The 69,157-nt window shown below is 37.6% G+C and overlaps 5 protein-coding genes and 1 long non-coding RNA gene across 11 annotated transcripts; 2 read left to right on the plus strand and 4 right to left on the minus strand.

Annotated features, from left to right (window-relative positions):
* The first annotated feature begins 2,792 nt into the window (after positions 1 to 2,792).
* Positions 2,793 to 16,349, plus strand: LOC118802036 (putative phospholipase B-like 2). The gene is made up of 12 exons (XM_036562484.1): positions 2,793 to 3,034; positions 4,565 to 4,658; positions 6,050 to 6,208; positions 7,739 to 7,836; positions 8,063 to 8,277; positions 10,086 to 10,180; positions 10,455 to 10,615; positions 11,624 to 11,719; positions 12,669 to 12,740; positions 13,278 to 13,430; positions 14,357 to 14,519; positions 15,133 to 16,349. Exons 1-12 carry the CDS (start codon positions 2,808 to 2,810, stop codon positions 15,301 to 15,303), a joined length of 1,704 nt encoding a protein of 567 aa, XP_036418377.1. The 5' UTR covers positions 2,793 to 2,807; the 3' UTR covers positions 15,304 to 16,349.
* Positions 15,982 to 22,243, minus strand: LOC118802039. Its single transcript, XR_005006614.1, has 2 exons — positions 21,969 to 22,243; positions 15,982 to 17,050 (listed from the first exon to the last, which is right to left on the minus strand). It is a non-coding gene; the product is annotated as an uncharacterized LOC118802039 (long non-coding RNA).
* LOC118802037 (putative phospholipase B-like 2) lies at positions 17,688 to 30,260 on the plus strand. 2 transcript variants are annotated; one of them, XM_036562485.1, is made up of 12 exons: positions 17,688 to 17,937; positions 19,734 to 19,827; positions 20,636 to 20,794; positions 21,995 to 22,086; positions 22,404 to 22,618; positions 23,962 to 24,056; positions 24,232 to 24,392; positions 25,042 to 25,137; positions 26,044 to 26,115; positions 27,489 to 27,641; positions 28,546 to 28,708; positions 29,032 to 30,260. In XM_036562485.1, the coding sequence occupies exons 1-12, from the start codon at positions 17,708 to 17,710 to the stop codon at positions 29,200 to 29,202; spliced, it is 1,701 nt and encodes a 566-aa protein (XP_036418378.1). In that variant the 5' UTR covers positions 17,688 to 17,707; the 3' UTR covers positions 29,203 to 30,260. The 2 variants fall into 2 exon arrangements, with proteins under 2 accessions (XP_036418378.1, XP_036418379.1); XM_036562486.1 differs by lacking the exons at positions 17,688 to 17,937; positions 19,734 to 19,827 and adding an exon at positions 20,311 to 20,431.
* Positions 30,261 to 30,659: 399 nt separating this feature from the next.
* LOC118802038 (claudin-10) lies at positions 30,660 to 36,024 on the minus strand. Its single transcript, XM_036562488.1, has 5 exons — positions 35,691 to 36,024; positions 34,970 to 35,131; positions 34,788 to 34,869; positions 32,694 to 32,801; positions 30,660 to 30,968 (listed from the first exon to the last, which is right to left on the minus strand). The coding sequence occupies exons 1-5, from the start codon at positions 35,920 to 35,922 to the stop codon at positions 30,785 to 30,787; spliced, it is 768 nt and encodes a 255-aa protein (XP_036418381.1). The 5' UTR covers positions 35,923 to 36,024; the 3' UTR covers positions 30,660 to 30,784.
* Positions 36,025 to 42,173: 6,149 nt separating this feature from the next.
* Positions 42,174 to 46,823, minus strand: LOC118802034 (claudin-10). Its single transcript, XM_036562483.1, has 5 exons — positions 46,475 to 46,823; positions 43,190 to 43,351; positions 43,009 to 43,096; positions 42,519 to 42,626; positions 42,174 to 42,372 (listed from the first exon to the last, which is right to left on the minus strand). The coding sequence occupies exons 1-5, from the start codon at positions 46,725 to 46,727 to the stop codon at positions 42,174 to 42,176; spliced, it is 810 nt and encodes a 269-aa protein (XP_036418376.1). The 5' UTR covers positions 46,728 to 46,823.
* Positions 46,824 to 49,806: 2,983 nt separating this feature from the next.
* Positions 49,807 to 68,340, minus strand: cldn10b (claudin 10b). 5 transcript variants are annotated; one of them, XM_036562493.1, is made up of 6 exons: positions 68,261 to 68,340; positions 67,829 to 68,092; positions 53,500 to 53,661; positions 53,263 to 53,344; positions 51,926 to 52,030; positions 49,807 to 51,477 (listed from the first exon to the last, which is right to left on the minus strand). In XM_036562493.1, the coding sequence occupies exons 2-6, from the start codon at positions 68,040 to 68,042 to the stop codon at positions 51,330 to 51,332; spliced, it is 711 nt and encodes a 236-aa protein (XP_036418386.1). In that variant the 5' UTR covers positions 68,043 to 68,092; positions 68,261 to 68,340; the 3' UTR covers positions 49,807 to 51,329. The 5 variants fall into 5 exon arrangements, with proteins under 5 accessions (XP_036418386.1, XP_036418382.1, XP_036418385.1 ...); XM_036562489.1 differs by having other exon boundaries at positions 67,829 to 68,119; positions 68,261 to 68,297; XM_036562492.1 differs by having other exon boundaries at positions 67,829 to 68,115; positions 68,261 to 68,276.
* Between the last annotated feature and the right edge of the window lie 817 nt (positions 68,341 to 69,157).

Here is a 69,157-nt window from a genome sequence, read left to right on the forward strand (position 1 = left end):
TCGTACAGTCCCCCCGCTAGGCACATTCGGGTTTGCTGTTAACCGAAAGCTCGGTGGTTCAAGCCCACTCAGGGACGTCTGCGGTTTCATTTTTTCCACCACACTAAGAGTCTGCAGGCACAGAGAGCAAGCCACTTTACACTAATAAGAAAGCAATCACAAGTCATACCCAATTGGGCTCGATCCCACGACCCTGAGATTTAGAGTCTCATGCTCTACCAACTGAGCTAGCCAGGCGACTGCACCGCAGCTCCGGCACACGCAGGCCGTGCGGTCTCGCCATGAATTTTTAAAAAAATTTTTTTGTGAACTTTAAAGAATGGAAGAGATGGCAGTCCTACAAATAAATTAATATTTATGTTCAAACAATGTTTGAATTTTTAGAAAAAAAAATTTTGTAAACTTTAAAGAATGCAAAAGATGTCACTCCTACAAATAAATTAACATTCATGTTCAAACAATGTTTGAATCACAAATGTAAGCGCTGTACAGCTGTTTAATATAATCAATTTATTTAGCTGTCATTCTAGTTCGCAGCCAAGAAAAGCTAACCATGTAGCTTATGATCTTAACTTTTGGCCTCATTCACCCAATGTACTTGAGGAGAAATTTCTCCTTTATACCCCCTTATGCAGTCTTCACAAACACATTCACCAGTGTTTTCTTATTTGGGATTTGTTCTTAGGTAAAAACAGAATCTACACACACTTGCTTTAAGAAAACATCATGAATCTGATGTAGACTTTTTTAAGGACCTTTCTCAAAAACAAATTCAACAATAAATGAGGAAGATATTGGTGAATGAGGCCTATTGTTTTGGAAGAGTTTTAATTGCTAATTACATTATATTAAAAGGGATGGTAGCAAAAAGAGCTCTCTGTTAATAGTTTTGAAATTGAGCTTTGAGTTTGGTCTTCCACATAGTGCAACTGATTTACTTTCACCTTCAAAAAAGTGAAAAACAGCACCATCATCCAGATCAGGATAGTGTGTGTCAGAACTACATGTTCGCCCGTAACACCTTTGCATGTCTCTGAACCTAATAACTGTCATTAATACAGTGCCATCACCAAAACTCACAAATATGTTCGAAGAAATTTTGCCAGATTTTTTGTTCACTTGTTGGAAGAAGTAGTGGTGGCTAAGCAGTGATTTGTTGATCATCAAGTCAATAATTATTTTGCAAACGGTAAATTATTGTCCACAAGATTATTCAGAATATGGATTCTAAATACATCTAGTGGGCCATATATTTAGCACTCCATTTCTAGATGGCATTAGATACTGTAGTACAAATGTTCATGTTGATGTGCGTTTCACAATAAGAAAATGTGCCTGCCAAGGCAGAGGATCGAATCTTGCCTCAGCCAGAGTTGAGGTTTTTAACATAGCTTTATGTTCCTGAAAAAAATGCTGATTATAATGTAATCTATTAAGTTATGAAACATGCAATTTCTCTTAAGTGTATAATAATAGTATAAATGCACACTGTCATATGCTTTTTCCTCTTTGTAAATAACACAGATGCATTACTATTCTTTGATCATTTCCTCTATACAATATCACTTCCACACGAAAATCCCTTTGGACAGAATTATGCCCGGCCTTGTCAGCTAGTGTTAAAACGTCACCAGCAGCAGTTGCATTTGCTAGCTCTGTACACAGATATACATACCTAGATGCCGCGTTGTCTGTCGTTCTCTATCTGAGGCGATACGTCTGCGCGTCCGCCATGTTGGAGCGATCAAGATCCGCTTGTGGACAAATTTACTTGTATTGAGAGACGATGAGTCTCAGGATTAAATCTGCCACAACTTCCTTATTACTCAACCGATTTTCACCAAATCTGTTTTGTTATAATCCTCAGACATGGATTAATCTAGGTTGCACGGATCTGCTCTCGGTAGCTTTTATTTCTTTAATAACTGATTGTGCTAATTAGTCTTTCGGACCAGCAGAAAAGTATAAAAAAACGAGTTCAGAGTAGCTCCGGTCGAAACATAATCTCACACATATCAGCAAATCCATCAATGTGTGAATCACTTCTAATCTTAATATATATAAAAATAAATAAAACCCCCTAAAATACAGTAAGAAGGACGAAGCTAAAGTTGGCTTCCTATTCACCAGCCTCTTGTTCGGGTTTTGTTCAAAGAAAATTCGAACAAGAAGCTGGTAAATAAGAAGCTAGCTTCAGGTTTGTGTAATAAGGTGCTAAAATTAATCTATTATGAATATCTACACGGATTAAGGAATGCTATAACTTAACGAGATACGCTCTGTAACGGTACTGAATGCAGTCCCGCAGCGATATTGACCGCTTCAAAATGGCGGAGCCGTTGACGTGCCTGGCTTGACCCAACGCGGCATCTAAATATGTATATTTATGGCTCTGTGTCCTAACCAAGCATATACAGTACCACCAAAGACTGGACTTTCTCGTCACCTCCTCTTAAAACACGCCCAGGACACAGCATTTGACTGCAGGGAAGCTTCGTTAATCGTGAAAATCCAGTTGCAACAGGATTGCAAATACATTTTCATTTTGGCAGAGCTGAAGTGGCAACAATGAGGAAATCCAACTGCACGTGGACGAGTGTTTATTTTTCTGTTTTTAATATGTCAAAAGCCATTCCGTTAAGACAATTTCCAAATTAACTTTTTTCCCAGCCAATTTACACAGAAATGCAAACGCAACACGTTTTGTTTTAATCTTTTTCACATTTTTAAAGCCATGCAAATTTCAGCTAAAACGGTGACTAAGCATCTCGTGACCGCACGTGACTTTTACTTTGAAGGATGGTCACATGATAAAAAGAAATAGGGCTCTGCTGCTGGAGCAGCCGAGCAGAGCTTTTCCAGGCACGATGTGTGTTTTTATTTGCGTTTTATTTGTGTCTTTGGTTTCACCCGCGGCGACACAAGTGCGGTCTGCAGTTCTTAACAAGCAAACCGGAAAACTGGATCTGAAAGAAGGATTTCAACCGGACTTCGTTGCATTCGCGAACTTCACAGATGACATCCGTAACACCGGGTACGGTCGGTCCTGTAATGATACCTGTTAAAAACTCTTTCTGTGTTTTCGCATCTTACAGTTATATTTACAGGATTAACATTCCTGTTGATGGCAGGAAACCCTGCTGATCTTCAAATAGCTGTGTGTGCAGCAAAACAGTGTGTTCTCTGTATCTCTACGATTAGTTACATAGATTTAGTGTTAAAGTATGGAGCCCTGCTGGTGACATCCCCTATAAATAAAATAATGCGTGGCCACTACTTAGTAAGGCGTGGGAACGAGATAAGTCGTGGCTACTAGGTCCTACTCCGTGGATGTGCCTTAATAAGGCGTGGGAACGAGATAATGCCTTATTAAAGTGCCGTTTTAAAGTGATTCTGCAGCCATGTAGGTTCTATGGAGCCCCGCTGGTGACAACACATATAAATTAAAATAATGTGTGGCTATGCGTGGGAACAAGATCCTGATGCATGGCCATGACTTAGTAAGGTGTGGGGACAAGATCCTGATGCATGGTCATGACTTCGTAAGATGTAGGAACGAGATCCTGATGCATGGCCACAGTTTAGTAAGGCGTGGGAACTAGATCATTATGCGTGGCCATTACTTAATTCTCAAATTTCCATGCCTTATTAAGACGTGGCCATGCATTAGGATCTTGTTCCCACACCTTACTAAGTTGTGGCAATGCAATAGGATCTCTTTCCCACATGTAAATATGGCGTGGCTGCGTTATTTTTCTTCATACACAATGTCGTCAGCGGGGCTCCGTACCTACAACCATTTACATTCTCGCAAAGTTTATTTGCTCTTTGCCGTCTCAGATATGGTACAAATTTTGTGAACTTTTACTCTTAAAGAGGAATTCCACCATTTTTTTCAAAATCATTGCATAATTGTATAGTTAAGATGTCAGCAAAGTCATTCAGAGTGGTTTGGTGTAAAATGTTCCATTCTAGAGAAACCTACTGACCCAGAATTGTTCACAGTGGTGGTGATAGAAACCAGACATCTTAAGAGTTTAATACCTCTGAAACCTCCTTTATAGAAAGTTATTACACAAAATGGCTATGAAAGTGCTGCCTGAGGCCTGAGACATTGTTTTACCACAGTTCTTTTTGGAAATTAGAAATTATTGTTTCAGAAATTTTGAAAAATCGGTGGAATTCCCCTTTAAGCACATTCTGCATAGACTTTGCATTTCATTTAAATGGTTTGTTTGTGTGCTATTTTAATTTGCTTTGATTTCTAATTGTAAAAGTTTCATTTTGCATCTTTTTTAGCAATTTTTTATTAACTCTCCTTTTATACACTGTTAATGATAGTGTTACTTAACTTTAATCAACTCACTTGGAGGTTAAATGAAAACTTAAACAAACCTTATTGAGTAATATTATCTGTTGTATTTATTTCTTATTTTATTTTATACACTTTGTCTTTAATTTTCTTCTGAAGTTGTTTTTACTTTTACTCATATTAAGCACCTTGAATTGCCTTTTTGTATGAAATATGCTATATAACTAAGCTTGTCCTGCCTTTCGTTTCCAGTTGGTCATACCTAGAGGTTGTTACTAATGGCAAGTACGATGACACACTGCAAGCTTACGGTGCGGGAGCTGTGGAGGCTGCGGTCACTTCTCAGGTATTTGATCCTAAACTTTCACCTCAGATTTCACATACTGTGAGCAGTGTAGCCTGATATGAAGCTATTATTGGGATAGTTTTACTAAGCAAAGTATACAGTGATGCACAGATCCTTAAACAGCAATAACCATGGCCTTTGCTTTTAAAAATAAAGAAAGATAAAAGGGTGTGTTTCCTGCCCAAGCTAAATCAGCAAGCTGTGTAAATCACACAAGAAAAGATTTGGGTCTGGATTCTTAATTCCTTGTGAAGGCTACGAATGACAGCTGTTGCAACGGCCCTGTGACTCTATGAAACTAGGGCTGCTCTGTGACTAACTAGCGACCTTGTCCACATCTTGTTCTCAAAGAAGAATAGCACATCCTAAGGTAGTCCCGGTGTAACCCCTGGGCTAAACCTTAAAGAGGAGGTGGCATGTCAGCTGTTTTGCTGTCCACCAAAGAGAGACAACATTCTAATTTGCACACAGAGTGAAGAAGCCCACATGATGCATCATTGCCCTCGGCCTAGTGTAAACAATGGCAAGAACATCTTTTTAATGCTATTATTTTGTTTTATATATATGCACAACGCTAATGCTTGATTGTTTACATATAAATGCATAAATAACAGGAAAAACTGGTGAGAATTTCTAAGAACAATCATCAGACAAGCGCAATGGATGATTTTGTTTTATTTTTAGATGTTGCAGTATGAGTTTATTATAATGTAACTTTCTAAAAGATTCCTTAACCGTGCTTTTTAAAAGTAAGTAATGTATCTTAGTTAAAAAATATGGGGACAATGGAGAAGTTTTCTTTATCTTATTATTTAATTGCAATATGAACTTATTTTCTAAAGACTTTTTTTTACTGTATTCTTTGAAAATAAATAAATTTAAAAAAAAATTATATATACATATATATGTATATATATGTACATATATATGTATGTGTGTGTGTGTGTGTGTGTGTGTGTGTCTCTGCGTCTCTGCGTCTCTGCGATGGACTGGCGACCTGTCCAGGGTGTATCCTGCCTTCAGCCCAATGACAGCTGGGATAGGCTCCAGCACCCCACCGTGACCCAGAAGGATAAGCGGTTTAGATGGTGTGTGTGTGTGTGTAATATGTAATTTTACTATTATCACCCCCACAGATAAGACCAATGACATGACAAAATGGCGCCCAAAATATTTTGAGAATAACCGGAGCAGCCGGTTATGACTGAGGCTCTGAAGATACCATGGTCCTAGTACATTAGGAAGTGCTTTGAGAATCCAGCCCCAGAGTTATAAGACTAGGCAAAACATGGATTCATCCACCATCATTTTTTTCCCCTAAAACATTGGGTGTGTGTCTGCAGAGATTGTATATTCACTAACCTTTTTGTTTGTGTTTGTGTGATTTGTAGCTGATCTTTAAGCACTGGGTAAACACAGTGATGGGATACTGTGGCCCATTCAAGTACGATGCAGCCTACTGTCGCCGCCTGAAAGAATATATTACTGACAATCTGCAATGGGTGGTACAGCAAATTGAGAAGAACCCAGACTCGCCATACTGGTATCAGGTAATATCTAACATTTCCTCATGTTATTGCTTGTGTTCTTTCAGCGGCATAGCCAGAACTTTGACAATGGGATGGCCAGGTTAGACCCTGTGATTCCTTTGCAGTGGTAAACTGCTAGAAGAAAAAAGAAAGAAAAGGGGCAAAAAGCTGTTAATAACATTCTTCTGTGAATATAGCAGGCCTAGGTTATTAATATTACTTAAAAGTGATGCATTAAATTTACTTCGTACTTAAGTGAGTCTGTATAAATTATCATTAATTTGACGTTACACTAACACAGTATATAATATTGATGTGGAAACAATGAACACTTTTGAATTATGTAAATTTAATTCAGCAACTTTTCAGTGCACATTAACTTTCAGTAAAACATTTTATGTAGCTAAGATGTTGAAACGACTCTTAATCTAAAATCAAGACTTCCCTTGCTACAGGTACCTCATGAGTCTTATTATGCTAAAAGGACACGGTGTGCTGTGGAGAGAAATGGGTACTGGGGAACGTATTAATATAGTCATAGTGAAAAATTCTTTGAAGATTAACAAAATAACACAGTATGGACTGGATAACCATGCTGTAAATGTAGTTTTCATTTTGCAACAAGTAAATCAAAGTTGTGGTTGCCAGAAGGGCTATGCTTTACACTAGGGTGGCACTGGCCACCCCTTGGTTACAACAATGGTTACTGTACCTGTAACCACATCTAGATCAACATTAGTTAGGGATGTGCTGTAAGAAGATATGTTGTTATAAGGCACATGATGAACCTACATTTTTACCGTGGCGGTGTTATGAGTTTCTGTGGTAAAGGTCCACAATAACAGAACGGCTGAGATTCATAAAGTCAGAAAGTTGAAAATACAGCACCACTTAAATTATATTACCAGAATGAAGTCTTTTGTGCCATAGTTGTGTACACACTGTGCAAATGATGTAATTAGATAAGACTCATGGACAGCTACAACATTCTTCAGCAGCAACGTATTAGCAAGTAATCCAGTTTGGGAAAAGACTTTGGGTGGCCCGAATAATCAAAGGCTCGTGCATTAAGTTGGTATTTAGTTCTCTAGTATGTAGAAGCTTTTTAAACCACAAAAATGGTAGCCTAAAATAATCAGCTTAGTCCTGTACGTAGAATGGTTGTTGTTAATATATGGAAAAAGGTTAGAAACAAATAAATTATAGCTGGTGTAGTTAAATGCATCATAAATTCATGCCAGCTATCCATGGTACCTCACCTCAGAGCTTGACAAACAGCACCGCTTTCCATGTGACCACTGAAGCAGAAAGAGATCTCTTCCAAGAGCAATTTAAGTTATCAGGTGATAAAAAAAAATGGTCAGTGAAAAATGTGAGAAGTGGTTGATACACCATGGAGGCAAAATACCCAACAAATTTATAGCACATTGTCTTTAATGTCCATATCTTACAGACCTAGTGGATTTTCTTCATGTCTTCATGCAGCAAGCTTTAGCTGGTGTGGATGTCTTACATGGATATGTACCCTGTATATTCTCTGTTCTCCTTTAGGTCCACTTGTCTCTACTGCAGCTGCAAGGTTTGGAGGATGGCTACAACGGGCAGGTGACTTTTCCTGGGAGGCTCTCATTTAACCCCTTCGGCTTTCTGTGAGTAGTTTACAGGCATGGTCCTCTCTCTCTCTCGCTTTCTCCCATTTCTCTGCCTCTCTCTGGTTGAATCTCCCTCAAAAATGTATTACAGTATATCTCTTTTCAATCCATTCTGTTGTTTTACTTTTATTTTTTTCTTTTCGTTCCTGTCAATTGTAACGATTTCTTGAATTTTTTTAAGCTTTTTGCTTTTATTAAACAAACCTGTACTTTTTCTGTTTAGACTTTTCCAGATGGGTGGAGACTTGGAGGATTTGGAGGCTGCCCTAAACAAATCCAGCCAATCACGTGCAGTGGGCTCTGGCTCTTGCTCTGCTCTAATCAAGCTCTTGCCAGGAAACAAAGAGCTGCTTGTGTCACATGACACATGGAACAACTATCAGTCCATGCTGAGGATCATGAAGAAGTATAACTTTTCATTCCGCATGTCTCCGAAAGGTAATCATGTCCGTCGCGCTGTCCTTCTTACACATGCATGTACACAGTTACTCGAGGCTGATTCTCCTGCGAAGACACAAGTAAACGTATTTATGGATGAGCAAAGCTTGCAGTGGAATCTCCAGAACCATATGTGTAATATGTTAACTTTATATTTAAGCCAACAACATAACTTTTGCAGACTCTCATTGTGCTGTTATGAAAGTCTAGCTAAGTTGAAAACGGGCAGCTTGTCCGCATTTGCAGAGTAGACAGAAATGTTAGCCAGAGCATGGGCAGTAGAGACAGGAGGTGTGTTTGGCTGAGGCACCGCCCATATTCATTATGGACACTTCCCCCTGTTCATGCAGGAAGTGTGGATGATGACTGAAATTGACATCATTCATAATGTGAATGGGTGGCAAATGCCAGTTAATGACTGATCAAACGACATTAGAGCTAACATTAGCAAATGAGCAGATTAGACATGTGCCACTATTTGGTAATTCATTATACCGCAATGTTAAACACTCATGGTGATCAGCTCTGCTTTCACAAGCTCCTGATTGTCATGGTCTGATCACATGATACAGTCCCTCTGAGCAGAGCTTGTAAATAATCACAATAGCCACAGCACAACAGAAGGAAGAGCAGGCAGAGAACTTTTTCTCCCTAAAAAGATGATATTCACAGCTCACCTACCTAAAAGAAGGAAAAAGTGCTCAATCTCACTGATTCTGCATGTATATTTTCAGTCACAGACGTCTTGTGTATGAAGTAAAAAGCACAGAAGTATACTGAACTTAACCTTACGTTAGAACCTGTTTAACAAGCAGCTCGGCAGACAGGTAGTGGGCTAACGTATTCCCCCTAGCAGAAATGATCATCTTATCATCTTTGCAGGTGTTTTTAATAAACAGAGGCTACTAATTAAGTAAAGGTTATCACATGAAGCACGGTTCTATAATGACTGGAAAGTAATGTACATAATGATTATATGAAACAGTGAGCTATGTGCCATTTCCATGTTGGTTTCAGGTACTAGTAATATCTTTCGTGCTGTGTTTTATATTGGAGCAGATTCACAGATCTTTGTAAAGGTCTGTGTGCTGTGGCAGGTTCTCAGCTCCAGTCCCACCTGCAATTAGTCCTGTACAATAATGAAATGATACACACGGAGCATCATTCTCTGGGCAGATTTTTATTTTTCATTTTTATTTCATTATAAATATAGCACATGTATACTGCTGTTTAAAAATGATATTTAGCATTTATCTTTGCCACTAAAACATTTTTAAAAAATGTCTTTGCAATATAATAACAAACAGTGATGAAAGGTTTTGTAATTATTCTGCTCATTTTTTATACTGGCAAATGCCTAGTTGCTAGTAGTAAGCAAGGTATCAGGTGTGAGCCATTTACTGAAAAAACTTCAAATAACTGGCTGTTCAGTCTGCAATGCGATGGAGAAACTTGCTGTGCTCTGATCTGTGTTTATGCGCTGAAAAGTGCCTGCATGTCCACAATGATAGATTGTCAGTCTACATGAAGGGAATCTGACAACACAAATGTCAAGAATTTGACTGGTTATGTAACTTGAAAGTTTAGTTTTGCTTGTGCTTGGTTCACTTACATGGTTGTGGGTGTGATTAAACATTGCAGCCAGCTTCTAGAAGGCATCAGAGACATTGAGTTCACTTTTCAACCGCAGTCATATATACAGTCATTGACACTCAGTTGTTCACCCAGTGTCCCAATCATTTTAAAGACCTTTCAACTTTCTAACAGTTCAACTGGACTAAACACATCACTGACCACTGTTTCAGCAGATAAGGCATTGATTCCTGGAGGCACTCAAGCTTTTTCCTCTTACCCCGGCTCCATCTTTTCAGGAGATGACTTCTACATCCTCAGCAGTGGTCTGGTGAGGTGTTAGCATACAACGATGAAAATAATGTGCAGTTTGTTGGTGTGATTAACACAATGTACTAGATATAATGTGACTATACCCTATTTTAACAACTCACAGAGCACTTGTTAAGTTAATCTGCTGAAATATATGAAAGAAATCTAAGCTTTCATTCAGGTAAAATAATTTAAGGCAAAAGTCCTTGTACCTCAAACATCACAATTATTGGCACATATATAAAATAAAATAGAGCTTGAAATTATATCTATTTTTTGTTTGTTTTTTTCAGGTTACCTTGGAAACCACCATTGGTAACAGTAACCCTGACTTGTGGAAGTTTGTAACGCCTCAGGGTGCAGTCATGGAGTGGCTAAGAAACATAGTGGCCAACAGGCTTGCTCAAACAGGCAAAGAGTGGGCAGACATTTTCAGCCAATACAACAGTGGAACGTAAGACATTGTTAGGGGATACATACAATAATAAACAGAAAATCTGTAGTAGTGTTGAAATGTTTAGCGATCATCTTGGTCTTACGCATTTTCTCAGATCGTTATCATGTTTACCTATTTGTCATTAACCCGCCCCTTTAGACACTGGGGGGTACTGGGGGGTAGTTCACAAAGAGTTTTTGGTTAACCTGATAACTTGGGCCAAAAAACAAGCCTATCCAATAAGAGAAGGAACATTCCTATTTGACAATCCTCAACTTTTGGCTTAAATTATCCAGTTTACTGAGAGATCCTGCTTTGTGAAATACCCTCTGCTTCTTTTTAAGCATGAGACACAGCACGCTTTGCATTGAAAAGGGTGTCATCTGTGTCTTGGGCACCAGCATGGATACACTTGCTTCTTTAGGTTGATGGAATTTGTGATTTATCAGTCATCCCAGTAACAGGATACTGTGGTTACTGAGTGACTCAGTTGTGACCTTTAGTCACAGGCCAACATGAACCTGGATTAACTTTCAACATTGCAATATAGAAGCACTGTTAAGACATTATTTCAGAATGTAATCATCATCTAATTTTATTAGCCCTTTAAAATTATTAAGTGATATAGGGTTCCTTGGTGAGACAGTTTGGTGGTGAAAATATTTGCTGATGTTTCTGTCATTAGCTAACATAGTGCAGTGACAATGCAAATGGTTAACTGTTTTTGGACTTTTGCACTTTTCACGATATCCACCCCTACAGAATATTAAAAGACATATATTTTAATTTCTTGCATGTTCCTACACTTTTCTTTTGACTTAATCATTCAATTCGGTTGAATTACACATTACCATAAAAATTTGCAGTATTTACTCTGTTTCATTAGATTAATTTTACATAATGAAACATTGCGTATATTGTCTTGTTTTCTGATCTTCTTGAGATCTATCACTGTATCTGTCCAAAATCTGTAAGAAAAGATGCTGCAGCAGAGTTTGTTTTTGTTTTTGTTTTTATTTGCTGTAGGTACAACAACCAGTGGATGATAGTTGACTATAAGAATTTCATTCCAGGGAGTCCCAGTATTAAGGACGGATTATTTACTGTGCTTGAGCAAATACCGTAAGTTTCATAATTTGACACTCCATTGATATTTTCTGTAATCATCTCACACTCTACCTAATCTAATTATATACAGCGATCTGACTCTGCAGAGGTTTTCAATTCTACCAAATTAACATTTGACTTAACTTATTTATTGTCAAATGTTCTGTACATTCAGTGCTTCTTATGTGGCTTAGTTGCAGCCTCCATTACTGAAGTTCACTTAAGTGTGTAACCTAACATGGGTCTTTGTGTTCTGTGAGGCATGTTTAGGAGCCATTGGGTTATGATTTGTAACATGTTTTGGCTGTTTAAAAATGGTCTGCTTTAGGGCAGTGAACAGGGTACCATACAGGGCTTTATGATTAACAAGGGTTGAATCAGAGAGAAAATAGCAAAATTTCCATTTTTAGAATGGGGCTATCATTCTATTATCGATTTTATTAGTAATGTCGTAAATGCCTTTATTTGTTTATTTTTGTAGACAATGGTAAGTAAAATGGGATTGGCTGAAAAATTACAATAACATGCTTTTTGAATATTTCAAAACACTTTACTGGGAAAAGGAAAACTAAGAAGCCTTTAAAGACTTTCACTAAATAAACATAAAAACATAATACAGGAAATATACATATACATGGGTGCATCTATCAGGATTTGTTTCTTACTGTAGAAAAAGTACAATAGAGGAAGGCAGAATATGTATTATCATGCAGATTTACAAGTAATCTGCCAATTTATCAAGAGGATACATTTTAATCATTTATATATTTTTTATCAAACAACAACAACAACAACGTCATTATTATTATTATTATTATTATTATTATTATGTTTGTGTAAGTTACTTAAGTTTTTTTTATTACATATGTATATGTATAAATATTTTTTATCAAATTGAATAAAGCAATTATAACCCTATTCTGCAATATGCACTATTCTGAAGCCTTTTTTGCCTTTGTTCCAGAGGGATGATCCAGATCGCAGATAAAACTCAGGAGCTCTATAAGACTGGCTACTGGGCCAGCTACAATATCCCGTAAGTGAGGGGTGACGGGATGCAGCCATCAGGAATGTATGAAAGTATTAATTTAAAAATAGTCATTATTTGTTAAGGATCAATTGTTTTGTGGAGCTTTTCAGGTCTACATTTTTATCTGATCTGCTGGTTATGTATACAGGTGAATCATGTGTCCTGTACACACTCATTGGCCACTTTATTAGTGATATTTTCTAATGTGTGAGTAATCCTTTAACCCGCCATCAGTGGACAGTTTCTGACCACAGAGCTGGTATTTTCAAACTGTGATAAAAGGAAAATTACTATATACACACACACAGAAAAAAAGGAGATCTAAGGTGTGTCAAGAAGGGGGCGTTTACCATGACTACTACATGTAGTAGTCTTGGTTCAGTCTAGTTTCTTAGGCTACTAAAGAACTTGGTTATAGTGTAAACATAGTTAATGACTTGTGTTAAAAACCCCAGCAACCGATAATGAATGGGTTAAAGGGGGGGCTAATAACTTGTGTGTGACAACAGATGGGTCGGTTTTTATTGATTTATTTTTGTTAAGGTATTTTGAGGAGGTGTTTAATGCAAGTGGTGGCGAGGATCTGGTGAAGAAGTATGGCTCCTGGTTCTCCTACAGTGAGAATCCGAGGGCTCAGATATTCCGTCGGAACCAAACCCTCGTCACTGATATGGAATCCATGGTGCGATTGATGAGGTATGAACATTTTCTTTGATTATGCCTGCTTTCACAGCAATATCCAGCTTAGGCTTTGGCTTTATTGCCCTACCCTTCCTTATAAGGGTCAGCAATATAGCAAAAATAAAATGATGATACTTGAACACATTTTCACATTACACAATATGTGTCCTGATAATAAATATTTGTGACGGTTGCAAACAAACAACTGTTGCTATAGTAAGACCAGTGTTCTAGAAGTACCCACAATATACCCATAGAAGCTGATTGACAAATAATTTATCTCAATAATGATAACATATTATTAAATTGCCCATATGATGACTGACGCATCAATATTGTGTAGGTCCTTTTTTGGCCTTGATGATCACCTCACACTGCTTTTTCATACGTCCACAAAAATAAATGTACTGCATCCAGTGTACTCTCAATGTACTGATGTGAACAAGTCATCAGTAGTAGCTGGATTTCACTTTTCTGTATGTACCCTATCATAGTGTCATAAGATATTATTCAGTTAAGTCAGGGGATTGTGCTGAATTCTCCTTAACTTCTTCCGTTTTTTATTTATTTATTTATTTATTTTTTGCTCAATTGAGATCACAGGTGTCACTTACAATTTTATGGCACAGCAGTTACTTTGCACAGTATACTAGGTGTTTATTTTTATACACATATTACTCTAGGTACAATTTAAATCGAATTACAAATAAAATATGAACAAAATGATTGCAAAAAAAACATCTGCAAACAGAAAAATGAACTCTAAACCAACTGGCTGAGTGTGGTGCTGCAGAGCATTGTTGGGTACATAGCACACCAGTAAAAACATCAGTGTATTACACGCATCTGCACAATTCCTTTTGACCACCAGTGTGTAATATTTTTACGTTTATTTTGTGTTGCTTGCATTTTATTTCCTCCTGTCTTTCTCTTCTGTACAGATATAACAACTTTAAGAATGATCCCTTATCAGTATGTGAGGGCTGTGATCCTCCTCATAACGGTGAGAATGCAATCTCTGCGCGCTCCGATCTGAACCCAGCGAACGGCACGTACCCTTTTGGAGCTCTGAGACAGAGACCTCATGGTGGAACTGACATGAAGGCAAGTAATCGACTAGCAGTCAAAAACGTCACAAGTCTATAACTCTGCATAGGGTGGCCATGAAGCTCCCACCATTCTTTCTCTTTATCTGTTTATGTATTATTGAGTTCCCCTCCCCCTTAGTCTTGTATTACTCATAATGGTTTTGTCATTTCAGGGAAAAAAAAAGACAAACTAATGACAAGGGACAAGAAAATGGAGGCCGCAACAAAAAACCTGATAAATAAATGACATAATATGGGTGCACACTGTAAAATCAGTAGTTTAAAACCTACATGGAAACTTTGATTTTGCTATACACGTTAACATTGCTGCATTAGAATTGCTGGCTACAGTTTAGCATGACCTCGCCTCATACACATAATTTTTTAAATTGCAGGCCTACATCATACATACTGTTTCAACTATATCTGTACAGCACAACTATAATTCTAATGTTAAATAAATAAATACAGAAATAAAGTAATAAAAGGAGTTAGACACTTGATGGTGTCTTAATTGACCAAAAATACAACGGCTGAATAGGTGACTTGGGTGAGATAGTTTTAGGAGAAAATAAATTTAAAAAGCAAATACATTCATTTAACTGGTTTTTATCTTTCTGTTTCTGTAGGTGACCTCCTATGGCTTGTTCAAGCAATACGAGTTGCTGGCAGTCAGTGGGCCTACGTGGGACGAGGTGCCTGTGTTTGAATGGAGCACATCTCCTTACAGAGACTTGTTACACATAGGTCATCCAGACCGCTGGGACTTCCCCACTGTGCATGTCAGATGGTCAAAATAAATCTTCAGGTACACACAGAGTCACCAGTTTATTAGGTACATATCAGTTTATAGGGCACTCATTGTCCATTTTTAGGTGAACTTGGTAAGTTTACATCTATTGACTACATCCATCAGTTGCTGCACGGTTTATCAGCCCCCCGCAACGTCATCCGTCAACGGAAAAGGACTACCACAAGACCACCCCAGACCCTGATGTTATCTAGGGAGTTGCTGGGGTTCTGCACACTGATGGGCTAGTTAATAGACACATCCACCTTGCTGTTACGCTTTGCTGGTGTAGTTAGAGAATATAATTAATCTTTTCATGCACTTTTTATGTGGGGGACGGGAAACAACAGCACTGTTACACACTCATACTAGTCCACTCATGCTACCATGCCTGGTCTGCAGTGGTGGTGTGATGGTCTCTTTCCATTGATGCATGAGGTGATGGGTGGCTGATAAATTGTACAGAAACAGATGGGCTACAGTCCTTAACTGTAAACCTACAAACCTATATGGTGGGTGTTTCTGATGAAATGCCAAATAAGTGTAGGTACAAGATAGAATGAGCTAATAAACTGGCAACTTGGTGTAAGTGCTCCACGAAATGCAAAATGGCCTATAGAAAAATCACTATATAAAGAGTGTAACTTGCATTAATCAGTTTACATAAAAGCTGTAAAGATTTTAATTGTAAACATATGAATTCAAAGATCACAAATGTTATGCAATTTCTTGGAGAGCTATTTTTTTGTTTTGTTTTTTTATTTGTATCTTGGTGTTTTTTAAGATTTAAAGGGAAAAGTTGATTTGCACAAAGTGATTCATGCAGGGCCATGTATGTATGTATGTATGTATGCAGTGTGTAAAATTGTTTTTTTTTTTTTATGATTTTAGGAATAAATCTGTGAACCTGATTTGGAAAATAACAGTTTGCACATTTGCACACATGGTAGTTTTCTTGGTAAATTTCAAAATACATGTTTTGTTTTCAATTGTGTTTCATTTTGTCGTAACTGAGCTTAATTTTGCTAATAAAATGTGTTATTTTCAACAAACATACATATGTGGTGTCAGTGTTAAATGCATAACCATTAAATATATTACATTTTTGATACTAGTTAAGAAATTCACAGATTTTAATGAATCTAAATATCACTCCCTCAGTTAAGTCACCAATAAATGGTTTTTTGAGACTGAGAAGCAAAATCTGACATTACAGAAGTTCCAAAGTAGCCAAATATCAGTGTTTCTCTCCCTCTTCACACTGATGCAGTAATGCAGAATTTCAGGAATATTTTTGTTATTATAAGAGAGTGATGAAAAGCGCTCACAGGCTTTTGAGATATTAGTTAGTTTGATCTTCAACTTTATTGTAATTCTTATCCAAACCATCTACCTAGCTAGCTGTCTTTAATAAATGCAGTGTGCCAGTAGCTTTGTCATTAGCTAGGGAGTTTCCAGCTGACCATCATAACTCACACACGAAAAGGCATTTTTTCTTTAAAGATACAGACATGAGTGTCCACAGTTCAAGTCAGAAAATAAGGACTGAAAAGCATACAGTGATGGGAATATCCTAGACATATTCATCCTTGTTGTAGGCTTTACTCAGTTGTTTACTAGGGCTCTCCATCTTCTTGATTTCTTGAATGTCAGGAAGAGGTGAAGGTGTGTGTTCATATTCTGGTTTGCTTGGTCCCACCACGTCAGAAGAGGGCACTCCATATGCAGAGTACACAAGACTCTCTTGGTCAATCGGGCTGAAGGGACAGAGATTTTTTTTTCATTTTTGTGTACTGCCTGTATTGCATGGTGCTACATAAAACAATAATACCATGTCAATGTTACAATGGAACTGTACTGTAGAAATAAAGGTTCTGTGCAAACCCATTAGGTTTTAATCCTAATGGTCTAATGGTTTCTAATGGTCCTTTTTTCAGCATAACACATTTACGTTGGAAATGCAATTGCAAATACTCAATGTAATTAGCATTTTCAAAATTGCATTTGAATTAGAAATAAGTCCAGAGTAATGCTGCCAAACATACTTATATGAACAGCAGTTGCTGAAAAACCAAGCGAGTGCAACAAGCTATAAAAGTGAGTGATAGCCCTGCTGGAAAAAACAGAATAGACCATTTATTTATTTATTTATTTATTGGTTGATTGATTGATTGATTGATTGATTGGTTGGTTGGTTGGTTGTTGGTTGGTTGATTTTGTTTTCTTACAGCAGGGATTACTTTAAAAAGTTGTACATGTATACTGATACTGATTACTGAATTCTTTTTTCATCTAAATTTTTGTTTTAATCTTTTTCACATTTTTAAAGCCATGATTTTTATGCCTGTCTAGCAAATTCCAGCTAGAACGGTGACTATGGATCTCGTGACCACACGTAACGTTTACTTTGAAGGATGGTCACAAGAAGAAATATGGCTTTGCTGCTGGAGCAGCCGAGCAGAGCTTTTCCAGGCACGATGTGTGTTTTTATTTGCGTTTTAATTGTGTCTTTGGTTTCACCCGCGGCGACACAAGTGCGGTCTGCAGTTCTTAACAAGCAAACCGGAAAACTGGATCTGAAAGAAGGATTTCAACCGGACTTCGTTGCATTCGCGAACTTCACAGATGACATCCGTAACACCGGGTACGGTCGGTCCTGTAATGATACCTGTTAAAAACTCTTTCTGTGTTTTCGCATCTTACAGTTATATTTACAGGATTAACATTCAGCTGTGACACAGTCATGCGCTGTTGATGGCTGGAAACCCTGCTGATCTTCAGCTGCTGATGTTAAAATAGCTGTGTGTGCAGCAAAACAGTGTGTTCTCTGTATCTCTACGATTAGTTACATAACTAGATTTAGCGTTAAAGTATGGAGCCCTGCTGGTGACATCCCGTATAAATAAAATAATGCGTGGCCACTACTTAGTAAGAACGAGATAAGTCGTGGGAACGAGATAAGTCGTGGCTACGAGATCCTACTCTGTGGATGTGCCTCAATAAGGCGTGGGAACGAGAAAATAAAGCTGTGGCCACAACTAAGTAAGGTGTGGGGATGAGATCCTGTTGCGTGACCACTACTTAGTAAGGCGTGGGAACGAGATAATGCCTTATTAATGTGCCATATTAAAGTGATTCTGTGGCCATATAGGTTCTATGGAGCCCCGCTGGTGACATCCCATATAAATGAAAATAATGTGTGGCTATGCGTGGGAACGAGATCCCGATGCATGGCCACGACTTAGTAAGGCGTGGGAACAAGATCCCAATGCATGGCCACGGCTTAGTAAGGCGTTGGAACAAGATCCCAATGCATGGCCATGACTTACTAAGGCATGGGAACGAGATCCCGATGCATGGCCACAGCTTAGTAAGGTGTGGGAACAAGATCCTGATGCATGGTCACAATTTACTAAAGCGTGGGAACGAGATCCTGATGCATGGTCATGACTTAGTAAGGCGTGGGAACGAGATCCTGATGCATGGCCACAGTTTAGTAAGACATGGGAACTAAATCATTATGCGTGGCCATGACTTAATTATTTCGTTCCCACGCCTTACTAAGTCGTGGCCACACATTAAGATCTTGTTCCCACGCCTTACTAAGTCATGGCCATGCAATAGGATCTCGTTCCCATGTGTAAATATAGCATGGCCCTGCATTATTTTTCTTTATACACAATGTCGTCAGCGGGGCTCCGTACCTATGACCGTTTAAATTCTTGCAAAGTTTACTTGCCCTTTGCCGTCTCAGATATGGCACAAATTTTGTGAACTTTTACTCTTAAAGGGGAATTCCACCATTTTTTTTTCAAAACCATTGCTTAATTATGTAGTTAAGATGTTAACAAAGTCAGTTAGAGTAGTTTTCATGGTGGTGGTGATACGACCCAGACATCTTAAGAGTTTAATACCTCTGAAACCTCCTGTATAGAAAATTATTACTCAAAATGGCTATGAAAGTGCTGCCTGAGGCCTGAGACATTGTTTTACCACAGTTTGGAAATTAGAAAATTTCAGAAATTTTGAAAAATCGGTGGAATTCCCCATTAAGCACTTTCTGCATAGATTTGCATTTCATTTAAATGATTTGTTTGTGTGCTGTTTTTATTTTGCGTTGATTTCTAATTGTCAAAGTTGCATTCTGCATCTTTTTTAGCAATTTTTTATTAACTCTCCTTTTATACACTGTTAATGATAGTGTTATTTAACTTTAATCAACTCACTTGGAGGTTAAATGTTTAACTGTTATCCTGAAAACTTAAACAAACCTTATTGAGTAATATTATCTGTTGTATTTATTTCTTATTTTATTTTATACGCTTTGTCTTTAATTTTCTTCTGATGTTGTTTTTACTTTTACTCATATTAAGCACCTTGAAGTGCCTTTTTGTATGAAATATGCTATATACCTAAGCTTGTCCTGCCTTTCGTTTCCAGTTGGTCATACCTAGAGGTTGTTACTAATGGCAAGTACGATGACACACTGCAAGCTTACGGTGCGGGAGCTGTGGAGGCTGCGGTCACTTCTCAGGTATTTGATCCTAAACTTTCACCTCAGATTTCATATACTGTGAGCAGTGTAGCCTGATATGAAGCTATTATTGGTATAGTTTTACTAAGCAAAGTATACAGTAATGCACAGATCCTTAAACAGCAATAACCGTGGCCTTTGGTTTTAGAAATAAGGAAAGATAAAAGGGTGTGTTTCCTGCCCATGCTAAATCAGCAAGCTGTATAAATCACACAAGAAAAGATTCTTAAATCCGGATTCTTAGAGCTTCATGGAGGCTACTAATGACAGCTGTTGCAATGGCCCCGTGACCCTATGAAACTAGGGCTGCTCTGTGACTATTAGATGTATTAGATGTAGTATGAATTTATTATGTTACTTTCTAAACGATTCCTTAACTGTAACTCTTTAAAAGTATGTTCTGTAATTATATAAAAGGTAGGTAGTCCTAAATTTTACTACAGTCACCCCCCACAGATAAGACCAGTGATGTGGCAAAATGGTGCCCAAAATGTTTTGAGAATCGCCAGAGCAGCCAGTTATAACTGAGACTCTGAAGATACGATGGTCCTAGTAAATTAGGATGGTCCTAAGTGCTTTGAGAATCCAGCCCCAAACTTACAAGGCAAAACATGGATTCATCCACCTTCTATTTTTTTCACACTCATGTGTAATCATTCTATCACTGTGCCTCCAAAATAATTGGATATTTCAAGTGTGCCAGGCTGCATTGCAAGCCTGGCACACTTGAAATTCCAGTTAAAACATTGGGTGTGTGTCTGCAGAGATTGTATATTCACTAACCTTTTTGTTTGTGTTTGATTTGTAGCTGATCTTTAAGCACTGGGTGAACACAGTGATGGGATACTGTCGCCCGTTTAAGGACGATGCAACCTACTGTCGCCGCCTGAAAGAATATATTACCAACAATCTGCAATGGGTGGTACAGCAAATTGAGAAGAACCCAGACTCGTCATACTGGTATCAGGTAATATCTAACATTTCCTCATGTTATTGCTTGTGTTCTTTCAGCGGCATAGCCAGAACTTTGACAAAGCGGTGGCCAGGTTAGACCCTGTGATTCATTTGCAGTGGTAAACTGCTGGAAGAAAAGAAAGAAAAGGGGCAAAAGAGCCCTTAATAATATTCTTCTGTGAATATAGTAGGCCTAGGTTATTAAAATTACTTAAAGCGATGCGTTGAATTTATATAGTGCTTGGGTGAGTCTATATAAATTATCATTTGACATTACACTAACACAGTATGTAATATTATTGTGGAAATGAACACATTTGAATTATGTAAATTTAATTCAGCACTTTTTTAGCTGAATGCTTTACACTAGGGTGACACTGGCCACCCCTTGGTTACACCTATGGTTACTGTACCTGTAACCACATCTAGATCAACATGAATTAGGGATGTGCTGTAAGAAGATATGTTGTTATAAGGCACATGATGAACTTAACATTTTTACTGTCGCTGTGTTATGAGTTTCTGTGATAAAGGTCCACAATAACAGATTCATGAAGTCTGAAAGTTAAAATTACAGCTCCATTTAAATTACATTACTAGAATGAAATCTTTCATGCCATTGACGTGTGCACACTATGCAGTTGATGTAATTAGAGAAGACTTGCAGAGAGCTACAAGGTGCACACATGCGAGCATCTAAAGAGATACACTATTGTTACCCATTCACTGGCAGCATCGTATCAGCAAGTAATCCAGTTTGGGAAAAGACTTTGGGTGGCCTGAATAATCAAAGGCTCGTTCATTAAGTTGGTATTTAGTTCTCTATTTAGTATTCAGAAGCTTTTTAAACCACAAAAATGGTAGCCTAAAATAATCAGCTTAGTCCTGTACGTAGAATGGTTGTTGTTAATATATGGAAAAAGGTTAGAAACAAATAAATTATAGCTGGTGTAGTTAAATGCATCATGTCTGAGAGCACTTTAAATTATCAGGCGATAAGAAAAAAATGCTCAGTGAAAAATGTGAGAAGCGGTTGATACACCATGGAGGCAAAATACCCAACAACTTTATAGCACATTGTCTTTTATGTCCATATCTTGCAGACCTAGTGCCTCCAAGGCAGGACAGTCTTCATGTCTTCATGTAGCAAGCTTTAGCTCATTTGGATATCTTACTTAGATACATACCTTGAATATTCTCTGTTCTCTTTTAGGTCCACTTGTCTCTGCTGCAGCTGCAAGGTTTAGAAGACGGCTACAGCGGGCAGGTGACTTTTCCTGGGAGGCTCTCATTTGACCCCTTTCTGTGAGTAGTTTACAGGCATGGTCCTCTCTCTCTCTTGCTCTCTCCCATTCTGTCTCTCTCTGGACGAATCTCCTTCAAAAGTATATTACAGTATATCTTCCATCCATTCTATTGTTTTAATTTTATTTTTTATTCTCGTTCCTGTCAGTTGTAATGATTTCTTGATTGCTTTTATTAAACAAACCTGTACTTCTAATTTTATTTAAATATTGTTAAGCTGCAGTTTTTAGGTGCTATATAAAGTTATTATTATTATTATTATTATTATTATTATTATTATTATCACTATTATTATTAATGTTACTTTTTTGGTGTAGACTTATCCAGATGGCTGGAGACTTGGAGGATTTGGAGCCTGCCTTTAACAAATCCAGCCAATCACGTGCAATGGGCTCTGGCTCTTGCTCTGCTCTAATCAAGCTCTTGCCAGGAAACAAAGAGCTGCTTGTGTCACATGACACATGGAACAACTATCAGTCCATGCTGAGGATCATGAAGAAGTATAACTTTTCATTCCGCATGTCTCCGAAAGGTAATCATGTCCGTCGCGCTGTCCTTCTTACACATGCATGTATACAGTTACTCGAGGCTGATTCTCCTGCGAAGACGCATGTAAACGTATTTATGGATGAGCAAAGCTTGCAGTGGAATCTCCAGAACCATATGTGTAATGTATTAACTGTATATTTGAGTCAACAACATCATTGGGCTGTTATGAAAGTCTAGCTATGTTGAAAACAGGCAGCTTGTCCGCATTTGCAGAGTAGACAAAAATGTTAGCCAGAGCATGGGCAGTAGAGACAGGAGGTGTGTTTGGCTGAGGCACCGCCCATATTCATTATGGACACTTCCCCCTGTTCATGCAGGGAAGTGTGGATGATGACTGAATTTGACATCATTCATAATGTGAATGGATGGCAAATGCCAGTTAATGACTGATCAAACAACATTAGAGCTAACATTAGCAAATGAGCAGATTAGACATGTGCCATTATTTGGTAATTCATTATACCGCAATGTTAAACACTCATGGTAATCAGCTCTGCTTTCACAAGCTCCCGATTGTCATGGTCTGATCACATGATACAGTCCCTCTGAGCAGAGCTTGTGATTAATCAGAATAGCCACAGCACGGCAGAAGGAAGAGCAGGCAGAGAACTTTTTCTCCCTAAAAAAGGTGATATTCACAGCTCACCTACCTAAAAGAAGGAAAAAGTGCTCAATCTCACTGATTCTGCTTGTATATTTTCAGTCACAGACGTCTTGTGTGTGAAGTAAAAAGCACAGAAGTATACGGAACTTAACCTTACGTTAGAACCTGTTTAACAAGCAGCTCGGCAGACAGGTAGTGGGCTAACGTATTCCCCCTAGCAGAAATGATCATCTTATCATCTTTGCAGGTGTTTTTAATAAACAGAGGCTACTAATAAAGTAAAGGTTATCACATGAATCACGGTTCTATAATGACTGGAACGACATGTGCATGATCATTATATACGAAATAGTGCACTATGTGCTCTGAACTGTGTTTATGTGCTGAAAAGTGTCCACAATGGTAGATTGTCAGTTGCAGTCATTCAGCATGAAGGGAACTTTGTAGAACTGACAACACAAATGTCAAAAATCTGACTGGTTATTTAACTTGAAAGTTTAGTTTTGCTTGTACTTTGTTCACTTACATGGTTCTGGGCAGGATTAAACATTGCAGCCAGCTTTTAGAAGGGGTCAGAGACATTGAGTTCACTTTTCAACCGCAGTCATATATACAGTCATTGGCACACAGTTGTTCCCCCAGTGTCCCAATCATTTCAAAGACCTTTCAACTTTCTAACAGTTAAGCTGCACTAAACACATCACTGACCACTGTTTTGGCAGATAAGGCATTGATTCCTGGAGGCACTCAAGCTTTTTCCTCTTACCCCGGCTCCATCTTTTCAGGAGATGACTTCTACATCCTCAGCAGTGGTCTGGTGAGGTGTTAGCATACAAACAGTGATGAAAATAAGATGCAATTTTTTTGTTGGTGTGATTAACACAATGTACTGGTTAATCTGCTCAAATATATGAAAGAAATCTAAGCTTTCATTGAGGTAAAATTATGTAAGGCAAAGTATTATATTGTATTTTTTTGTTTGTTTTTTTCAGGTTACCTTGGAAACCACCATTGGTAACAGTAACCCTGACTTGTGGAAGTTTGTAACGCCTCAGAGTTCGGTCATGGAGTGGCTAAGAAACATAGTGGCCAACAGGCTTGCTCAAACAGGCAAAGAGTGGGCAGACATTTTCAGCCAATACAACAGTGGAACGTAAGACGTAATTAGGGGATACAAAGATTACATGTGGTCTTCCACGTTTTCTGTGGTTACTGATTGACTCCGTTGTGACCTTTTGTCAGAGGCCAACATGAACCTGGATAAACTTTCAACATAGCAATACAGAAGCACTGTTGATGATGATTACATTCTGAAACAATGCATTTAATTTTATCAGCCTTTAAAGTTATTATGTGATGTAGGGATCCTTGTTGAGACAGTTTGGTGGTAAAAAAAGGTTGCTGGTTTCCATCATTAGCTAACCTAGTGCAGTGAGAATGCAAATGGTTAATTGTTTTTGGACTTATCACGGTAGTCATAGTCAGGTTCACATCAATGAACAGTGGACAATGACCAGTGTACTGTCCACCCCTACAGAATACTAAAAGACATATTATTTTTGTCTTTTCACTTCCTGCGTGTTCCTACAGCTTTCCTTTAACTTAATCATTCAATTCAGTTGAATTACAACTTTGGCGTACAATTGCAGTATTTACTCTGTTTCATTAGATTAATTTTACATAATGAAACATTGCGTATATTGTCTTGTTTTCTGATCTTCTTGAGATCTATCACTGTATCTGACCAAAATCTGTAAGAAAAGATGCTGCAGCTGAGTTTGTTTTGTTTTTATTTGCTGTAGGTACAACAACCAGTGGATGATAGTTGACTATAAGAATTTCATTCCAGGGAGTCCCAGTATTGAGGAAGGATTATTTACTGTGCTTGAGCAAATACCGTAAGTGTGCCAGGTTTCGTAATTTGGCATTCCATTGATATTTGCAGCAATCATCTCGCAGTCTACCTTATCTAATCATCTATAGCGACTTTGCAGTGGGTGTTTTCAATTCCACCAAATTAACATTTGACTTTATTCATGTATTTTTTGTCTTACTTTTTGTTATACGTTCTGTACATTCAATGCTTCTTATATGGCTTAGCATGTAACCTAACGTGGGTCTTTGTGTTCTGTGAGGCATGTTTAGGAGCCATTGGGTTATGATTTGTAACATGCTTTGGCTGTTTAAAAATGGTCTGTTGTAAGGCTGCAAACAGGGTACCATACAGGGCTTTATGATTAACAAGGGTTGAATCAGAGAGAAAATAGCAAAATTTCCATTTTTAGAATGGGGCTATCATTCTATTATCGATTTTATTAGTAATGTCGTGAATGCCTTTATTTGTTAATTTTTATAAACAATAGCAAGTAAAATGGGCTTGGCTGAAAAATTACAATAACAGGCATTTTTGAAGATTTTAAAACACTTTACTGGAAAAGGGAAAACTAGGACGCCTTTAAAGACTTTTGCTAAATGAATATAAAAACATAACACAGGAAATATACATATGCATGGGTGCGTCTATCAGGTTTTGTTTCTTACTGTAGAGAAAGTACAGTAGAGGAATGCAGAATATGTAATCATGCAAATTTGCAAGTAATCATTGCCAATTTATCAAGAGGATACATTTTAATCATTTATATATTTTTATCAAATAACAACAAAACTACAATAATAATAATAATGTTGCATAGATTTTTTTTATAGTATGTATATGTATAAATGTTTTTATCAAATTGAATGAAGTAATTATAACCCTATTCTATAATATGCCCTGTTCTGAAGCCTTTTTGCCTTTGTTCCAGAGGGATGATCCATATTGCAGATAAAACTCAGGAGCTCTATAAGACTGGCTACTGGGCCAGCTACAATATCCCGTAAGTGAGGGGTGACGGGATGCAACCATCAGGAACGTATGAAAGTATTAATTTAAAAATAGTCATTATTGGTTAAGAATTTTTATCTGATCTGCTGGTTGTGTATACAGGTGAATCATGTGTCCTGTACACACTCGCTGGCCGCTTTTTTAGCAATATTTTCAAATGTGTAAAATATTAATAATCCTTTAACCCTTAATCAGTGGTCAGTTTCTGACCACAGAGCTGCGCTTGGCAGGATATTTTCTGTCAATCTAGCAGGTACATTAATTAAGTTAATTAAGAAAAAAACCCTCTTAACTTTTAATGCAACTTTATGTCACAAGATTTTATTCCAATTGTGTTTGGGCCATTTCTATTGCTGAATTTCAAATGATTTTATATTTATATATATACCGGTAACCGTATTTAATACTGTGAACTTTATTCACTGTTTCACTGTGGAAGAATGCAGTGAACCTCACAGGCCAGGCAATTATCAGGCAAACGGTAATGTGGAAAGAAACATGCCTTCCGCCAGAGCACCCCACAACAATCCTACCTAAAATCTTCACCTGTTCACTTGAAAGGCCCCAAGGCTATGGCGTGGGGTAGGACTAGCTAGCGTATATATTACAAATGTAGTTGGGTGCTACGTTAGGTGGCCCCGGGACGCGATCGCTTGTAACAGGGAACTCTCTCGACATCCACCCCCAGGACGCGATCGCTTGTAACGGGGATAGCCCTTGCGTTTAAAGTGGAACCCCAACACTATTCCCCCTTCCCTACAACCCCTCTTTACTCATTACTGCACTCTAGGCTGCTTGTGGGCTGCTCCTGTGAGGTGAAAGGCCTGTTTCTTTCTAGTATATTTTTGGCTCGTACATCCGTTCGCCAGGGTGTTATTTATTCCCTCACTATTCGGGATCACTGCCACTAGATTTCACATATCACTCATGGAAAAAGCAAGATGGCGTCAGTTCTTTGATGACGACAGATTTCATTCCGTATTCTGAAGTTTCATTCAGTATATTCAGAGTTTCATTCCATATTCTCAGGTTTCATTCCATATTGTCAGGTTTCATTCCATATATTCAGAGTTTCATTCCATATATTCAGACTTTCATTCCGTATATTCAGACTTTCATTCTGTATTCTGAAGTTTCATTCAATATATTCAGAGTTTCATTCCATATATTCAGATTTTACTACATGTACTAATCTTGGTTCAGTCTAGTTTCTTAGGCTACTAAAGAACTTGGTTATAGTGTAAACATAGTTAATGACTTGTGTTAAAAACCCCAGCAACTGATTAATGATGAATGGGTTAAAGGGGGTGCTAATAACTTGCATGACAACAGATGGGCCTGTTTTTACTGATTTATTTTTGTTAGGTATTTTGAGGAGGTGTTTAATGCAAGTGGTTATGCAGATCTGGTGAAGAAGTATGGCTCCTGGTTCTCCTACAGTGAGAATCCGAGGGCTCAGATATTCCGTCGGAACCAAACCCTCGTCACTGATATGGAATCCATGGTACGATTGATGAGGTATGAACATTTTCTTTGGTTATGCCTGCTTTCACAGTGAAATCAAAAGGCATTTTTGCTCTGTTCTTCCTTATAAGGGTCAGCAATGTAGCAAAAACAAAATCATGATACTTGAACACATTTTTACATTACATAATATGTGTCCTGATAAGAAATATTTGTCACGGGTTGCAATCAAACAACTACTGCTATAGTAAGACCAGTGTTCTAGAAGTACCCACAATATACCCATAGAAGCTGATTGACAAATAATTAATCACAATAATGATAATATATTGTTAAATTGCCCATATGATGACTGATGCATCAATATTGTGTAGGTCCTTTTTTGGCCTTGATGATCACCTCACACTGCTTTTTCATACGTCCACAAAAATAAATGTACTGCATCCAGTGTACTCTCAATGTACTGATGTGAACAAGTCATCAGTAGTAGCTGGATTTCACTTCTCTGTATATACCCTGTCATAGTGTCAAAAGATATCATTCATTTTTAAATCAGGTGATTGTGCTGAATTCTCCTTAACCTCTTCCGTTTTTTAATTTTTATTTTTTACACAATTGACATCACAGGTGTCACTTACAATTTTATAGCACAGCAGTTTTACAAGCAGTAATTACATTTATTAACTTCTTATATTATATTACAGTATACTATGTGCTTATTATTTTTGTTTACATATATTACTCTAGGTACAATTTAAATCGAATTACAAATAAAATATAAACAAAATGATTGCAAAAAAAACCCCATCTGCAAACAGAAAAATCAACTCGAAACCAACTGGCTGAGTGTGGTGCTGCAAAGCATCTGCACAATTCCTTTTGGCCACCAGTGTGTAATACTAATAATAATTTGTTTTATGTTGCATTTTATTTCCTCCTGTCTTTCTCTTCTGTACAGATATAACAACTTTAAGAATGATCCCTTATCAGTATGTGAGGGCTGTGATCCCCCTCATAACGGTGAGAATACAATCTCTGCCCGGTCCGATCTGAACCCAGCGAATGGCACGTACCCTTTTGAAGCTCTGGGTCAGAGACCTCATGGTGGAACTGACATGAAGGCAAGTAATCGACTAGCAGTCAAAAACGTCACAAGTCTATATCTGTGCTTAGGATGGCCATGAAGCTCCCACCATTCTTTCTCTTTATCTATTTAGGTATTATTAAGTCACCCCCCCCCTCCACCGTAATCTTGTATTACTCATAATGGTTTTGTTTTGTCATTTCAGAAAAAAAACGACAAACTAATGAGGGACAAAAAATGGAGCCCGGAACAAAAAAACTAATAAATAAATGACATAATATTTAAGGAGTTTAAGGAGAAAATAAATTTAAAAAGCAAATACATTCATTTAACTGTGTTTCTATCTTTCGGTTTCTGTAGGTGACCTCCTATGGCTTGTTCAAGCAATACGAGTTGCTGGCAGTCAGTGGGCCTACGTGGGACGAGGTGCCTGTGTTTGAATGGAGCACATCTCCTTACAGAGACTTGTTACACATAGGTCATCCAGACCGCTGGGACTTCCCCACTGTGCATGTCAGATGGTCAAAATAAATCTTCAGGTACACACAGAGTCACCAGTTTATTAGGTACATATCAACTTATTGGGCACTCATTGTCCATTTTTAGGTGAACTTGGTAAGTTTACATCTACTGACTACAGTCCATCAGTTGCTGCACAGTTTATCCGCCCCCCGCAACGTCATCCGTTAACGGAAAAGGACTACCACAAGACCACCCCAGACCCTGATGTTATTTAGGGAGTTGCTGGGGTTCTCCACACTGATGGGCTAGTTAATAGACACATCCACCTTGCTGTTACGCTTTGCTGGTGTAGTTAGAGAATATAATTAATCTTTTCATGCACTTTTTATGTGGGGGACGGGGAAACAACAACACTGTTGTGCCTTATACACTCATACTAGCCCACTCATGCTTCCATGCCTGGTCTGCAGTGGTGGTGTGATGGTCTCTTTCCACTGATGCATGAGGTGATGGGTGGCTGATAAATTGTACAGAAACAGATGGGCTACAGTCCTTAACTGTAAACCTACAAACCTATATGGTGGGTGTTTCTGATGAAATGCCAAATAAGTGTAGGTACAAGATAGATGGAGCTAATAAACTGGCAACTTGGTGTAAGTGCTCCACGAAATGCAATAGAATAGGACTCTAAAAAAAAAAAAATCACTATACAACGGGTATAACTTGCATTAATCAGTTTACATAAAAGCTGTAAAGATTTTAATTGTTTTTTTTTTTTTAAACATATGAATTCAAAGATCAATTTCTTGGAGAGCTATTTTTTTGTTTTGTTTTTTTTATTTGTATCTTGGTGTTTTTTAAGATTTAAAGGGAAAAGTTGATTTGCACAAAGTGATTCATGCAGGGCCCTGTATGTATGTATGTATGCAGTGTGTAAAATTGTTTTTTTTATGATTTTAGGAATGAATCTGTGAACTTGATTTGGAAAATAACAGTTTGCACATTTGCACATATGGTAGTTTTCTTGGTAAATTTCAAAATACATGTTTTGTTTTCAATTGTGTTTCATTTTGTTGCAACTGAGCTTAATTTTGCTAATAAAATGTGTTATTTTCAACAAACATACATATGTGGTGTCAGTGTAAAATGCATCTTGTGCATAACCATTAAATATATTACATTTTTGATACTAGTTAAGAAATTCACAGATTTTAATGAATCTAAATATCACTCCCTCCGTTAAGTCACCAATACATGGTTTTCTGAGACTGAGAAGCAAAATCTGACATTACAGAAGTTCCAAAGTAGCCAAATATCAGTGTTTCTCTCCCTCTTCACACTGATGCAGTAATGCAGAATTTCAGGAATATTTTTGTTATTACAAGAGAGTGATGAAAAGCGCTCACAGGCCTTTGAGATATTAGTTAGTTTGGTCTTCAACTTTATTGTAATTCTTATCCAAACCATCTACCTAGCTAGCTGTCTTTAATAAATGCAGTGTGCCAGTAGCTTTGTCATTGGCTAGGGAGTTTCCAGCTGACCATCATAACTCACACACGAAAAGGCATTTTTTCTTTAAAGATACAGACATGAGTGTCCACAGTTCAAGTCAGAAAATAAGGACTGAAAAGCATACAGTGATGGGAATATCCTAGACATATTCATCCTTGTTGTAGGCTTTACTCAGTTGTTTACTAGGGCTCTCCATCTTCTTGATTTCTTGAATGTCAGGAAGAGGTGAAGGTGTGTGTTCATATTCTGGTTTGCTTGGTCCCACCACGTCAGAAGAGGGCGCTCCATATGCAGAGTACACAAGACTCTCTTGGTCAGTCGGGCTGAAGGGACAGAGATTTTTTTTTATTTTTGTGTACTGCCTGTATTGCATGGTGCTACATAAAACAATAATACCATGTCAATGTTACAATGGAACTGTACTGTAGAAATAAAGGTTCTGTGCAGGTACATTTTTCGTTCATCAAGGTACAAACAATGTAGATGTTCCCTCAAAGGTACAACAGTGGTCCAACTATAAACCTTAAATAAGTTTTTCCAGGTGAAATGTTCATATTTGTACCTTTTTATAACCGAATGTTTTAAAACAGAACAATAAAATAAAAAACCTGTAGATGAGATGGGGTGTGTGGAGTCAGTTCAGTGAATTATGGTACAGTTTGTTCCCTGACTAAAGGTACTGAGATGTACACTTGAGGGTTCCACTCCAGTGACAGTTTCGTAACTTTTTTTTCTGAGAGTATATGTTCCCTGTATATATTTTTGATAACAGCCAAGTTGTGCCAAGGTTTTTTGTTCCCTCACTGAAAATCTAATGGGAAATAGCTTTATGTTTCCCTGTTGCCTTTATGTTCCCATATTTCCTGAACAATAACATAAGAGTAACAGCCACACTGCTGGTGCAAAACCTTTCCAACCTCTCCAAAATGGTAATTTTACAGAAGATAGCAAAATTGTTCTTTACTTTTAATGTAAATCAGTGTAATGACTTTTTTCAAAATATTATTGGAGATAAAAATCATTGGAACCATTTATGTTGGCCCATTCATCATGAAATTTATGCAATGTGAAGGGCAACTGGCTTTTTAAAATTATGTACGAAAAAAGGAAAAACAACAAAATTGGAGGTACAAAGTTTTGTTCCAATATTAATGATATTCTGATGTTGTATGTTCCATAAATAGTACCTGTAATTGGGATTATGTATGCGCTGCTTCCAAACAGATTCCGGTAACACTTTCTATGAATGTCACCTTTGCAAACATCTATAAACACATTCATAACATGTTATAATGCATTCATAAGACATTATAAACATAGCTATAAATATTTATAAAAATGCATTATACATTATAGCCATGTTTATTATGCATTATGAATTGTTAACATAATACATTATAAGTACTGATCATAACAAATTGTAAGAGCTCATAAGTCGTATTTGTCCGCTCTAAGTAAAGTGAAGCGTACTGTACTAAAGCCTCCTCCAGTGTTAAGAGTGAGGCTTCAAGTTGAAGTATTTACTGAAAGATTTACTGAAACACTAAAACTTTCACAGTAAAGCACATTACAGGCTTCAAATGTCAGAGTTTAAACTAGTGCTGCCATCAGTGTTTTACCCAATGTGGGAAAGGTAATGTACACCACCGTTAGCTTGGTATTTGTCTTTACTTTACACTCTCTAAGCTGGGAATGACTTCTTTGGCACTGACATTATAACATGTTATTAACCCTATTTATAATGCATTATATTAAAAATTCATGATGTATAATAAACATGGCTATAAAGTGTAATTCAGTGTAATTCTTTTTTATAAATATTTATAACCACGTTTATAATGCCTTATGAATACATTATAACATGTTATAAATGTGTTTATAGATGCTTACAAATGCGACATTCATAGAAAGTGTTACCCAGATTCCCTTATTGAAACACACCCTAACTGAAAAATTGTGAATATATCTTATTTGGACATTTGAATATTATCCAGTGAAAATGCAAGTAAGCCTCTCACACTTTATGTACAGCATATCAGAAGTTTTACCTTGACTTGCAGCCCTCCTGTCCTGCAAAGATGCTGTAGACGAGCCCCCCAATTAGGAGAAGAGAGGAGCCACCCCATCCAATGAACAGCGCTGCTCCAATCTCAAACCTGCCAAGCCAGCAAAGAGATTATAACCAAAAGAACTGCACAGCTCTGAAATATCTTCAAGTGGTGCTGAATCTCTTGTTGAATTAAGATTATTCTTTTTGAATCAAGTTGAATAAAAAAATACAAAATAATAACTGGCATCAACTGACTTCAATCCAAAATTCCTAATGTTTAAGTGACAATTTACAAAACAATGAAATTTATAGAATTTTGATTTTCTTCTTAAACCTAAAATATTCAGTGCAATTCTTTTCAATTCTACTCATATATGGACTAAAGCATAATTTGATAAACAGCTGTATCTCAGTCAGGTTAAGCAATTTGGCTGCACTTTTTTAATATGATTTATCAGCATGTAACAGAATCAAAGGATGACTGTGTACAGTGCTGTGTCGACGTATTTGCTCCTTTCCCAGTTTCTTCTATTTTTTGCACTTTTGTCACACTTGAATGTTTCAGATCTTCAAACTCTTTTTAATATTAGACAAATATATCACAAGTAAACAAAAAATGTTGTTTTCAATGATTTCATTTATTGAAGGAAAACTGCTGTTCAGTCCTATCTGGTCTTATGTGAAAACAGAAATTGCCCCCTTAGCTACTAAATCAACCAGTTAACCAAATTCAATTGACTATTGGGTTCAATTTCATCATCCAGACATGATCACTGCCAGACCTGCTGAATCTAAACATCACTTAAATAGAATCTGTCTGGCAATGTGAAGCAGCTAGAGGGTCTCAAAAAGCAGCGCAGGATGCCACATTCTAAATACATTCAAAAACAGATGCTAAACAAAGTCTGCCAGTCTGGAAAGGGTTACAAAGCCATTGCTAAGGCTCTGGGACTCAAGTGAACCACAGTGAAAGCCAGTATCCACAAATGGAGAAAACTTGGAACTGTGGTGAACCTTCCCAGCAGAGGCTGGCCAACCAATTTTCACCAAGAAGGCATCGATGACTCACCTAGGGGTCATCAATTAAAAAAACTGCAGACCTGACTTGCCTCAACTAAGGTCAATGTACACGATTCCACAATAAGAAAAACACCGGGCGAAAATGGCAACGATGGGAGAGTTACAAGGGGCAAACCATTGCTACAAGCCAAACGCTCGACTCGCATTTGCCAAAAAACATCATGACTTCCAAGATTTTGGGATAATATTCTGTGGACTGATGAGTCAAAGGTGGAACCTTTTGGAAGTTATGAGTCCCTATACATTTGATGTAAACCACACCACATTCCACCATAAGAACATCATACCAACAGTCAAACATGGTGGTGGTAGTGTGATGGTCTGGGGCCTGCTTTGCTTCTACAGGACCTGGATGTCATATTTGATGGAACAATGAATTCCGCTTTCTAGCAGAAAATCCTGAAGAAGAATATTTGCCCATCAGTTCTTGACCTAAAGCTCAAGTTGTGCAGCAGGACAATGATGTGAAACACACAAGCACGTCCATCTCTGACTCAAACAAAATTAAGGGTTTGGAGTGACCAAGGCCTGACTTGAATCCCATTGAAATCCCGTTAAGCAGGCAGTTCATGCTTGAAAACCCTCCACTGTAGCTGAATTAAAACAATTCTACAAAGAAGAGTGGGCCAAAATTCTCAAACAATGTAAAAGACTCATCACAAGTTATCGCAGGCATTTAATTGCAGTTTTTACTGCCAATGCTGGCACAACCAGTTATTATGTTTAGTTTTTCACATAGGTGATATATGTTTTGAAAAAAAAAACTTTATCTTCAATAAACGGAATGATCATTTAAAAGCGACATTTTGTGTTTACTCATGTTGTCTTTATCTTATATTAAAATTACTTGGATGATCTGAACCATTTATATGTGAAAAATTAGCAAAAATAGAAGAAATCAGATGGGGGCATATTCTTTTTTTTTTTTACAGCGCTGTACACCATATAGGTCAAATGAAATGAAATGAAAATTTAGCTACCAAAGGTCTTGGGAGGAGACAAAGCAGCTTACTTTTGTGTTGGGAAGGTGGGATTCAGGAACTCTGAAATAATTCTATTTCCATACCAGCTGAAAGCAAACATAGCACAAAGACCTGGAGAGGAAAGAGAATCATCCATATCCTGGCACAGCACACAAACATCAGAACTTCGCTCTGGGTATATTTCTCATATATATATATGAGAAATATTTACCTGATGCCAAGTAATTCATTCCTGCAGCAAAGGTAACCCTTGCATTTATGATGTCAGAACCTCCAAGTTTAGTACACTTCATCCCCACCAGGGCCAAAATGTCTCCAAAGAACCCCAGGAGTATGGAGGTGAATATTAGAGCTCGGCAGAAGTGGATGTACACTGTTTAACAGCAGACAATACAAGTGCATGTGAAAATTGATAACCAATATTGATATGTTTGGAGCAGTAGTTTAGCGTGTAACATGAAAGCAGATGATGCAGACAGACAGGCATGATGGATTTGCAAGTGTGGTTAATGGTGCCCTTTACATCCAGGATATAACCAGGATGGTTTTGTTCCAACAACAACAGTATGCTTTTTCACTAATCAGTGAAAATCGAGAAGCAAGAGAGAAAAGGAGAAAAGCGTAGAGGGAAAGAAGTACATTAGATTAGATTTCAACATGTATATTCAGCTGAAAATAAATATGTAAATAAATAGTTTAATCATCATTTAAATAAAATTAGACAAAGGAGAAATTGACAGTGGTGTAGTACACATATTAGCCAGTCTATTCACTCTGTGACGTAGGTCACTTTTCTGAAAAATGTACCTCACAAACATTTCAATCCTAGTTACAGCCCTGTACACACTTGCAGTCAGTTTCTAAAACAGTTATGTTTAGCAAATGCTTGTGAAAGACACTCCACCAAATGAGAGTCAAGTGCACAGTCTTACTCTGCAAAGATAACAAAGATGGAAAGTCCTTGCAGTCAGTCATCCCAGTCGAGTCAGACGTGCAGTCTTTCCAGAGGTTGGAAAACATGTGAGCGCTGGTAATGACTGTAGTACCCACTTCAGAGTAAGTCCAGTATTCTAGCGGCATGGTGGAACAAACCAAGATCCATCCGCAGACGCAGGTCACAAAGCAACCGATTTCCACATACATAACAACTGTTCTGTAATTCATGGCTGTTGTGAAGCAAACACAAGTAACTCCTGTCTTTGAGCAGAATAGAAAATGTGTTGACACTTTTCTCTAGCTGAAGTGCTTGTGTACGGTCATCACACAGCCGTGTCTTCTTCTGCTTTTCCATTGGCTTTGGTTTCAAGGTGAGTACAACAATCAGGTATGTTTATGGTGGACATATTGGCTGTAAACCACCAGCATGACTTCAGTCTAGTGTAGCTGAGCTCATCTTTCTGGTATGTTTCTAGAAGTTTGTGAATTAAGAGAGATTATGTTTTTGGTTAAAATGAACGTGTTGTGTTTATACTTTTGCTGAAATGAAGAAGAAAGTGTCATAAAAGGCTGACATTTTAAATAAATAATGAATGATTAATTTTTCCTTTATTAATTTATAATTAGCCCTTCCTGGATCGGGGCCTTGCTGTGGCGGAAGGGCTTGTGTGGTCTAGGGTTCTTCAGAGCTAAGTTGTCTGGAGCAATATGCTCCTGGTAGGGTCTTCCAAGATGAACAGGTCTGGAGTGAAGACCCAGACTAACTTGATCCAAAAATCCCCCATGACTAAAGGATGCAGGAAATCGTGTACCCTGCCCGGGAGATGGGTTACTGGGACCTACCCCTGGAGCCAGGCCTAGGGGTAGTGGTCCTCGGGGAGCACCTGGTGGCCGGGCAGCCCACGTAAATCGGCCGTGCTCAGCCTGAAAAGGCAATGTGAGGGGGTCCATGTGGGCCCACCACCCGCAAGGTCCAGCATGGGGGAGGGTCGCCTCAATGCGAATAAAAATTGCAGGCAGGAAACTCTGACTGTTGTGTGTGTTCTTAAGCACCAAAGAACAGTTCTGAACAATCGGCCTTCTTGGAGCGAGTGGGCGGGGTTCTGGAAAGGTGAAGAAAGGTGCTGAACTGTCAACCGATCACCATCTGGTGGTCAGTTGGACCAGATGGCAGGAAAGACTGATGGTCAGACCCGATGGGCCCAAGCAAATAGTGTGGGTGTGCTGGGAACGACTATCAGAGGCCCCTGTTCGGAATGATTTTAACTCCCACCTCCGGGAGAGCTTTTCTCATGTTCCAGAGAAGGTAGGGGACATGGAGTCTGAATGGAGCCTGTTCAAGACCTCCATCGTGGAAGCTGCCAGGTGCAGCTGTTGCCAAAGGCTTGTTGGTGCCTGTCAGTGCGGTAACCCAAGAACCCCCTGGTGGACATCGTGGTGAGGTGAGGCCGTCAAGCTGAAGAAAGAGGCCTTTAGGGACTTGATGGCCCGGAGGACTCCAGACTCAGCAGATAGGTACTGACAGGCAAAAAAGGCTCTCTGCTCTCCCAACAGCTACCGTGACTCTATCTGGACTAAGCAGTTAATGATGATGAATGAATGAATGAATTATCTTAAGAAAATTATTCATTTGTTCTAGCAAGCTAATTAGCTAAGTTACATGAGTGCCAACAAATAGCTTGTAATAACACAATTCTGACCAGAGTCAATGAAGAACCAGACCAGAGGATGACCTGCTGGAGAGGGGTTGACAAGCTCTGTTTGGAGGACACCAGCTGAGCTCCAGTGAAGGCAGCACTCAGTTCAAGCCGAGACCCGGACACCCCGCATGGAAGTTTGATATATGGTAATATATACCAACTGGTCACTTTATTAAGTACACCTCCTTTTATCTACAGACTTTGTCCATACTAACACCCCACCACCACGTCAGTGTCACTGCAGTGCTGAGAGTGATCCGCCACCCAAATAATATCTGCTCTGTTGTGGTCCTGTGAGGGTTCTGACCACTGAAGAACAGGACAACAAAGTCTGCAGAGAAACAGATGGACTACAGTCTGTAATTGTAGAACTACAAAGTGCACTGATATGATCAGTTGAGCTGATAAAATGGACAATGAGTGTAGAAACAAGGAGGTGGACTCAATGAAGTAGCGGGTTGGTGTGTTTACACTTAATCAAAATAATCAGGCATATATTGCAAAATATATGTATATATACAATACATGTACCTCTGTATTGCATCAAGTTATTGGCGTGCATGCATAATATATGGATCATACATGATCGACAGGTGGGTGAACACATTCAGCAGTTGTAATGTATAGTGTCGTGTGCTAAAGTTTAGGCACCCTGTTCAGAGTTCATGTTTTGTTGATTTTCTAAGTGAAAATAAATTAACTTTCTCTACAGACAGTGCATTTCAGAACAGTGTGATGCACAAATACTGTTTATTCATTTCTATGTAAAAGTTATGGCATGTCATACTATATGATTAATTGATTGATTGATTTATAATAAACTCAGTGAATAAATAGTAACTTAACTATTTGCACTTGCACTTGCATAATATAAGCTATGCAATGAGATGAAAGCCTTTAAATGAAAGTACAGTTTATCTGATGGGGACAGTTTTGGTGTCTACCAGGTCTTGCAGATGTTTGTTAGGAGTCACATTTTTTATGGAGCTTTTAATAATTAATAAAACTCCAGTTTTGGAAACTTCTGTTTTTTTTTTTTGCTTATTTTCCTTTGACATGCTCCTTCCTTATGCAAGTGGATTATTTTATATCTAGTCTCCTCAGAAACACCTCCTGACTTGTACTTAATGGCCATTTTTGACCATAAAACAAATAAATGAAGGGAGGTCTCTGGCTTTTGCACAGTACTGTACTTTAAAGAAAAAACCAATCAAGAAGTTACTTGCTTTTGCCTCATTTCAGTATCTTGCATGGTTCTTTATGCAGTCTGACCTAGTTTCCATCAGGAAATGTTGTAAATACAAACACTGATAATAATATCAATAGCAGTACTTCTGAGTGTGGACACTAGAATGAAAAATTTCCATTGCCTCATATGGGTGAGCCTTTTGAGGACATACATTATTGTAAATACAAAAGAGGTCCCCTGAACTTTTGGAACCGATGTTTTTTGTTTTGCACACCTCAGTGTTACAGTATCTGAGAATGTGGTGCTGTATCATATATTTACCATTGTAACACTGTATTTAACACTGTATCTTCCTTATAGAAAATAATACAAAAAGCGAGAAAGCAATTAAATGTATAGGAATATACTTCACGCTTCATCTGCATCTTATTATTATTGTGATTGAATTAATGTTTCCCACAAAAAATAGCTCATTTAATACTTGAATTTCATGCTAAAACCTCTCTTATTCAGATGCTGCTATGCTGCATCAGGCCTAGAGACAAGGAGTCATTTAGTGGGACCTGTTTTTTGGTGTGGTGTACCGAGGTGAAAAAAGTTCAACTCAAAGTGGTCAAGTAGTGTTTGATTTTTCTGACCAATCAGATTAACATCAAGGCAGGCCTTCTATTGAGTTACATTCTATTTGTTAATGTGACTCAAATATAAGGTAGCATAACGACTAATACTCAGCTAGCTAGCCTGCTAATGTGGCCATTTATTTACGAGGTAAATATTTTGGCCATCTAGATCACATAATGAAAGTGGTCATTTAGCATTTCTGATGCAATAGCAACTTTTGACAAGTGTTTGACAGTTTGCTTTGTAGTCTCTGCCTTGTCAGAAAGTTTCTTTGGATTCCTGCATGTTATGTCACAAGTTGATGGTAGTTTCAAAATCAAAAGTAACGTTAAAAGGAGGTGTGTTTTTTTCATGGTGTGATTGGATTACTTTTTAGAAAATGTCAAAGCCAGATTTTGATCCATTTTCCAGACTGTTCTTCGTAGATGTTCTTGCTCTTCATAGACATGGTATGATCTGTATTGAAGAAAATGAATGTCATAGGTTTAAAGAACTTTAAGGTGCAAATAAACAGTTTTTTTAATGGGGAAATATGAAAAAACTGTATGTGGGAGTGAGAGAATCTATAAATAATATAAAAATTGATGCTGTTAACTTAGTTTGCCAACATTAGCAAGTGCGCTGTGTGAACCTGCTACAGGGTTCTGTGTGGCGACTGTGTTGATCAGATTTAACATTTTTTAGTGTACACGTTAACACTGCTGACATTAGTTGCCAAACACTGAAGTAATAAACAGTCATATCTGTTTGCTTACACAGCAATACAGTTGAAGTTTTGGTTTTTATGTCAGCTGCATCGAACTGTGAAGCTGCAGAAGCTATTTTGTTTCTCTTAGACAGAAAAACAAGCGATGTCACCATCACAATGTCTCCCCATCATTACACACAACCATGACTCATTCTTTAAACTCATTGAGTCACTCACACACACACACACACACACACACACGTTCCTTGTTTGGCCTTTGCTTAGTGAAGTCTCTGTGTAATTACCTTGGTTCTGAGCTGTTTTGTTTGTATAGTGTTTCCCTGTATTTGACCCCAGCTTAGTTTGCTGTTTTTTGCTGATGGATTTGCCTTGAGTGAACCTGCCTGACTTTTCTCTCACCTCGGCCTGTTGTGACTACTAGTGTTGGATTCCCCCTGATAAAGCTACTCTACACATGCAGCCTGCCAACAAGCACCTTTTGTTACAGTCACATGATACAGATCAATATTGAGTGTTTCTGACTTCAAATGTGGTTTAGCCAATCAAATTTCAGTAAAGAGGGTATGCACTGACCTCACTTTCCTTTCCGAATACACCCCCTCAGTCAGACTGAGAGGTTAAACATTCGCAACATTTCTGCGTTTATTAGGGGAAATGCTGAAAACAGGAATTAAACAAGCGATTATCAGCCTAACCCCTTAAAATCCCAGGCTTGTAACATACTAAGGCTTATTTTTCAGTAAGTACAAGGACTTCAGTGCAACCTGGCTGAGATATTCTTAAGTGTTAAATAAAACTGGGCTTGCCGGTAGGCCCTGGTCATTTAAAGGGTTAAATTAAATGCAGTTAGACTCGACAGCAATCTATCCAAATTATCAAAGAAACAGTGATCCGTATACATTGATGCATGGCTAGGAATCGGTTTTCCTGACGTTGATAAGTACCACACTTCTTCACCATTGAAATTCACTAAGCAAAGCATGCAAAAGCCTTGACGCTTGGTCGTACTTCAAGGCAGGATCTGTTGGGTGAAATTAAACTGACCAGGTTACCAATGGATATTCTTGTTGCATGTGGACAGGTTTGTACAAATATTTGTATTTTATTGCAATGTTTATTTAGAAAACTGTAATCTAGCTAGGCCTACTTTCATAGCTAACACTGTCAGTAAAGTTATATATCTAATTATTGAATGAGCACCACTTGAAACCTTGGATAGCTACAGAGAAGACAGGGACAGTTTTGGCCGTCCATTGTACATGTATGGCAGGAGAGACGTTCACACGCAGCAGCAAAGTTTTGTAGATATGTCCGAAGTGAGAATGAGCGATGACACACCATGTACTTCATTGCCATGTCAGTGGCTTCAGCCACCACAAAGAAAATCTACTGCTCTGAACTGTCTTCTGTGGAGTAGAAAGGTTTTACATCTAGTGGACCTGAACTTTCCCCTTTTAGATGTTTTTGTGTTTTTATGGCATTGACATGGAACACTAACGCTGCTACTCTCCACTGACTCCAGCCAACTGTAACGTCACCTGCATGCCCTCTGTTAGAGCTATTCATTTCATAAAGGGTAGTTTGATAGAATCAATACAATTAAGTGAGTCATAATGCTTGTGCTTCACAAATGCATTCCTATGTACAAATGAAGTGACTTTATTGTTGAAAACATAAACACACAAAATTGCAGAACACATAACAGAAGCTTTCTCTTAGCTTGGCAGGTAGTCTGTTTCGCCGGGGATCATTTCTCAAGTCCAACCTGCTTTATGTGGACAGCTAGGAAAAAATGTTAAATATTATAAAACCAATATTTATTTTCAGGAACGTTTCAACCTGTGATATATTTCGCTGATGTGATATATTTATTATACTTACGCTACTTTAAAAAAATCATACGGAACAATATAGTTACTGTCATATCAGAATCTGATGTCCTGATTTTTTTTTTATTTTACAACTTTTTAAAAAATGCCAGTTGTCCTTTACATTGCATGAACACTTCATGACAAATGAACCAATAAAAAAGAATCTAAAGTTAAAATAAAATAAAATGTCATTAGATTAACAATTATTACAGTTAAGAATGTTTTCCATTCTTCCATGCAAGGTTTTGTTCTGAAAGTGATGATATGAGTATTAATCAATTAAAACCATTACTATGTAAACAAACAGGTGGATGAAAAGTCCATGATTGCAGGATGACTGTGCTACACTATTATTTTCAATGTTCAGGATATGAAAAATGATTTAACATTCAAACAAAATCATCTCTGTCAGACATTTCTGTAATATGAGAAACTCTGGACACATGACCGCTTAACTTGCTTAAGGGCCTTGAGAGATCGGAGTGAATTGATGCTGTGTGGTCATCATTGTATAATGTTCTACTTTTGGCCAGTGGAACGTAACTCTTAGCGGTCATGGGCTTTCTCGGCATGGATGCGTCCAACTCTCTACAAAAAAAAAGCACCTCAGTTTATGCATATGTGAACAAAATAATAAGGGTTCCATGTCTATAACATATATAGTTACTAATTAAGAACCAAATGAAATGTGATGTGGTTGTGTCTTGTAAATGTGTTGCCTGTGTGTCTTTTACCTCTTTGGTACGATGATTCTGTAGACAGTCACAAGATATAAAACAGAGCCCAGGATTATGCAAAAGCTGCCTACAAAACCAAGGTATACTGGAGGCCCTATTTGATACCTATAAAAGAAATAAGATAAATTGCAAATGAAACATTAAAAGGAAGAAAAGTGACAAATAAATAGGCCCACAACATGAATATACATTCTACTCTCTTGTGTTAACTTTTTTTTGTGATCACACAGTAAACTTAATTCAATTATTTTACCATCATGGTCTTTAAACCGTATTCCAGGCCCCCTAGTGGCCATTTTTCTGGATGAATGAAAATTGACTCATATAATAAATTTGACAGGGTACAGGCATTGGATTCACAAATCTAGTGGTGTGCGCAGTGTTGTTGTTCATAATGCTGCCTATTTACTAATAATGATTTAAAAAGGTAATTTATTATATTTACCACAGTAAACAAACATTAATAATTATAAACAGGGTTCAATACCTCAGGATGCCTTTTGATGACATGCGTGCAAACGCTGCTCTTCCTAATCTAATTGTGAATAAGCAATAACCAGCTGCATCGGCCACACCTTCAGGAGACAATACAGAATGTCAAACGGTGAGAAAATAAAACAAAAAACACATAGAAAAAAAGCTTTTTATGAATAAATGAAATTTCATACCTCCAAGAAAATGAAAAAGTGCTCCTGTCAATAATATTATATCATTGGTTCTCTCACTTCCACCAATGTATGTACAGTCCATCCCAATAAAGCAAAATATCGCAGCAAATAAGCCTAGAGCCATTCCACACAGCACCAAACCTCGCACAGTCTGGATATATCCTGTTCAGAAAGGAAGACAATAATCAGATGCAAACAGTGTGAAATTCACAGGTCAGTACAGTGAGTCAGTTGACCTATTCATGTGTTCTTTTATAGCTACTGTTGCTAGATTATACAAGCTTTACAGAACCTAATGACAAACTGTAATGGATTTCATTTCATTTCCCGGATTCTTCAGTTCACCTTAGCATTAACCCACCTGCTGCTGTTGGCAGTCATTTCATCAAGTTTATCGACTCTAGATAGGGCAGAACAGATCACTGCCTAATGGGGGTAAAGGTAACTTGGATTTTGTATGTAGTTAAACAGGTTCAAGTAGAACCTGCTTTTAGTCATCTTTTCGTATTACCACAGCAACATCATCTGTGGATTTTGACAGCGAATGGACAGATACTTCTCCAGATTCAAGTGTTTAGACCTCACAGGATGAGCTAGACAGGCAAGTACAGCTTTCACATGAAGGTTTTAACCACGAGAGATGTCCCTATCCCTCCATCTGAATTTTAAACACTTTATTTTTGGACGTTTTATGCAAAGTAAACAAAAATGTAAATAAAATATTACATTTTAGCTTATAATATTTCGTCCCACTTTATACTGTGTCCTTAATAACTGTGTAGTTACACATTAAAAAAATACATGCAACAACAATGTCACTACTGCTGAACAGTGTTCACTGTTACAGACAGAGTACAGCAGTACAGCTTATGTAAATAAACATGTGTATCAACTTCAGATTTTACTCAGGTAATTATGAAAGTGTATCTTGGTAGTTATAACAGCATATTTGATGATACCTGATGATACTGCTGCTGCACAGCCATTGCTTCACCTGCTTTTCCCCTTTTCTGTATTTTTAATATTTACACTCATGTTAAAACCTTATACTCTGTTCATATTGCTCTTGTGCTACTGTTTGCTATCTGTTGTGGACCAGAGGAGGATGGGTTCCCCTTTTGAGTCTTGTGTCCTCTGAAGGTTTCTTCTTCTTGCTTTTAAGGAGTTTTTCCTCGCCATTGTTGTTACTGGCAACGATTATAGGGGCTTGGATCTGGATTTTTCTGTAAAGCTGCTTTGTGACCACGCCTGTCGCCATATAAATGAACTTTGACTTGACTTGACTCAACATATTTCTGCATATGTAATCACACATAAAAGTGTGTAACAGTGAAGGTAATTGCATTTGTATGAACTGCTGTTTTTCCAACAAGATGTTTCTGATTATAACAAGAGATGTGTGTAATTATCTTCCCTATGAGGGCAAATGCCAATTTTTCTAACATTTAGCTAGCTGCAGTAGTTTGTTTGTGTTGTGACATGGTAACCAAAGTTCTTGCTTTAAAACATTCTGTATTGTGACTGTTTTATTCAGTGAGGGCAGATGACCATTTATCTTATCATATTTACTTTTAAATATGTGTTATTGATTGGTATAAATCAATGTAATTTGATCAGGTTACCACATTACAGCAGAAACATTCCACAATAACTATGCAAAAGCTGCACTTTCAAGTAAGTGGACAGTTCCTCTGTAGTTGTTAAGTTACTTTTAAACATGACTGTGTACTATGACTTATATGTTTATGTGTTTAGATTGGATAGTTTGTCTAGTTCAAACAACATACATCTGTTTAATATTAACTGTACTTGCATTTTTTTTTACCAGACTTTTTATCAACTGTTACAACCAGATTGTTAAAGCAACTTTTTCACTCTTGCTTGAATTTCTCATAAACTGGAAGTTTAAAGTTTGTAGAAATGTGTACTTTTATTATTTAGGAAAAAACAAAGTGTTAGCTCTTTTGTAGTGGTCTCCAACCATGCTCTTCAGCTACCTTCCTACAGAGCCTAGTTCCAACCACAATTCGCCACACCTGCTCCAGCTTATCAACCTCTTCCCAAGTCCCTGATTGGCTGGATCAGATTTATAGAGTTAAGTAAGGGCAGAGCAGCTTATTGGATACAGGTTGGAAGTAAACTCTGCAGCAAGGTAGCACTCCAGGACCAGGGTTGGAGACCACTGGTCTACTGCATGAAGAAATGATATAACAGCACACAAAAAAGACATTACTGAAGTATTACAGGTACAGTACCTCCAAAGCTACATGATGATACATGAAAACATTTTCCCAATATACAAGATCTCTAGTTTTCTGAGGTCTGTGGACAAGTTGGACAAAATGCAGCAGCAAAACTGTAGTGCCCAGAAATGAAAAAGACTATGAAAACTGAGCACAATGTTATATTTTTTTTCAAACAATTCAAGAAGCAAAATTAATAAAATAATCTGTAAAAATTAATTAATAAAATGACCAGCTGCTTGTTCCTATCACTACTGCTATTGGTAAATATGTTAAGTTAATAATGTCTTTTGTTGTTTGCTTAAATATGACCCTAAAGAAAAAATATTTGCATTTATAGCTATATGAGTAAACAAACCAAGCTTCATCAGAATGTATTTTTTTCACTTTTAATTCAATGACATTATTTCATTGTGTGAGTTTACATGAACCTGTACATGAAAACCACATGGTTTCCCCAGAGTGAACACAGTGTCCAATTTTTATCACTGATGTCCAGTGAGAGCAACAGTGGCTGCATGTTTGAACCAATAAGTGTATATGTCATTTATGTTATATATATAGTCAATGGTTTCAACTCTTCCATGATTATAGCCTCTCAATCTCGTTCATACAGATTGTGGATTCTTGTTACAGTGGAGGCTCTTGAGGGCAACTGGAGTTCCACTTTGTTGGTTCTTTTGTTAGTTTACCGCTCGTTGATTTATCCATAGTTCTTCAACAAGCCCTGCCCAGCACAGTCTTCTAAGATATATCTTTAAAAGCCATTTGAAAGCAGTATTTAAGTGAGAAGGCTACGATTGTGGGGCCACTGTTTTATTACACATTTCCATGACCTAAGAATAGCTCATTGAGTTGAAGTCCCTGTAGTGACTGAATAATTAGGCTTAGTGTATAATACGCCTGGGATTTTAAGGGGTTAACTTAGACAGCACTAGATGCATGCAGTTGTTCATGTGTTCATATACTCAAAAAAGTATATCACCACAATTGTACGCTCTTTTGTTAGTTTTCAACAGAAGAAAACTGTGGTTCATTTTACCTCTTTCAGCCGTATTTTTGGGGTTGATAACCCACAGGACGTCATATTCCCTGCAGTTGTCAACAGCTGTTGTATCCGTATAGCAGTCCCTCCAGAGGGTGGTCCAGTACCATGCTGCCTTGATGACCCAGGAGCCTCCTTGTCCACCTATGTAGGTAAACCTCCAGTAGTTCATTGCCAGTGTGCAGCACACAAAGAACCAACCAGTGGTGGAGATCAAGAACCCCATCACTTGCATGACAGTTTTCTTCATTGTAATGTCTAATTTTTGGTCTGGACCATACGTTCTCCTCCTTTACCAGTGATGTTGTGACAATACCCTGTGAATGTTTCTCTCTGTCGACTGATGAGAACAACAGGTTTAAACCCGATAGGACATGGCTTGGTGAGCGTATGTGTTTATGAAACTCCTCTAAGGAAAGAAAAGTGAGCACAGCATGTATTTTGTTGTCAGGCTCATCATGAAGCTTGTTTACTGTAAATTCCCAACAGCATGCACCCAATGTATAATGAAGGTACCCTTACAATGACCTTGCTTATCTCTGAAATAGTATCACAATAAACACAGAGTAAAGACAGTTTGTATTTTCTGATGTTGGGGTCCAGTGAACCGTAGAGATGGCACTTTTTCTTTTCCAGCATTGATACTGAAAGCTCAAGCCTTGGCTAACGCTGATAGCAATCTGATGTTTTTTCTGTAGAAAACTACATTGAAGTGCATAACACGACCATCTAACTATGATCAAACTCCTCAAACACTGGACTACACTACGGGCAGTAATACATAGCCAACAACATGAATAATACATCTACCTTAACTGGCGTTTGTGGATGCAGCAATGTACAGTGCTTATTGACAATGGTTTTAAAAGTATTCCATTATTCTCATTTGGTTTAACTTTTTTTTCACACAAATATCACAATGCAAATGTTTAAAATTACTCAATTAAAAAAAAATTATTAAAAATATTAATATCTATGCAAGCTAAGGAATTCTAAAAATAAACTCAAAAAAGATGGTTCTTTAAAAGGAAAATGGTTCTATATAGAACCATGAACACGTAAAGAACACTTTGCATGTTTTAAGGTTTCTTTGCATCATAAAAGCGTTCTTCATATTGATGGAGAATGTGCTGTAGGTTTTATATAGAAGCTTTATTGAAAATGGTTTCATATATGATCCAAAAGGGTTCTTCTATGGTTATGGTGCCAAGCTTTTAACAATAGAAGAACTCTTTGATGCTATATAGAACCCATTTCAAAAAGAACTGTCCATAGCACCTTCGTGCACATTTTCCATGAATCTAAATAACTCTTTCTTGATGTAAAGAACCCTTTAATCATACAATAGGTTCTTTGAGTGTTCATGGATCTATATAGAACCATTTTCCTGAATAAAGAACCCTTGAAAGCCACCTTTTTAAGGAATGTATTCAGTGTCAGATTTGTTGTGAAATCTGATCGCATTCGTTCATATTCATACTTTTCTTCTGAGATCCAATCCAGCAGCAGTTTCTCCAAATTTGATTGTGAATAAAAGTATGAAATTTACATGTATTGTTAGATGCTCAATCATGACATATAGATATTAAATAGTTCATCATGTTAAACCAAGCTGAACATTTAGCTTTCTGGGTGGTTGGTGGGGCTGGGGGTAGGGGAGGGGTCGGCGTAGGTAGTTGATCATTGCAGTATAATGAATGGGAACACTTTATTTTGATGGTCCACTGTAGATGCTTGAATGAATGAAAGGTTCTGTTACACCTAACCCTAAACTGACCATCAACTGACCAAAACCTACATCTAAACCTCCTGGAGGTTTGTTAACATTTTAAGCATTTGTAAATCATCTATAAGGGCCGTCAAAATAAAGTGTGCCCAAATGAACAACTTAGCAAACTAATTAGAGCATAATGATTAGTAAGCTAATATTTTTATGCTACGTTAGATATTTGCTCTATTAGCTAGTAATCATTTACCTATTTGACTTTTTGGTTGTTTTCCAAAAGGGTACTAATCGTCCTAATGGTCACTGTCCAGTAGATGAATTAAGCTGGATTACAGGAATATTAAAGGTTAGTATAAAGTAAATAAACTAAATATTTAAGCTATGTGTTCTTTTGACCTGTTGGTCTCAGGTGTTTTAAGTACAATAACAATACAGTGAAAAGATCACAAATGATTTACAGGCTGGACACGCTTGGGAGAGCGTTTTTGACCAACTCTGACCACTTTGAACAGGAATGCAGCATTTGGCTCCACTGGACACTTGTGTTAAGTCCACAGTGTCTATTATACAGTTTTATGTTTTATGCTGTATTTAAATTAGTACATATTCTTTTCTTCATTGTAACAGTATTATTGATATTAACATTATCATTACTATTATTTGCAAACTCAATAAAAACAGTATATTAAGAGTAAGTGGAAGAAAGAAGGCAAAACATTATTTCAAAGTAAATATCAATGTATTATCACATTATCAATATAATAACAGCAGTAAAGTTCTACTCGACAGATTAAGACAGAAGGAAGTAGAAGTAAACTCTAAACTAGCTAAACATGACAATAATAAAACACATATTATCCTCTGTGTTGGAGAACATTTGCATTCAGAATTTACTTTTACATCAATGATCAAGTAATGAAAAGCATAACACATCAAACAGCTTTACAGTATTTTACAGTCAGAATTTCAGTCATTCAGCCAAAAGCCACATTTCTACTTACTGAACAAGGAACCAAAAGCCTACAGTACATGATCTGCCTTGATCAAATGCAAAGAACATGATAATAAACAAATAAATAAAGAACAAAGTTGTCCAGTTCTCTTATATTGTAATATCTTAATATATCAAGGCTATAAATCTACCTGCTCAGAGTTTTAATTCTTTTTACGGATAACCATGCAGCTGTAGAGGTTGGTTGATAAGATATTGAGGGCTGAGTTTGGTCTTCAAGAAAAGCCAAAGTTCTACAAATATGCACGTAGTATGATTTACAAATATAAAGTGTGATTTTCAAAAATGAACACCTCCAAATATAAATAACAATTTGCAAAAAATGAACTTGTTCATTGAACACTGTTAGAAATAAAGGTTCTGTTCAGGTACACTTTTCGTTCATCGAGGTACAAACAGTGTAAATGTTTCCTCAAAGGTACAACAGTGGGTTTAAGGTCTGATTGTGAACCTTAAATAAGTTTTTCCAGGTGAAAAGTTCGTATTTGTACCTTTTCATAACCGAATGTTTTAAAACAGAACAGTAAAATAAAGTCCTGGAGGCAAGACGGGGTGTGTGGAGTCAGTACAGCTTAGAACATATCATTTCAGTGGATTATGGTTCAGTTATGTTCCCTGACTAAAGGTGCTGAGATGTACCCATTGAGGGTCCCACCCCAGTGACAAGAGGGGAACTGCCCCAGTGACAGTTCACTACCTTTATTTCTGAGAGTGTATAAATGTCCTGTTCATTAAATACGTACACAGTAATTGTTAACGGGACACAATTAAAAAAAAACAAACAAACAAAATATTGAAAAATATATAAAACAGAAAACTGCAATTAATTAAGACTTTTTACAGAGATTGTATTTGCAGATGCAGATTTATATTTGTTTATGTTAAGTTGCAAATTGTATTATTTAAATTTGCATCTTAAGTCTGGAGAATACAATACAATACAATAATACAATAATATTCCTTTTAACAGCACTTAATAAACGATTAGAAACTGAAGACACCAAATGATCCAGTATTGAAAGTGGAATTTGGTCATTCTTCTGTTATACATGTCTTCAGCTGTGCAACCATATGTGGCCTTTGTTGTCATATTTTGAGCTTAATAAAAGACACTTTTTCAATGGGAGACACCTCTGGACTGCAGGCAGGCCAGTCTATCGCCCACACTCTCTCTGATTACGCAGTCATGCTGTTGTGACGTGCAGAATGTGGCTTGGCGTTGTCGTGTTGAAATAAGCAAGACTCGTAAGACCACAATGCATGTTTCTACTGATCATCAGTCCATTTCAGATGAGCTCAAGCCCACAGAAGTTGGCAGTGTTTATGGACATTTTTGATATATGACTTCCTTAACTGGCATTTGTGGATGCGGCAAAGAACAGTGCTTTTTGACAAGGGTCCTAGTATTCCCAAGTCCATGCGGTGATATCCATCATAGAAACATGCTGGTTTTTAATGCAGTTCTCTCTGAGGGGTCAAAAATCACACGTATTCAGCCATAGTTCTCAGCCACGCCCTTTACACAAAAAGAGTTCTCCAAATTCCTTGAAATTTTTTGAAGATATTATGCACTGTACAGGGTGAAATACATATCTTTGCAATTGCTTGTTGAGGAACATTGTTTTTAAACTGGATTATTTTCTGGTGCATTTTGGGCAAAGTGACGAGCCTCTACTCATCTTTACTTATAAAGAACTAGAGCTTTATTGGATGCACCACTTTTCTCAAAGTTTCTCTTCTGTCCCAACTTTTTTGGAATGTGTTTGAGGGGTCAATTTCAGAATGAGTGTATATTTAAAAAAAATAATGAAGTTGAGAATATAAAACACTACATATCCTGTCTTTGTACTGTTTTTGTTCAAATACAGGTCAAAGTAGATTATAAATCACTGTTTTCTTTTTGTTTGCATTTAACTTACTGTCCCAATTGGTTTTGTATTCACAGACATACTCTCTCTCTCAACAGCTCTGCTCCACAGTGTTAGACACTTTGGAACCCATGTGTCCTTGTCCCTCAACATTTGTTTTCGAATTTTACAGTTACATAAATGTTCTGTCAAAGCTGAATGGTTCTTGCAGCAGAAATGTGGCTAATGTCTGTTTTTTTAAGGCTGTCATACATAGGCATTTTTGTCGAACTGTTGTGGGGTGTTGTTATAATCCGGAGGCCTTCTGCCATTGGCTGATTGGTTTTGCGACTTGCCATGAGAGGACATATAAGAGGCACTGTAAACATAGCGTCTCCTGTCAGCATGGCTTGAGCTAGAGGAAAAAAAAATTAGAAATGTGGTGAAAGACAAGAAATAAACATTTGGGCTATACATGCAAAATGAAGTATTGAAATGCAAAGCTTTCAACTCTTGGAAATCACAGTTATCACAGCTAAAGCATGGTGTCATGTCATGAATTATTTCTCTCTCATAACTCATTGAATCAAGTGGAGAAACTGCGCAGGAAGTGCACATTTTAAACTTTCGATCCATACCATATTGTGTTTCTAATATTACTACTAATACCACCAAACTGATACTAACAATTTTCAGTTATTTCAGTTATTGTTAAAATTTCAATTATGGTTCATTACATTCTTAAACAAACTTATAATAATTCATAGACTAAAAAAAACTAGTCCAGACATCTACAATCAGTAAAATAAATTAGGAAAACTTAACATATTTTCATGTGAACAGCGAAGTTACAGATATTTTACCTTTTGCTAATGCCATCGGACAGTGATAAGAAGAACACCATCCCTCCCAGAATACACAGTGCTGATCCCGCCCAGCCAATGAACAGGGCAGCCCCCAATTCATATCTGAGAAGAAACATAACCGCTACTGTCAAGACACAGCTCTTCAGTCTCCTTTATTTTATATAACATAGTGATGGTTAATTCTAGTAATTTTGTGATCAAGTACTCTAACACCAAATCGTACAATCGTTTACTCATGAAAAATGAAAGTGAACAGTGAAAGGTTATTAATTAATAGTAGAAATTTAATAATATAAACAAATCTGTTTCTTTATTGTATGGAAAATTAGTTGGATGCCTTAAAATGAACAAAAAATAGATTAAGAGGAAGGTGTGCTCACTCTATTCAATCTGATGAAAATCTCTGTTTACATGCACCCTACAAGTAATCCCATCCAAAATTACAAGCATGCTTGGAGTACCGCTTGGTGTACATGTTACCATGACAACAAGCATCACGTGAGTCCAGTCAGAGTGAGACGAGCAGCAGTGAGCAGTGCTTGTGTGTTTAATTGCTTTAAAATAATGACAGGCTCAGGAAAAAGCACTTCACATGTTCTTATTAGAGAAGGGACGAGGGGAAGACGTGAAGTCCTGCAACATTCTGAGACCATCCATCCATCCTGCTAACTATTTTTAACTCTTGTAAAGTTTGAAGCATAAACTTTGTCTCCTCTGCAGACCAGTTTTTGGTTCCCGCTATGTTTAGTGTTATTAACTTCCGCTATGACATAAACGCACATGCACAGAATGTACTTAAACTGTCCGACTGGGAATGCAATCAGATACAGGAGTTTAGGTGGCTATTATTCTTCTATTTAAAGGATTATTTACAGGATTACCCACCTCGTTCAATTGAATAGAAACTGTATTCCCAGTGGCGTCAATTGGAATAGACTAGTGCGTAGACTAGGTGTATACATGGACCTATTCTATTCCAATTGAGCTATTAGTAATGTGGCTGCTCTTCTTTATTTGACAGTGAATAGTAAATACATGCAGGACCCTATATGCTGAATTGAAGAAAGTCGCTAAGCCACTGTGAACCACTTTGCTTCAGACAGTTGTTTCACCATTGTTTTGACAGTCACCAGGATTCCAAGAATGATACACTAGCAACACCACTATATCACTGAATTGCAAATGAATTGCATGTACAATTAGATTAGATTAGATTCATAAATTAGATTTGTGAATCGATCAATTTGAAAATGTCAAGCAGTATTTTAAGTTAAATATGAGGTCAGTCACTCATGCCAATTGCTAATATGACCATGATCACATTATGAACATACTTTTGTGCCACAAACATAGGGTCAAAGAACTCGGATGTGATCCTGTGGGCATAGAGGGAGCAGGCAGTCAAAGAGCACAGGCCTGTAACAACAGAAATTGGGTTCAAACCATAATAAGACACTACATTTGTATCATCACTTTCATTTGAATTAGCCTGCGCCATACATGAAGAATCATTTTAGCTGACACAAGTTTTCCCTCAAGACATAGGGAAAGCAAAAGAAAAGAACACTTACCGCTGATAAAGAATTGTAATCCAGCAAAGCATGCAATCCTGGCTTTGACTTTATCACTTCCTCCAATTTTGGTGCATTTCATTCCCACCAGGGCGAAAGCAGTCGCAAAGAAACCAAGACAGACAGCTGAGATCATCAGGCCTCGGCAAACCTGGATATAACCTGCAACAAAAGCACAATTTTCACTCAAAGTTACTTTCACGCTAATATGGAGACCTTACCCACTATTATATCAGATTCATTAAAGCTAAGGTACGATAGCTTTATGAGCATCAATAGTAGTCGTTGGCAAATGATTCATTCTTTTTGAACGAATCTTTTTGTGGAACATACTGAACTGATTCACCTGCAGGATTGTTGTGGTGCCTGAGTGATTCATAGGACGAACTGTCACACAAGCTCCAAATACTCTTTTAGATATTCTTCTTTGCCATCTATGGGTAGGCCTAAGTATTAATTATGATTCTTTTTTATGTTTGAAAGCCAGATGCTTTGATTTTTAATAGAGTTAATTCTCCTTTAAAAGGTTATTTTACAAAATGCTAGGATAATGTTGCTGTTGGGATACGAGTGAGTTTATAGGTTAACTTCAATACAGTCACATCTAGGGCGTTGAATATACTATATATATATATATATATATATTGATATATGATATTATATAGTATATATAGTATATATACTTTATAATATCAATGGTTTGTAGCTGGTAGAACTGTTCAGCTGGGGCCTTGACACACCAATCCTACATCGAATAACCAGCGCAAACTAAGGCTGACTGATGTCGTCTCACTTCTTCTGTTGAAATATTTGTTTTAAAACTTCCATTAAACTGAAAGATGCAGTGCCCAAAAATTTGTAGTAAGAAGAAGAGCCACTGAGCTTTGGCACGATGCTAGATGGCACTCCCGAGAGAGTCTACAATGAATGGATTCCTAAGGAGCTTTTGTGTAAAATTGTAACTCGTAAATGGTCAGTCCTTTTTATACAGGTGAATGCACTCGGTTTCCGACAAAGAAAATCATAAAATATTTTAACGCTGCTGTTTGAGCACTTTTCAGTTCCAGGTACAGAACTTTCTAACAGTGGACCTCATTCGCCAATATCTTTCTGAGTTTTTTCTTACATTTGTTTTTGAGTCCTAAGAAAAAGTCTATGTCACATTCATGAATTGTTTGCACCTTTGTGGCAGCAGCAAGTACTTCATGGATTTCAGGCCCAATTTCCTGCTTAGGTGCTCTGGATGTCAAACAAATCCATATTCACTCTCTTCAAGGAATACTGTTCTACTACAAGCATACGGTATCCATGACAGTAATGATTCTGGTAGACAGTCCATGTCTTTCTGATCAGCATTAACACTTAAAAGACCCTCCAAAGCATAGGACGTTATTTTGGCCTGCTGTGCTCGACACAACTTCCTGCAGACTGAGGACAGTGACTCATACGTGAATTATTCACTGGGAGGGACTGTATCGTCACACTGTCCCAAGAACATGAAAACAAGACCCTGACCTACAGCAAGCCCCTGTGCCATGCACCACCAACACAGCAAGACCAAGCAGCACAAAATTACCAATGTTGCTACTTCAAGTCAGATATCAGCACAGTGTTTTCTCAGTGGGCCAAACTATAAGCAATTTATTCTTGGCCCACACAAGAAAAAACATTACCAAAGCTGCTCTTCAGCTTGTGTTTAAAATTTGTGAAAGGTCCAGTGCCTCCAAACTGGAGGCTTGTAAGTTAAATGCAAGATACATATGTACAAGGCATCTACAGGGGGCTATCAAAACAAAGGGTTATCCAGATGTTTAATGACAGCTGCTAGTCAGTTTGGTGTGCCTTATGAATCACAAATTGGTGTATGATACAGAAGCAGCAAATTATTTCATTTAATGATTTCTTTTTGCAAAAATCTTTAAAACAAAGTGCAATTAAGTGTAATACTCAGTTCCCTCGCAGTATAGTCAGTGCCCTCTCTATATACGCAATGCCTTCTCGGTATACTCAGTACCCTCTCAGTACCCTCTCAGTATACTCAGCGCCCTCTCAGTATACTCAGTGCCCTCTCAGTACCCTCTCAGTATACTCAGTGCCCTCTCAGTATATTCAGTGTCCTCTCAGTATACGCAGTGTCCTCTCAGTATACTCAGTACCCTCTCAGTATACTCAGTGCCCTCTCAGTATACTCAGTGCCCTCTCAGTATATTCAGTGTCCTCTCAGTATACGCAGTTACCTCTCAGTATACTCAGTGTCCTCTCAGTATACTCAGTTACCTCTCAGTATACTCAGTGCCCTCTCAGTATATTCAGTGTCCTCTCAGTATACACAGTTACCTCTCAGTATACTCAGTGTCCTCTCAGTATACTCAGTTACCTCTCAGTATACTCAGTGTCCTCTCAGTATACTCAGTGTCCTCTCAGTATACTCCGTGCCCTCTCAGTATACTCAGTGTCCTCTCAGTATACTCAGTGTCCTCTCAGTATATTCAGTGTCCTCTCAGTATACGCAGTTACCTCTCAGTATACTCAGTGTCCTCTCAGTATACTCAGTGTCCTCTCAGTATATTCAGTGTCCTCTCAGTATATTCAGTTACCTCTCAGTATACTCAGTGTCCTCTCAGTATACTCAGTTCTTTCTCAGTATACTCAGTGTCCTCTCGGTATTCTCAGTGTCCTCTCAGTATACTCAGTTCTTTCTCAGTATACTCAGTGTCCTCTCGGTATTCTCAGTTACCTCTCAGTATACTCAGTGTCCTCTCAGTATACTCAGTTCTTTCTCAGTATACTCATTGTCCTCTCAGTATACTCAGTTCTTTCTCAGTATACTCTCAGTATACTCAGTTCTTTCTCAGTATACTCATTGTCCTCTCAGTATACTCAGTTCTTTCTCAGTATACTCATTGTCCTCTCAGTATACTCAGTTCCCTCTCAGTATACTCAGTTCCGTCTGAGTATACTCAGTGCCCTCTCAGTATACTCAGTGCCCTCTCTGTATACTCAGTTCCCTCTCAGTATACTCAGTTCCGTCTGAGTATACTCACTGCCCTATCAGTATACTCAGTGCCCTCTCTGTATACTCATTGTCCTCTCAGTATACTCAGTTCCCTCTCAGTATACTCAGTTCTCTCTCAGTATACTCTGTGCCCTCTCAGTATACTCACTGCCCTATCAGTATACTCAGTGCCCTCTCTGTATACTCAGTGCCCTCTCTGTATACTCAGTGCCCTCTCTGTATACTCAGTGCCCTCTCTGTATACTCAGTGCCCTCTCAGTATACTCACTGCCCTATCAGTATACTCAGTGCCCTCTCTGTATACTCAGTGTCCTCTCCGTATACTCAAGGCTGTCTTAGTATACTCATAACATCACAAACATTGCACTTTGGCCCCCTAGCTCAAAAACCTTGGGAACCCCTGTTCAAGAACAAAGACCAGCCAACTTTGTTAACGTACAGAGACTGAAAACCAATTAAATACGACCACTTCTTAACTTTATTAACATATGACTAAATCTTTCACAAGAAAGACTAGGGAATGTGATTTAAAGTATATTTCCTTTTTAACGAATATCTAATTTCTTTTCACAAAATTGGATGTCGCTCAAATACTCAGTTGTTTATTAATTAAATGTAAATATTTGTAGTTAAAGTGATTTTATGATCTTGACTAGTCATGACTGATTTGGATGTCTCTGCACCAGTGTGACTGTTGCATACATTTGAAAAGTTACCTACACAGGGGAACATTGGTGACAGTGACTTTTTTCTCTGCCTTTTTCAAAATGTGGATTGCAATGATTTGGTCATGATTCATATCAGATCACACAGTTTACACAGTTTACATGTTTTTGTTACCAATGGCAATAGCTGCACTCTCTAAGGCTCAAAACTATAACAGTCTTGCACTTGGGTTGTGTCAGGAATAATGCAAATGTCAAACATTGAATGTACTAATGTACTAAAGTTAAATCTCATACTTTGGTGCTTTTAGTTTCCACTTTGTGTCATATATATGACTGCACCTTCTAACTCAAACATATGTCCTTCCAAAGTCCAAGAAAGGAGTCGATTAGAATTAGTGCTGCTGTGCACAGCTCATTCTTAACAAATAACAAATAACCATCAGTCTTTAAATTCTAAAATTAGAATGCCAGAACTTTGGTAGCCAAAAACAACATAAAAAGTAAAGTAAGCAATTCCATTGAATGTTCCATGCCTAAGTGGTCAGATTGCAAAGTGATCTACGAAAGGTGATTTAGAGGCAAATAAAAGCTTGATAGTTAACAACGTCAAACAAATATGTACAAAATAGCCTAGAGCTCATGGAAAAATCACATTCAAGCGCTGAGAAATGCTGCTAAACATTAACAGTTTGGGGGTGAAGGAACTGTTCCTTAACCAGGCCGTTAAATTATGCTGATCAGAGTATATTGCAGTTCCCAGAGGTGCTTCTTGGAATGAAACTAATGCAAAGGTGCCAAAACTAGTGACCCCAAACTGAATGCAGAGCTGAGATTTCATTACAGGATGGTATGCTATGTACTTCTTTACCAACATCCTCATTCTTTTTTAAGCCCAATCGTCTAAAGTGTCAATCTTTTTCAGTAATACTTAAAACGCTCTCCCCACAAACACACACATTCCGAAAACTGAATTTAACAGCATTGAATTTACTCAATTCGAAAGTGTACATCATTCCAAATATAACATTTTTGTCTTCCAGTTTACTTACTTTTCATGACCAGTGTGTGAATATAATGTATTTTATTCAAATGGAAACTCTCGTTTGAATTGAGTAAATTCAATGCATCACTATTTTCAGCAGTCCTTCACAGGGAGAAAAAGAGCTGGCTGACCGTCCAGAGCGAGCATGGAAGGGAAGTCTTTGCAGTTGGATACTCCAGTAGAGTCGGTCACGCAAGTCTTCCAGAGGTTGGACCAGTAGGTGGCCGTGGTGATGACTGTGCCATCGATCGAAGACACTTTCCAATAGTCTGTTGGTAAAGTGGAGGAAACCAGCACCCAGCCTGCTGTGGCCACAACAAAGGCCGTTATCTCTGTTGCCATATTACTCATTGCTCCTCTAAGCTTGAGTTCAACTCTCTGCACTTTGAAAAGATCTTCACAGGGGTTCCTCAAAGTTCCTCAGGGTTGCCCAAGCTAAACATGGAAGAGCAGATGGTTAATATATTCTACACCGGTTGATAACCTGTGGGGAGGGTTTTTAGCCACAGTCGTCACAATCTTCCAACAAATGTCCACTCCTGCCCCCTTGTCACCATGGTATCCAACTCAACAACTGACCATAACCAGGAGATAGTCTAAACACGTGTAAGGAAACATGTTTTATATATATGGAGGGAAACTGTATCTGGCTGGTTTGCACTACTTTTATGATCACATGTGGGAAGAAAAAAAGGTCAACATTTTTAATGTACTTGATGTGCAAACCACCAGTGTGTCCATTAAGGCTAAAAATAGCAAGTCGTTCATTAACTATTCAAAATAGTTTCTAAAACCAGGGCAGGAGGAATGTGGAAAAAGCTCAGCCTTGAGTAAAAGCCTATTTTTTTCATACTGAGATTATTACTGTTGCTTGGTTGGATTATTTACCATCATTTGCAAAGTTTTGAACACCCCAGGTCAAATGATATATTTTGTTGATTTTCTAATTGTCAATAAGTTAACACACCCTCTACGGAGAACAAACTTAAATGAAAAAATCAATCAATTATTCAAAACTTCTGCATATTATATCTGTTAAGATGTATACAGAGTCATTCAGAGTGGTTTGGTGTGAAATGCTCTGTTCTAGAGAGTTTTACTGAGTCAGAACTGTTCACAGTGGTGGTGATAGGAACCAGGCATCCACTTTTAAAAGCTCCCTCACAGAAAGTTACTACATGGAATGGTTATGAATTCACTGCCCGAGACATTGTTTTATAAATGCCAAATCGGGCACATGACAAAGCAGGTATTGTAATGGATGGGGTCACTGACTCATTTAATGTGCAATAAAAAAAATCATAAATGTCTATACATAAAAGAGTCATTACACAATGTACAAACTGTTGAGCCAAAATTAGAACCATACAGTTGAATACCTGCTTCAGGTGTGTTGCGAGCTAGAATGCAGCAAAACTATGGACCATCTGGGGACAGTGAGGGTTGAGAATTTCTGTTCTAAGTGACTACAGTTGTAAAAATGCCATAGGAGAACCACTTTTAGTTCAATAAAAATGTTTAATTTATGATTCCCTAGAAACATTTTTCTACATTTGGTAAACATACACAATGCAAAGGTGCAATACTTTGTTTTATGATAGTTTTGGTTTTTGGCATAAAAACATATTTTTAAAATATACTCATGGTGGAGGGGTACATGCAGGATGCAAGGCAAACTAGTGCCCAATAAAACTTTATTTTTCAAATTTATTTTTCAACAAAACATCACTAGACCAGGGGCGCCCAAACATTTGCATTCAACTGTACATATAATCAGATAATTAATTTCATATATATGTAAGGAGTCACATTTACACTTAATTCACATTCCATACTGACAGAATCAATCCTGCACTTCTGACTTCTGGCAAAATGCAAAGGATGTTTTTTTTCTTTCTACAAAACAGGAGAGTCTACAACAATAACTTTCTTTCATATTCAAATTATAATAAATATTTATAAATATTTATTGCTGTTGCTGGGCAGTTGCTATGGTGTTCATAGTGGTTGCTAAGAGGTTGCTAGTTGGTTGCTATATTTTTCGTAGTGGTTGCCAAACGGTTGCTAAGCAGTTGCTATGGTGTCCGTAGCGTAGTGGTTGTATGCAAATGTATGAGAATGACCAAAAAATGTGTTTGTTGAATATATATGGATAATTAGGCTTTTCTTATTTGACAGTGTGCCATAGTGCTGTTTCTGAGGTGCTTGTTTAAATGTAAGTAAACCAAAAGGGTCAGTGCTTTAGTTGTGGAAGGTGAACCTGGACATGACATAATGTGGGAAAAATCCTGGTCTGAGGAAGGACACCAGACTCGCTCTCCACGTCAAACATACCATTCTTGCATCAACTGATAACACTCACAGGGCCTCGACAGCAGTGGAATCGGGGAATCATTGGGGATGTTTAACTAAAAGTTAGTTACTTTAGAATGTCAAATCAGTCACATGACAAAGCAGGTAATGTAATGGCTGGGGTCATTGACTCATTTCATTACATAGAAAGAGTCACAGCATAATGTATATAATACGCACATACGTATATAATGTGTGATAGGATGCAGCAAAAACGTGGACCATGCAGGGACCCTGAGGTCAGGGTTGAGAACTTCTCAGTGATTACACTTGTAAAACTGCCACAGAAGAACCCGTTTTGTAATGGATAGTTCTTTAGAGAAACATTTTTTTTTTACATTTTGTGAACCTCCAATCAATGCAAAGGTTGAAGAACTATCAAACTGGTATAGAACCTTTACAATATATGACAGTTCTTCACAACACAAATCTCTTTCTCAGTCGTGTGGTGCTGCTGGTGCACTGTTAGAAATAAAGGTTCTGTGCAGGTAGATTTTTTGTTCATCAAGGTACAAACAATGTAAATGTTCCCTCAAAGGTCCAACAGTGGTTTTAAGGTCTGATTGTGAACCTTAAATAAGTTTTTCCAGGTGAAAAGTATGTATTTGTATCTTTTTATAACCCGAATGTTTTAAAACAGAACAGTAAAATAAAGTCCTGGAGACGAGACGGGGTGTGTGGAGTCAGTACAGCTTAGAACATATCATTTCAGTGGATTATGGTTCAGTTATGTTCCCTGACTAAAGGTACTGAGATGTACCCTTGAGGGAACCTCCCCAGTGACAAGAGGGGTACTGCCAAGGTGACAGTTTAGTACCTTTATTTCTGAGAGTGTGGCATTGCTCAATGAACCCTTTGCAGCACCTTTGTAATGTATATGATTCTAATGTTGTTCCTCCCACAGCTTTCATCAAAATGTTTTGATGCTTTCTGCCTCAGTTTCAGTCGCTGAGTCTGAGCAACTAAGAATTGCATGTTATATCCAGAGATCCAAGAAACTATGGAGTAACTTAACCATGCAGGGTGGTGGTGGGGGGCGGGGCTTAATATAAATCTAGTACAAATGAGATATGGTTTTATATATATATATATATATAAGATGTACCACTGGAATCTTAAAAGACCAGAAGCTTGGTTTCAAATGTGAAAATTGAGTATTTATGAATCTGATATGCAGTGCAGTAATTTGAGTGGGAATTCATCATGAAGACTTGGTGTGCACAAAGCCTCCTGCCTTGAAGTTTAGTCATTTCGAGTCATTCATTACCTCTATGACATCAACGGAAAATGCCATGTTAGCCGGCCAGCCTGTATCTTTGAGTTCAGAGAAAATGGCATATTTTCCTATTGATTGTAACCAATCAGCCTTAGATTTGAAGTAATGAGTTTAACAGTTTGGCTAAATAGCACTGTTTGACATTGATGAGACACAAGCAAGGAAGGAAATGTGCTGTTGTGTGTGCTGATGAAAAAAAAAAGTATTTTCACCTGTCAGATTCACTCATCTCCACTGACCTTGGGTCTGCAGGTTGAGTCAGTTCTATTTCAGCATGGATTACAATGTATTTGAAATACATTAAAAATATATAATATATAAAAATACATGTATTAATACATGTCCATATATTTTTCCCATACAGGGTTAATACAATAAATAGTGATTAACCCCTTCCATCCAGGCTTTTACATACTAGGGCTTATTATTCATTAACTACAGGGACTTCAATGTGTTTAAGTGTGTTAATGTGTTTGCTTAACCATTTCAAAGCCTCTCCCTGAGGAAGCCTAGTATTATTTGTTGTTATCATCAAATACCTGGTTTGGCTAATCAGTGCTTCATTATGTTAAATCAGGCATGGAGATGAAATTTAACACTTCAGTGGCTTACTGACTTGAATCTTTCGAACAGTATGGGGTTTATGGAATAACCAAAGTTTAGGAGGAGGAGCATGCCTGAACCCCTCCTCCTTCCAACCGAATGCCCTATAAACACATCCTCACCCTCCATTTCCTGCAACGAAGTTTTTGCAAGTTTTCTGTTACTCTACTATGTCAGCCCTACCGTACTTACAAGGAGGGTCCGGCCTTCTAGCAACAACCAGAAGCCGCCCAGAACTCAAGCCCAAGTTCTAAGAGTTCTCTCCCCTCCCTCAACCAGTGTTCCCCCCACACTACCACCACATGGTGAAGGCACAATCCAAAAAGTGTCTCTTGAAATGCTCTTGAAATTCTAGATTCTATAAAATCTATATACATGTGGAGCTAAAACTGTTCCATATTCATCTTATTAAGATTACATACTCCTGTGAGTCTGTTCAATATATGCACTGTCACTTTAAGACACTGTGGCTTTTGCCAAAGTTATTATAGGAAAGTCTGTCCACTCAGCCGCTGGGCAGCTATTTCCAGCCATATAAGATCACACTCCTGCCTGTTTGAAAGGTGAGAGACCACTTGAAACTCACGGTCAAATTACTGTTTCAAAAAACCACTGATAAAATCAGACAAAAATCTTATAAAAAGTTTGTAGCGTTTGGCTTAAATAACACACACACAAAAAATGTTTTATTCCAGGTTGTTCTGGCCGCTATGCTTGTGCAGATCTCCCCAGCTGGGGGGAGTGGGGGCATTCCCAGCAAGCTGATTGACTCTTTTTTTGAGGGGGGTACTTTTCCTGTAAACAGATGCCATGCTGAGTGTTACAAGCTCTCCCATTTAATTTCCATCCAGTCTAACCCTTCATAATGTCTCTGGTTTGACTGTCGTTGTTGTGAGTCTCTCAGTGTACACTCTGTGGGTGAATTGAGAGGTGGCTGTTGTCTGCTCTGTGAAATAAGGGAATTTGTAACTCTACATAGATATTACATACAGTCATATGAACATTTATTAGAGTTACATGAACATGATGTGGTTGTTCTGTTAATGTATAGTCGTAATGTTATATTAAGTATAGTCATATGCAAATTGTTGTGTTGTTTTTGTTTTGTACATTTTAATGCATAATCACTGTTTTGTGTAATTTAACATATTGGGGAAAAAATGTCTAAAAGTTGTGATATATTTTATATTCTATGTTCTCTTTTTCTCTAAGCTGTTATAATAAATGAATGAAATAAGATTTATAATATAATATAATATAAAATAATAAATAAATAAATGATTAAAGTTTGTTCCATGTAGAGGATTGAGAATAAAAAACATGTAATTAAACCTAAGCTTTTTAAACTTTTGTGTATGACTCTATTAGGTCCATACTAATATGGTATACTACCACAAGAGGGCACCACAGGACATGCATTCGCCTTTGCAGTCCAACTCGGGGAAACTGCATTACTTAAAGCCTTAATCCTCAAATAGTGCTGCCTTGGATCAGGAGATCTTACTCAGGGCAGTGGGCACTTGCTTTAAAGCTTGTGTTTTGGTCCCTCATTATTCAAAGCAGTCAGGCTGTGCACGGGGTTCCAGGCTTGTTGCCTTTCATGCATTGAATGATGGAACTATGTTTATCCCTGATGTCTTAGTTTGCCTGATTTTTTTGTTTATCGATGTGCATTCATAAGGAACAATGAACACATTCATGTGTTACATAAATTGTGCAGAGTTGAGAATATTTGCTAAAAAAAACATCAGATTAGTTTGTTTAAATTTCTAATACACTAATACAGTATTGCTCCGTGACTCACATGCTGTTTGTGCCTATTGATTTTAATAAATCGCAATCTACAATCTAAAATACAATACACAAACAGATTTTTACTCTGACTTTGGTCAAAATAACCCAGTGACTGGGTAACAGGTAACCCAGTTTGTAGGGTGAAACATTATACACTGGTTTAGCCATTGGATTAAAGTAGCCTGTCTGAGTGTTGGTGCTATATCAATGCCTTGTCGGCTTATTTTTAACCACATTTTTAGTGAGTAGTGTTGAGTCAGTCCAGAGTTTGTGAGTTGAAAGGAGGAGGCTGTTGGCCCACAACTATAAACAAGAAGTTAGCAAATGCTAACCTGCATATAGTTTTGAACCCTGCATAAAATTTTACATGTTTTAATATTTTTCTTTTGATACTGAAGCAGAGTTCTTACTTCTGGAGTTCCAATACAACATTGACGGTCAGATGCTAAGATGTTCATTACATTGTTCAGGTAATGCTCAAAAAAGCTAAGTGCATTTTGCAGATGTCTGCTTGTATGTCACAAAAAACGTGAAACAGCCCCTTGTTTTTTGCTCCTGTTGTGCACTTTAGTGTTTACCTGTTTCCACCAGACGACTCTACGTCACAGTTTTGCATGGGCAGACATGATTCTGCAATGAGAATACATGTCTGAGGAGAACTTGTTAAACTTCTGGTGCTGGATTGTGCTGCTAAAAGGGTACGACTCCTCTAAAACCTGCACAAACTCCTCTAGTCTGTGCTCTTTTAATGTCTGGGATACAATTGATAATGCAAGCAAAACAAGCTTGTGAAAAACATCTTGAGAAATGCTATCATTAGTTAATGTTTTTTCTCTTGTAAGAGGTAACGATTATTTTTACTGTGTGTTCTCCACATACAGGACACATCTACATGCTTAACTGAAGTTTTTTGGGGGACTTTCAGCCTTGTTGTACCTCGGACATTGTTGAAGAGTGTGCCATTGCTCCCTACTGTGAGCCCCACTATCACAAGGCCCTGGATTGGTTTTGAAATTGTACACTCAGTTTGTTCACACCCTAATAACGCTACGTTCCCACCCACATATAGCCCAACTTTTCTCATGGGTGTCCCCAGACCTTCATGTTATAAGATCACGCCAGATCTTGCAAGACAAATAAGTTACTTCTTTTTCTTTTTGACTGATTTATTTATGAGCTTCATTGTCCTACAATTTACTACAAGCACCTGGTTCTAACTTTCAAGTCAAATACGTCCAATACAGCTACCAATGGGCATCAGAGCTGATGTTTTGAATCACTCTGGCCAATCAACAGTCACAGATAAGAATGACATATCTAAAAAGATAATCAATAGTGTATGTTTGTGGATGGACAAAGGGTAAATAAATCAATCTCATAAAAAAGACCAATCGGAGGCCCTGAGTTACCCTAGGTTTAAGGTAAGCCCATACATTAAATCGCTCATGGTTTCCACCATATCATCCATTTGCCTGTAGCATATAGCAGAAAACCTACAGCTCTAACTGTACACCTTACTGAATGAGTTAAAGGAAAACTGGATCTTACAGAGTTTTTTTTCTGTTCTTTTCTACTTTTAGATGCTGGGAAAGTCTTAAAGTGTTACATGTGTACTTTGCACCAATTCCCTGTGGTTCCTGCTGAAAATCAGTATCAGTTACTAAAGCTTCAAAACTGACTTGGGTTATAATAATAATAATAGTGCCATTCTAAAACTCAAGGTTGTTTGCAAATTTCAACAGATATACAAAAAAACACACAAATCAACAACAGACAAAACACACATGCACACAAACTCTCTCAGTTGATTACATGGATGGTAGCAAGCAAACAGCTTTCACTTTGATCAGTCAGTCAATTGATCAGTCAGTCCCTGTCTACCTCAGACCTGATATTACCTGGAAAGTGGTCTATTCTTAGCAGAGCAGTGACACTGACATGGTGGTGGTAGTGTGTGTGGTGCTGGTACGAGTGTATCAGACACAGCAGCGTTACTGGAGATTTTAAACATGTCAGTGCCACTGCTAGATTGAGAGTGGACCACCACCCAAAAATATCTGGACAAAAGCAGCTTTGTGGTCTGAAACTGACCACTAACAAAAGACTAAAGGATGACTAACACAAACGGTATTAGCACTACTGTCTCTGTTTGTGCACCAGCTAGGTGGAGCTACAAGGTAATAAAGTGGCCAGTAAGTGTTCAGGCCAACACTGAGACCAGGACACATCAAGTCCAATGTCGGTTATAAAAAAAAAACCTGTTTAAAAAACAATTCATATTCAGACCTTAGATATTTACAAGTATTATGATCTATTATTATTATCATTAACTCCTGAATTTCAACTTGGGAAAATAGTACTTATACATTTTTTGTATTTTTCCAATGTTGTTTTTAAAAGATCTTTTTGACTTCTTGCATAGTGAAGTTGAAAGATTTAGATTTGTCATGAGTTTATTTGTAAATAAAAAACAAATGCTGCCACATTTTCATGTCACTACTGGAACATAAAGAGTTTTAGTTCATAGGCGGAGCCTTATTTCAGCCACGCCCCTGCATTTTAACACAGGAAGTAAGACTGCATCCCTCATGGCCACATGGTGAGCAATTTGATTTCATTGTTTAGAAGTAAAAGTAAAAAGTCTGAAAATCAAAACATTAAGAACTGCCACTACCAAATAACATTTTTTTTACAATTAAGTGAAACTTTTTGTGTTTTAGTGAACAATATTATGATTTTATGGGTGTACAACTGTCCAGAGCTGGGTTTACTAGTTGTGTACTGGTTAGCGTTGAGTTATTTTCAAAATGAGCTAAAACGGTCACTTCCAAAACAGTGCCGATCAAAACATTTGGTAAAGTTATGTTATTTGGTAAAGTTAGCAGTGTTATCATTATTTGTATAGTGACAAAATAGAATAAAATCATTTGTTTTAGTAAAATAAAGGTACAGAATCACTCAAAGGAAAGGGATAATCACAGGTTATATTAATCCAGTGCAAATTCTTAAATATAGGAGTATATATTAAGTATAGAAGCACTCAAAGAAGTATTTACTTGTATTCTCTGTTACTCAGATCAAGCTGATATGTCAAAAAAAAACAGAAAACGTTTGATTGTATGTGGTAATTTTGACTACTGGCAGTAAATTCCATAGTTAATGGGAATTCTAATGACATACTGCCTTTACTTAAGACAGCTAAACAATGCGTGGAATTTAGGATTAAATTAAATGTTCAGACATGTTTTCTACTTGTATCTGATTGTATTGCATATGGAAATTTTTTGGTGTTATTTATACTGAAATTTCTTATCTTGTGTAAACTGGCCGTAAACATTACACTACCCCTCGTCCCACCTCCCCATGTATAACTAATCCCATCTGAACAGCACCTAAGACATGACGGCATAGTCATTTCTGAATCTCACTTTGGAAAAATTCTTTTCATAATTAAAGGGCTGTTCTCTAATATGTCAATGACTTAGCAATGTGTGACCTACATAATAGTATTAGTTAACAAATTGCACGTAATATTATTTGCATTAAAAGAATGTATAATCTACAACAACCGCTCTTACCCTCCAGTTTGAAGATGGTGTGGTGCTGCCTGCAGTGCACAGCGCCAATGGCATTTCCAGCACAGTTCATCCAGAGGCCCTGGAACACCCAGGTTGCCGTGATGACCGATGAAGCCCTGCTGGTGGTCTTCCACTCATTAGACACTGTGGCACCAATGGTAGCACCCAAGCCCACTAATCCAGCCAACACTGCCATAATTTGCCTGCATGACATTCTATAGATGAAAATACTTGAGGGGAGGAGGTCCGACAACCTTGAAGGTTCTAAAATGCCGGTGAAGAACAAACTGCCTTAGGCGAAGAAATTACAATAGAGACATATGTTACTGAGTGATAATTTACAAGGTGGAACATCTAGTCTGGCTTATTTTTACAGTATGAAGCAAAAGAATGAGCTAGACTTGAGTAAAAGTGTACACAAGCTGTACTTACAGTTAGTCATTAAAGACAGCAGACCTTCTCTTTGAGACATTTGTCTCTGTGTTGTTGCTTTGTCAAGTGCAGTATTCTTCAGGTGCAACATTAACGTATCCAAAACAAATTAGTAATCCTTCAAATTTTTGACGTGTGACAAAGTTCATTCCTAGTTGTGCTATTCCTGGTAATAATTTTCAAAATTTGATCATCCGTATTGAGGGGAGAAGAAATTTACTACACTGTGGATGACAAAGTGGTTTGATTTCAAGACTTGCCATTCACACTTTGACAAACTAGATGCTCTAATGCCACTGATATTAGTAAAGCTGTATACTTCTAAAGCTGTTACATCCCAAGATGCCTGTTAAATTCTATTCTTAAACTGTTCTTCCCATGTCAATAACTTGACCAATATTATATTCTGCTAAATTAAGCTGAGTATATTTGATAATCATTGTAATATATATTTGGGTTATTACCTAGCATTTCACACCTAGCATTTAATATGTTATAGCATGTATGTGTATATAGCATTCTATACACGAATTGTGATTTTTTTGTGATCAATTGTGATCAGTTCCCTTTTCCCCCACATTATGCCTCATGTGATGACAAGGCCTTGCCACCTGAACTTCAATCCCTCACACATGATCAAACAGCTGGGAAAATCACAGGACGAAAGGCTGAAGCAAATGGCTTGATACACCACAGAGTGTATGGGCTTTGTGAACTGACCAACCCTGCTGCCTGTGGTCCCTTGCAAACATGAGCAAAAATTGTTTTTTCTATGCGCAAGGTATGTGCTGTTCTAAATTTCTTCTGAGGCATATTAATACATGCATACTTACAAGTGTTGTAGATTAGTAGAATGTTTGCTTCTCTAGAGAAGTACCAATTAGTGTCCTGACTATT

The sequence above is a fragment of the Colossoma macropomum genome, unplaced genomic scaffold, assembly GCF_904425465.1.
Source record: "Colossoma macropomum unplaced genomic scaffold, Colossoma_macropomum, whole genome shotgun sequence".
NCBI lineage: Eukaryota > Metazoa > Chordata > Actinopteri > Characiformes > Serrasalmidae > Colossoma > Colossoma macropomum.

Coding starts and splice junctions, on each gene's coding strand:
- LOC118802037 (XM_036562485.1), top strand. CDS start 17,708: ATGGTCACAAGAAGAAATATGGCTTTGCTGCTGGAGCAGCCGAGCAGA. Junction 17,938..19,733: donor GATGACATCCGTAACACCGG/GTACGGTCGGTC, acceptor TTTCGTTTCCAG/TTGGTCATACCTAGAGGTTG. Junction 22,087..22,403: donor CTCTCATTTGACCCCTTTCT/GTGAGTAGTTTA, acceptor TTTTTGGTGTAG/ACTTATCCAGATGGCTGGAG.
- LOC118802036 (XM_036562484.1), top strand. CDS start 2,808: ATGATAAAAAGAAATAGGGCTCTGCTGCTGGAGCAGCCGAGCAGAGCT. Junction 4,659..6,049: donor AGGCTGCGGTCACTTCTCAG/GTATTTGATCCT, acceptor TGTGATTTGTAG/CTGATCTTTAAGCACTGGGT. Junction 10,181..10,454: donor ACATCCTCAGCAGTGGTCTG/GTGAGGTGTTAG, acceptor TGTTTTTTTCAG/GTTACCTTGGAAACCACCAT.
- cldn10b (XM_036562489.1), bottom strand. Junction 53,662..67,828: donor CACCATCTTCAAACTGGAGG/GTAAGAGCGGTT, acceptor CTTTTGTTGCAG/GTTATATCCAGGTTTGCCGA. Junction 51,478..51,925: donor TCCGATGGCATTAGCAAAAG/GTAAAATATCTG, acceptor TTTTTCCTCTAG/CTCAAGCCATGCTGACAGGA.
- LOC118802034 (XM_036562483.1), bottom strand. CDS start 46,727: ATGAAGAAAACTGTCATGCAAGTGATGGGGTTCTTGATCTCCACCACT. Junction 42,627..43,008: donor TCATCAAAAGGCATCCTGAG/GTATTGAACCCT, acceptor TTTCTTTTATAG/GTATCAAATAGGGCCTCCAG. Junction 42,373..42,518: donor AGAATCATCGTACCAAAGAG/GTAAAAGACACA, acceptor TTTTTTTTGTAG/AGAGTTGGACGCATCCATGC.
- LOC118802038 (XM_036562488.1), bottom strand. CDS start 35,922: ATGAATTACAGAACAGTTGTTATGTATGTGGAAATCGGTTGCTTTGTG. Junction 32,802..34,787: donor CCCACCTTCCCAACACAAAA/GTAAGCTGCTTT, acceptor CTGGCTTGGCAG/GTTTGAGATTGGAGCAGCGC. Junction 30,969..32,693: donor CAGGAGGGCTGCAAGTCAAG/GTAAAACTTCTG, acceptor CTGTCCCTTCAG/CCCGACTGACCAAGAGAGTC.